Here is a 72,089-nt window from a genome sequence, read left to right as displayed (position 1 = left end):
ATAACAATAAGCAACAGAAATGTGAACAGTCCAGATTTGCAAAGGGTCTCACACTGTGCAGCAACACGTGTCGCTCCAGTTTTAGAAACCTTTGTAAAGTTTAAGCTAGAATTCTTTTTTTTTTTAATCAGCAGATTGTGCGTCAGATTATGGATTGTGGCAAATGGGGCAAATCTATAATAGCAGTGGCTGCACAATCACATAATTTCAGTGGCTTTGGTTACAGTACAGTCTCTGAATGCCTTTGGTGGGTGGGTATTTGATTCCTTTGCATGCATCCTGAGTCTACGCCTGCCATTTTAATGTCAAGACAGGATTTTCCACCCAGTATATGAGTACAGTATCTCTTGTGATTGTGAGCAAGTCTTGCAGCATCTCATACAACACAAACTACGCCTGAGTCAAAGTGACCAGTACACAGTCTTTCTTATCCCTTCCTTTTTCAATGCTGTTATGTGCATTTAGAGATCTTGTTCTGAAAATGTATTTTTTAATTCCTTCTGGGCTTAGACTTATTTTTCCGTGGCATTTTCTATCGGGGTCAGACTGCAACACTCTGGAGGACCCCAGGCTCAATTACCACTTGAATCAATCTGGGGCTGAGATACAGGAAATCAGTGCTTAACCAGTGCCCACATGTTAGAAATTGGGACTCTAGTTGGCAGATGTATGTACTCTGTCCAAGTAGGGACCACAGTCATAGTCAGGGTAAGCCAAATACACTACCTACCTCGACCTGTGCTCACCCTCTGATAACTTGGTGCAGCGCAGGCAGGCTTAACATAGAAGGCAATGTGTAAAGGATTTGTGCAACACACACGTAGTAAACGCAATGGGCACACCGCAAAAAGACTCTACACATGTGTAAGATCATAGAAATCAATATGAAAGCAGTGCTCAATGATCTTGTGCTCTTTTTAAAGCCCTTACTGTAATTCAGTTCAGCTGTGCAATGTTAGGAATAAGGGCTTGAGGTGCAACATACCCCTTCACTCAAGTACCTGTGGGGATTGTTGCTGCTGCCTTGGCCGTTGGCGGGCCTTGTCCTCAGGGCCCGTAGTGCAGGGAGGATGTTGTGCCGTAGGCACACAGGGAAGTAAGGGCAGAGAAATGCCCACTTTCTAAAAGTGTCATTTCTAAAATAGGAATAATAAGTCTGACTTTACCGGTAAAGAGGATTTATCATTACCATTCCAATTATACTAAACATGATGCAGCTACTCCTCTCTGATCAGGAATTACAGCTTTAAAGTATTTTAAAGAAGTCCCAGTGATGGTCTGTGAGAGGGGTGGGCCTCACAGTAATGAAAAATGTCTTTGGGAGTTTTTCATTACCAGGACATGTAAAACATAAACATTACATATCCTTCCTTTTGCTTACTTGGCACCCTGCCCTATAAGTAACCTAGAGTCCACCTTAGGGGTGACATATATGTAGGAAAAGGGAAGTTTAAAGCTTGGCAAGAGGTTTTAAATGCCAAGTTGAGGTGGATGTTAAACTTCACCCAGAGGCTCTGCAGTAGAAGGCCTGAGACATGTTTACAGGGCTACTTGAGTGGGTGGCACAATCAGTGCTGCAGGCTCACTAATAGCATTTAATTTACAGGCCTGTGATATATGGTATCACACTTTACAAGGGACTTACATGTAAAGTAAATGTGCTAATTATGCATACACCAATGTAACCATGTTAAGGGGACAAGCACATGCACTTTAGCACTGATTAGCAGTCCTAAGGCCAACAAAATGTTACAGCAACAAAACAGGAGATAAAGGTAAAAAGTCTGGGGTACGACCACCCAAAGGATGTCCCCCCCCATTGAAAGTGCGGGGAGCTACCCAACCTCTAGGGAATTCTCATCACCAAGGCTGAAAAACCGAGATAGACCATCAACATTGAGGTGGTGTACCCCAGGCCTGTGTTCCACCTTGAAGTCCATAACCTGTAAGGAAATTGACCACCTCAACAGTTTTAGATTTTTTCCCCTTATGTGCATTAGCCACGGGGGGGCTTTGGTTGGTCTGAATCAGGAAGTGAGTGCCAAACAAGTATGTCCTCAACTTCTTCAGGGCACAAAGCACAGCAAAGGCTTCCCTTTCTGTAGCACTCTACCGCTGTTCCTGGGGAAGAAACCTCATAGAGATGAAGGCTAATCCACTCCTTCTCGATTGAGCTGTGACAATATTGCACCTATGCAATGCCCTGAGGCAATGAATTCTTTGAAGAAGTCAGGGCCTTGAGCACAGGAGCTGTGCAAATGACTTGCTTCAGGGAGTCAAATGTTTTTTGGCATGCCGCTGTCCAATTCACATTTCTGGGCTGCTTCTTAGAAGTCAGCTCAGTCAAGGGGGCAACAATGGTGCCATATCCCTCGATAAACCTCCTATAGTACCCAGTGAGGCCCAAGAGTGTTCTGACCTCAGTTTGGCTTTTGGGGTGCTTCCTAGAAGGAATCATGCTTGAACATTTTCTTGAAAGCTAATGGTTCGCATTAATAACCAGAATACATTCTCACATGGCACCCCTGTTTGAACTCTTTTTGACACTTGGAGTTTGTTTTCCAGAACATGCCTGGACCTGTTTGTTCCTAGTGAATCTGCTAGATCAGTTCCACAGCATACTGATGACTTGTGAAAGAAACATGTGCAGAACCAATCAAGCCCGCACAATGAGCTCCCCCACTAGCGTTACAAAATGACTCATCATAATGAAGTAAACACAAACCATCTGTCACCACATCCTGAATGACTCATCAGTAAAGTGATAAAAACAATCAGCCACATGGTTCTAAATTACTCATCACCAGATGGTACACATATTCAGTAACCATGAACATTCTAAATGACTCATCACAGACTAAAGACATAAACTATTTAAACCGACTCCACCCTTGAACCAGCATTTCATGTTGAGAATCCAGAGTCTGGTCAACCCTCCTAGGATCCTCAAAGAACCTAAATTCAGAGAATCTACTTACTGCAAGTAGTTTCTCCCAAAGAATGGAACCTTCTTCCTTGACTCCTGGACAGTTCAACACCTGTAGGAAACAAGCAAAGGCAAGATTAAAAGGTAAATACTAATTGCAGTGCTGAGTAGCATGTGTTGATAAGAAATAGAAATCAGCACAAGCACACCCCCCCCCCATAGGATTGCACTGGTATCAGGGTGGCATTGGGTGCACTGAGTCTTCCAGAAAGGAACCAATTTGAAAAAGTCAACTATTTCGCCAACAGTGCTTCACAACCAGATGGACTCAGTCACAATTTACTTATGCATGTGAAATCAGGAGGCACTTCAAGCCAAAAGGTGAGATTCTTTTGATAGCGTGCCAGTAAGTTAGTCATGGGAAAATGTTATTGCATGCATAGTCAGTTTACTGAGACACTTTTTGATTAATAAGTTTTTGTACTAAAACAGAATTCTGTATTTGTCCCTAGAAACAACTCATCCTCACGACTACTAGCACAACTCTTCCTATCATTTCCACAGTACCCAGCAAGTTTCCTTCACGCCTCCTGCAAGAAAATCATCGGCTGGATACAGGGACAACTAAAGAACAAGGAGATAAGAAGTGAGTCCCTATCATCCCTGCAACCCAAAAGGAACGGCTCCTTTTCTCAGGTAACAGCTTTCCATTGATCCTGACACTTCCAGGCCATAATAGCCTCAATCTTGGCCTGGAGGGGCTGCACCTTTCCCCCACCCCACCCTGCCTTATCTGGCACCTACTGGCCTTGATAGTCAGGCCTGCTCATTGCAAGGCCTGAAACACTTCCTGAAGGTGACAGAGGTGGTCCTCTAAGCTGTTACTGAAGACAGCTATGTCATCCAAGTAAGCAGCAGAGAAGGCCTCCAACCCAGCAAGTACCTAGTTCACCAGCCTCTGGAAGGTGGCAGGAGCATTTTGTAAACCAAAGAGCATCACTCTGAACTGTAGTGGCCCTCTGGAGTGGAGGAGGCTGACCTCTTCTTGGCTTCTTCACTTAGGGTGATCTACCAGGACCCTGATGTAAGATCAAAGGTACTTAAGTACTTGGCAGCCCCTAATCTGTCAATCAGGTCATCGGCCCTTGGGATGGGATGAGCATCAGTTTTGGTTACAGAATTCCCTCTGTAATCCACACAGAACCTCAATTCAGGTGTGGTGCTCAGTGGGGCAGCTTTCGGTAACAGAACCACCGGACTTGACCAGGGGATACTGGAGGGCTCTATCACCCCTAAACCCAGCATCCTAGCGTCCTCACTCTTGATGCTGGCCCTCACCTTAGCCAACAGCCTGTAAGATTTGTGCTTGACAGGGAGGTTGTCCCCTGTGTCCACATCACAGGTACACAAGTGGGTAATCCCAGGAGTAAGGGAGAAAAGACATGGGAACTGTTCCAATACTTGATGACAGTACCTCTGCTGTTCAGGAGACAGAATGAGGCAAAGAATCACTCCTTCCACACACCCATCCTCCTCCTTGGAGGCTAAGAGATCAGGCAGAGGTTCATTCTCCTCCTCATCAGCTCCATCAGTTACCAGCAGCATGGTGATCTCAGACCTCTCAAAGTGTGGTTTGAGGCAATGAAGTACCTGGTGGGGTTGACTGGGGGTCTTAAGGTCTACCACATATGTGGCCTTACCCTTCTTTTCAATCACTTTGTAGGGCCCCTTTCAGCGATCTTGGAGGGTCTCAGGTTCCACAGGTTCCATCACCCACAATTTTTGCCCAGGCTGGAATTCCACAGTGGTAAAGGTTTGGTCATGCCACTCCTTCATTACAGCCTGGCTAACTTCTAAGTTGTCAGAAGCTTGCTTCCACAAATTACCCATTTAGCTACGGAAGGCCAGCATTTAGCTTATTACATCCTGTTGGACTTTCTTGGGAGCTTGCTCCCACCCCTCCTTCACCAAACCTAGAGGTCCTCTGACATTGTACCCATACAGAAGTTCAAAGGGGCTGAAGCCCACTCCCTTCTGCAGCACCTCCCTGTAGGCAAACAGCAGACAGGGGAAGATGATATCCCACTTTTTCCTCAGGCTCTCAGGGAGACTTCTGATCGTGCCTTTCAGGGTCTTGTTGAACCTTTCAACAAGTCCATTAGTTTGGGGGTGTTAGGGGGTGGTGAACTTGTAACTCACTCTCACATGTCCAGGTGTCAGCGGCTTCTCACGCGGGGCCCACAATGGTGGAAGACAAGTCACACTGCAGTGCAGTCAGTTGGGGAAGTCCACCTGCACTTAGATGCCAGAGAGGCTTGAGGCAAGTAGAGTGAGGAAGCACAGCTCTGGGGTTGATCAATGAGAGCATGTCCCTTTGTGCTGGGAAGCAGGACACTGTGGAAGGTAGATGCAAGACTTACGGCTCATCAGAGGTCAGCAATAGCCACATGGGGAGGAAAACTTTGATGTTCCTGAGATTTCCCACAGAACAGGGGGCAAGCCATCAAGTTCTTGAAGTCACTCTGGGTGGTATTGGTTGTTGGTTACCAGGGCAGAGATCAGCAGGCAGCAGGGCAGCACAGCAAGGCAGAGCAGGAATTCCTGGGAACAGTCAGTCAAGGAAGAGTGGCAATCATGCACACAGCAGTCTTTACTCTAGCAGAGTTTTCTTGAGTCCAGAAGTGTACTTATTTGCACAGGTCCCTCTTTCAGCCCATCCCCGCCTCTAGACTATCAGTGAGGGGAATTCAGCCCCTTTGTGTGGGCTCTAGCCAATACCCTTTTAAAAGTAAGTGGGACCCCTTCCCAACCTCCTCCCCAAAAAGACCCATCAGTATGCAGATGAATGCAGATGCAGCTGAGTATCCAGTGTTGTGGTTGTCTGAAGGGAAAGCACAAGTGGAGCTGTCACCCAGCCCCGGCCAGACATGTACTGGAGGCAGGCTGGAGGCACACAGTGCAGTGAGAGCACAGTAAAGTCCACTTTCTAAAAGTTACATTTATAAAATAGTAATCATAAATACGACTTTACCAGTAAAGAGGGTTTATCATTTCTATTCCAGTGATACTAAATATGATGCAGCTACTTCTCTCTGATCAGGAATTACAGCTTTAAAGTATTTTAAGGAATTCCCAATGATGGCCCATGAGACGGGCAGGATGCACAGTAATGAAAAATGGCTTTAAGAGTTTTTCATTACCAGGACATGTAAAACTTAAAAATTACATGTCCTCCCTTTTGCTTACATGCCACCTCGCCGAGCAGTGGTAAAGTGCTCAGATTCCGAAGGTCAACAAAAAGGTACAGCAACGAAAAATGATGCACTGGTGGCACAGGCCGCTTGTAAATATGGGCCCTTGTATGTTTTGAAGGGGAAGGTTTAGGAGGCAGAGGGGACAGTCATTTTTGTTTGGGAGGAGGCAGTACAAAGTGAGGGTGAAAATAGATCTGCATGTTTTTGTGTGGTACAAGGCACAAGAGACTAGAAGTTTGACGAGTCTGTTGGTGGTAGAAGTTGAATTATTTTTTAAAACAAAATCCTAAATTCTGAGGAGAATATGAGTGTCATACTTCTTTTACACTATGGAAAGTATTGTGGAGGATAATCTACCTGGGTATTTTACTCTGCATTTGGCATTTTAATTTTTTATCATAAATTGAAGGATTTTTTGGTAACATATTACACTGGTTTGAATTAGGCTCTATGTATTTACTAATGCATAGATCGGACAGGTGTAATAAGAAGTGCTTTTATGAACCAAAGTGAGAGTCAGAAACAAATGCATGCATTTTGTAGCTGGCTGTAGGCAGAAGGGAGACTAACAATAATGTGTTTTCTGTAGACACCAGGCACTAAGCAGCATTTTAAGTCATGTTGTCTAGTACCTTAAATTGTTGGATGCTGCATATCTATGTGCCTTTGTTCACTTAGACATTTACAAATCATTTTGCTCAATATTGTGATTTGATCCCAGAACATATCAGGTGGAAGGTGCCAGAATGCATTAAACTTTAGTCCACTTTCAGCAAGAGTGATAGTAATCCTTTCCTCCCCATACTCACTCCACAACCTATCGCAAATATGGGGGATGGTTAAGCAGTAAGCCCTGGGAAAAGGGGAATGGAACGAGAGAGAGGGACAATGCAGCATAGCTTTCTTCTGGTTCTTCTAATTCTGATAGCGTTTTCTACTACATCTGAATTGTAGGTTGACATTAGGATCACTGATATAAGTTCAATCCATTAAACATTGAAACACACATATATTGGAAATTGCATATTGATATCATAAATATCGAGTCTGTTTACCTTAGTTTAAAAATCACAAATCTCTAGTACACAAATATTGGTGTACAAAATACCTATTTTTGCATAATTCGGTAACAAAAATATCGAAACAAACATATCGTCACCTATAAGGAAACATATCATATATGAAAAATATTGATTCACACAATATCAACTACAATATTATTGCCACCAAAACATGCACATTAACTATAATCAATTAAACACCAATCTAGGTATGAGTTAATGTAAGTAAACAAACAAATGTATATCTAAAATAAACAAACTATATATTATACGTCAAAAATACAATTTAAGCTAGTGTCTACCAGAGGACTCAACTCATAAAAAAAATCAAACTACACTAAACCAACCAATGAAATAAAACTATAAACAACTTTAACAAATAAAATTAAAGAAATATTTAAACCAACACTATAAAAGGCCTCTAATTTAAATAATTAAATACTTCAAAAAGGACAAATGCTGCAAGATGAGGAAACTTTGCCAAATTCTCCCAGCAAACAATTAGAAAAAAATGTATGCATCTCAAAAACTCCATAATCAAGTAACACATATTTAAGCTAAAAGGTAACCGTTATTAAACTTAAAAATGTAAATTAACAAATAAAAATTAACACACTCTATAATTTTTATCTTTTTATATATACTACCTAAAAGAGAAAAACAACATCTTCCAAACCAGCAAACGTCCACAAATATCAACTATGAGAAACCAGGAAAAAGATATAATAAAGTAAGTATATTTAAATAATACATTTCAAACTCACCCAAAATGAGCAAGAATAATCCTAACGCCCACACCGTGACAAACTACCTACAAAATACCATGATAATTGAACTAACTTTTTTTCCTCTTTCAACAGAAAAGAAAGCACCTGCTTCATGTTAAAATAAGGACAACTGAAAAGCTACAACACCGTGCAAAACATCTTAACAAAACATACAAATAAGTAGACAAAATACAAGTGTTTACATTTTTTACATATTAATAAGAAACATGCAGAAGTTAAAATATAATATATATTTACACTATTAAACTACATACACATACAATGACAGAAGCCAGCAAAATTATCACGTCACAGGAGGGAAAACAGTTATTAAATCACATGGGCTACACCTACAACCTGAGAAAGTGCATCAACAGAAACAATAAACTGGAAATGTATTAAATATTATTCTAATGCATGCAATGGGATGGCAACTACAAAAGATAATGTTGTATTCTTGTAAAAGGGAAAACTACCACCAAGGTTGCCCTGTCATCTAAGAACCTGGGCTATAAGCTATATCCAACACAATGGTTCTTATCTATAATACTCGGATAATGTTAATAGAGAACGCACAATAACATTGATAAATATTACAACAGAATGTCCAGCTAGAATGTCATCTCTCTCATTTAATTGCACAAAATAATTTAATAAAGTTCATATACAAATACATATTTACATACAGCCAAAAAGAGTCCCACAACCTGGAATCAGTAACATATAGTGACATATAGTTGCCCCCAGGGGGGCCTCCCTGTCCACCACCCCCGGAATGCACACAGACAGTGTGCATTACGAGGGTGCTTGTAATATGGAGGTTTCCACCAGTCAGCCCAGTAAAAACATCACAACTGCCTCCTCCCCGCAGATTAGATGGGCCAACGGTCAGCCCGCCAAACTTGTAATCAGTCCCTAAGTGTAGAATATTCTACTAGCAGCCAACTCACCTTCAAAATCAAAGAAATAATAGCAATAGCCTACATACCTGTCACAGAGACAGCCAACCACTATAACGTACTAATAGAAAGCTCTTTCTACCACTAAAATGAAGACAAACTTAGTCCCCTAATCAACTATTTCGGTAAAAATTGTGTTAGCAGACTGCATCGCACAGGATAGAGATGTCAAGCCAAATTTCAGATACAACGGTGGAATGTCTATGTGCACTCTGGCATAGGAAGCCAAAACAAACAACACAGTGGAAATATGGCACAATGCCTTCCAATCCACAGTAGGCAGCAAGCAACCTACATTATACAAATGTATTGAGGCATTACAAAAAGAGCAAAGCTACCAATGCTTCATGAATTTCAAAGGAGTTGACTACTTGGAATTGATAGCTAAAAACACCCCATAAAATAAATGTTAACCTTCCAAAGTCCTCAAAAACTACAATAAACAATAAATCAGCATACCAAATCCTTTTAAAAGTAATAAATATAATATTATATTACATTAGTAAAACAATTATTTAAAAATGCAAAGTCAATAAACACCAATATAATAAAAATGTATATACATACATTAAAAAAGTAACAATCATTAACTAAAAAACTTAAAAGCAAACTCAAACCATCACATCAAATAAATACAACATATAATCCAAACAATTCCACATAAAAATCACATAAATATAACAAAAAAATATTGTCACATTTCCCACCCAAAATAAAAGAGTGAAATAAAATGTACTGTTCCATTGCTGCAGATCTTTCTCTATCTCCCCGTAACACAAAATAGTAATCCACATAATAAGGAAGTAAATGAATCCAAAAAGCACAAAAGAAAATGTGTAAATATAAGGAATCCAAGTGCAATCCCTCAAAGCAGTCCAAAATCTCTAGAGCCCATAAAAAAACTGAAAAGGTGTTTTAAAAGAAGAACTGCTGCAGAAAAACCAAAGAAAGGAAATTTAAGTGAAAACCATTGGTTTATAATAATCAAAAACTGACTTCCTTGAAAAAAAACATAAACTCAAAATGCCCATAGAAAGCTTTGCTAGAAACTACCTGTAAAATAAATGTTAAAAACCCACCTGCACTATTTGTTACATTCCCAAATATACATATACATTACACTTTATCACCAAAATATAACTAACATCACATAATTTAACATAACATATTCATACATTACTTAAACAATGTATAAAATGCAAAACAACAAACTAGTGCAAAACAGCAGCACTTCTAAATATAGCAAACACCCACAAACAACACCTCTCCTAAATCCCACTTACCCTCAAAACCCTTAAAAAAGGACTTATCTGTTCCGATGAACAGCAGCACCTTACTGTGACCTGGTTCTGGAAACATAGGCTCAACATAACACAAATAGACTACAGAATAGAAGGTAATGGTAAAAACAAATGTCTGCTAAATTAAACTAAAAAAAAATCATCTCCCCATAGAAATAAATGGTAAATATTGCAAAACATTTTAATACATGTTTAAAAAATATTTAAAATTATTAAAAATGTAGAGCATCTCAATGTTATAAAAATACGAAAAATTGTAAAGCACACATGAAATAATAATATATAACATATACAATTATTTGATTTACACAAATAAAACATGTTGAAGTAAAGTTAAAAAATGTATTTCAAAAAGGTTAAGAAAGAAAATAACAGCTGAAAATGCACAGCATACAAATGTATTTGAAACATGATTTACTTGCTTTTTTTATTATTCAAGACTACAAAATATTTGATTTACTTGATTTATTATATTAAATTTGAGAAGCATGTGGGACAATACAGAGGTGACATTTACTATTCCCACTCCAACCTAAACCAATTTGAGGGAAGTTGTCAGACACTAAAGGGATGACATTTACTGTTCCAACTCCAATCTAAACCAACTTGGGGAAGGTGTTGAACAATAAAGGGGGGAAATGTACTATACCCACTCCAACATAACCAATTTGGGGGAAGGTGTTGGGCACTACAGGGGTGACAGTTCCTATTCCCACTCCAACCTAAACTAATTTGATGGAAGATGTTAGACACTAAAGAGATAACATTTCCTATTCTCACTTCAATCTAAACTATACCAATTTGAGGGCAGGCATTGGGCACTAAAGACTTAAAATTTACAAAATCCACTTCAAAATAAATCCTTTTAACTACCATATTCCAAATTAAAAACAGTACATAAACAATCAATACTCCACATTCTCAGATTTATTGTTTTAACTATAAAGTGTTGTGTAAAAACACACAAATGTAAACTATAAACCTTTATATAAATAGTTAAACTTTAAATTTTAAAAATAATGTTTTACTTCCTATGAGAAATTAATATAAACTAAACCAGATATTTTCCCAACATGTATGAATGGTGAAAACCAAGAGGTTCTCTGACTTGTGCCAGTAAGAAAATTCTACATAAAACTGAGGTAAAATACCAAGCTCAGTAATTGAAACTTCATTACAAACCCAGATGTGTGAAATGTATAGACAAAACAATTGTGGCAATCAAAAGAAAACTTTTGAGGAAATCTCTTTATGTACAACATCATATTGTAGGGGAAATCATGTACTATGCAGTTTACAACATGAAGAGAATGAGGACATGGAGAACATCAGGGCATGTGCATACAACAGAATAATAACTAGCAAGATAATATCCAACTGGCTTTTACCCAGGCATTTTGCAACATAAAATACTTTGCAAATTAATTCCAAGCACTCTCCTTAGAATAGTTATCACAAATTAATATTTGTGTACCTCTGAGTCAATACTCAATCAATCCAGTCGCAAAGCATTACTAGTATTCCGACTCCTAATTTCAAGGGGTAATTCATTCACAAAATCTAAAGTGTAGCTTTATGACCCCTAGCCCTTTGTGAATTAAAAAATGTTTGTTGAGGAGTATGAATATTTTTTCTCCTTAAACAGGGCCCCATTTACTGCAAGGACAACAGGCATTATTTAAGAAAAAATATTTTATTGAAAACTAGTCACAGACACATTGGTCTGCTGGCCCGTGCAGGCCACTATCTACGAGATGGTCTCTAATCAGAAAGAGCCATGATTTGCTATCTACTTCATGAATATTATTGAGGCTCATAGAATTGTGACCCACTCAGAATCTGAATGTCCAGAACCATCCTATTTGTACATTGGTTGGGTTGGTCTAAAAAATTATTGGTCACAACTTGTGATGAGTATTTTGCCAGCAGTAAATTGTACATTAGATCCTTGCTATTTCTGTAAAATGCAAAAGATTGGATTTATGAAACTATGGTTGTTCTTTTTGCTAGAAGAAAAATGCTCCTGCAAATGACCTGATTCACAATCAAGACCTTAGGCTTGGGTTCAAACCTTGAATGCCCTCCAAATTGAGGACAGCCTTCTCTGGAAACTAGAGCATCAGACACAGTCTCGCTGATCTGATATGCATCTGCTTCCATTAGCCCTGTGGCAATAATAGAGTGAAAAGGGATTGTTTGAAGTCTCTGCACACATGTAATTCATAGATGCAAAATGTACACATACAGGGCTTAACCTTCACATATGTGTTAATGTAGTGATTTTAACTACCCATGGCTTACATGAGCAATGGAGTAATGAGACTGTCCATTCTGTAAACCAAATCTGGTTTAGAGAATGGATGTGGGTAGATCTGTGTTGGAGGCAGTACATTCTGGTTGGGTGCGGCAAGGTTCCAGCCAGGCAAAAACTTGCCACTCCTGTCAGGGTGGGTGATTACATATGCTGTATAACCTATGCTCACCCCTGGGTAGATTGGCAGAGAACAGTCAGGCAATGTGTAAAGCAAGGGCACAGCACTTCCCACCACAACCATGCTGTGTGGCACAAATGAGACTTCACACACCCTGTAAGTATATAGAAATTGTATTCAACACCCGTATTGTCAACACAGCATGAGTATCATGGAAATCTGGCCATTTAGCAATAGAGTTCACGATATTCAGCCTAACTGTGTGTAACAACAACAACAGTATGTACAAGTGAGAAAATGATACTTTCCCTTAGTGCAACCTCATGCGGTGCCAATAGTTGTCAGCACAAGACCCATCCTAGAGTTTACCAACTCTGATGTAACACTTAAATTCAGGGTGCATCCCTGTACCCAATGCTTGCAGCAATAAGTACATTCAAGGATTGTAACAATTCCACATAGGACTACAAGCTAGGCCGCACTAATAAATAATAATGGCAACCTTAGGAACTTCCTAAAAGAAGAACGTGACCAGCACCACCACGGTGCTGCCCTCTTATTCACCCGCACTTACTCCTGCACATACACTCTACACTGTTGGGCAGTGCCACGAGTATCAGTCAGCTCATGCACACACACACACACTCATACGCACACGCTCTCTGCACCCTAATGGGGTGCCCTGATATCTGGCCAGAGGATGCCACTGTGTTTCCAGGCATCCTGAGTCCCAAACCGCCCTCCACCCACCAACCAGCTTTGGCTATCCCCCCACCACAAACCATAGATTGAGTCAACCTTCCTCCTAGGATGATCGTAGCCCTAGTCACACTACGCAGGATCCCAGGGACAAAATGGGAGGGGGGAAGGAAAGGCAACAGCTGATCCAGCAACAATTAGCAAGAAGATGGGCTCCCAGTAGGAGGTTCACTCAAAGGTCTACAACACACAGGGGGAGAGTCACTGGGGCTGCCTGTTAGCCACTGTGGCACCCAGCCCCGCCAGACAATCAGCGTTACCAATTTCTGCATCTCTGGAACGGAGGTGCACCATCAGGTTGTGTTGACCACAATCACCCTCCACAAATCTGGTTGCACACAATGAGTTACTAGGTCCACACCACCTTTACAAGGAGGCCCTGCGTCTGGTGCACGAAGACTTGAGTTGCACCAGAAAGTTATGCTCACACATGATAAGTGGTCAGTGCTGTACCTGCACAAAAATGAGGCACAACATCAAGGGACCGATGATCTGAATCACCCCCAACCATACATTCACTCGAAAGACAATTCACTATGTGGTACCTCCTCAGGAGAAGGCACTAGTCTCGTGCATGATGACTTGAACCACACCAGACACTCCTGGATGCTCCCACAAAGAACATAAATCCCGCACCTCTCTGGAATGAGGCACAACATCTAGTGCTTGATGACTTGAGTTGGTCTAGATCATCCGGTTGCACAAGGAACTTCCTTTCCATACCTCCCTGGAATGAGGCACAATGCCCGGTGCGGGATGACTTTAGTCACACCAGCCTCCATGGTCACACACTTTGTTGCATGTTCAGCCATACCATACGAGGAAGTGTATAGCACAACTCCGGTTGCACCCGTAGCACCGAGGGTTGCAACCTATGAATGGGGCACAGCATGAAATGCACATGCCATCGAAGGTCACACAAGGAATATGTGGCTCACTCGATAACAGCAGGCCATGCGGGGTCCCTTAATGAATGATCACACTCCCACAACAAGACGTCTTGGCATGCAGTGGTCCCCACGATGAAGGGCCACTAACCTGAAGTGTGGACAGTACTTGCAGGCCCCACACCAAGTAATTTCCATCTCTAGACACAATACTTAGTTCATGCTCACAATGCTGCTGCCTGGTGGAGATGTGGGTACAGAAGAGGGCACCACTCTCCAGATGGTACCAGCAAACAATGTAAATCCCTCACAGGAGGTCTTTAATGTCCCTGAAACCTCCGCAGAGAACAGGGGGCAGCCAACCTGCCCTTGTAGAGCACACCTCAGGTTACAACACAGTAGCAGGCAGCTGGCTGAAGCCAGCCACAATACAGGAAGGTGGCGCAAATCTTTTCCTCAGACAGATATTCTCCTGTGCACATCCGATTCCTCTGGCAGTGTCCACCACATGGTCCAGTAGCACCAGTACCTCGGCACCATAGATGCAACTCTGCCTTGCTGAAGGGTAATACCCCTAGTTATACTAAAGTGTGCCTTTGAAGTTAGGGGTGGTTCAAAGCGTTTTCCTTTGAAACACAGATGTCTCCCCTAAATTTCCTCCCCATCTGCCCCAAGGACATAGAATGTAGATCTTTATCTTTACTGGGGCCATGCTCTGGCACAGAGAGGCCATGTGTCAGAAACCTCTCCATCCACTCGATCTCTCCCAGGCCCCAAATTGCAGGGGTCTGTCATTCTGGATGCCCAAGTTTTATAGCTGCCGCTTGGTAAATGCACAGATGTGCTCTTCCCCAGCATCTAGTGGAAAGAAACTGAATTTATAGGACACACAAAGCATTTCAGAATCTAGAAATGCCCACTTCCTAGAAGTGGCATTTCTAGTGCATTAATAATAAAACCACCTTTACCATTAGATAGGGGTTGTCACTCTGAATCCAATTATACCAGACATCATGAGGCTGCTCCTCTGCAATCCACTATTACAGACACTCCTAATAAGACTCCTTTCTCCCATGTTACCTTATGGGCAGAGGAGCTCTCATGGACAGCGTGACAACGCATGGGTGTTCTGCACCCCATGGGCACATGTGCCCTGGCACACATACAAGCCTGCAGAGACAGGCTGGACACTTAGGTTACAGCCAGCACAAGGGGGCAAGTACCCCGATGCTGGCCTCCGCTATCAAGCTCAGCCCCTATTTTACAGTCCCAGAGGGCAAGTGTGCACACCCTGGCAAGGAATGCCAGAACCAATATAGCCTTAGAACCCGCTGTAGCGGGCTCTACCGGCTATTAAAGGCCCGCTCCCCGTGTTAAATGCCCGAGCCGAAGGCGAGGGCATTTAACAAGGGAGAGGGACTTTAATAGCTGGTAGAGCCCGCTACGGCGGGTTCTAAGGCTATTAGAACATTCTGCCACACAGGGCAGAATGTTCTATTGAAAAACAAATATGTTCACGGAGCCCGAGGGGATTTAAATCCCCTCGGGCTCCGTGAGGCTTTGTTCACAGCTGTTGCTGTGAACAAAGCGAACATTGGAATGTTGGCGCTGCGGGCTTTTACCGGCCAGTAAAAGCCCGCAGCACTCCATTGTTTTCAATGGAGCCTCCAGCATTCCAATGTTCTAATATCGATTTAGAAACCCACTTGTGCCAGTATGTGCACACTAGCGCCAGACTCACTATAAGTATGACACCCTCGTGAAGGTAGGCACCTAAAGGCCAGCTATGCCAGACATACACTGGCTTATTAGGCCAGGCTCCAGGCCTCCAAAGGTCCTTTGGTGCAAGTGCACACCCCAGGGCCTGCCATGTCTGGTCCTGCCCAAGTTGGTCGGCGTCACCTCTTACCCAGTAGAGGTTCATGTGCACACACTTCCACCCTGCACCAACAGTGACTAGGGGCACGACTGGTCCCCTCTATGTAGTAGACTCTCACATGGGGGTCTTCCCTACCAGAGCAGAGTATCCTTTGTATACCTGTCCTGCCCTACGCCTACCACCTGCACCATTTTTGGGGCCCAGCAGGGGAGACATAAGGCTGACTCAGGGTTGGCCCCTGCATATGACCTAACTCTGAGCACAGGTACACTAGCACCCCTGCCAGCCCATCCAATCAGGCCTAAGACATGGTTGACAGGGTCTTCTAGGGGGTGACATGCACAGTGCAACATCCCCGTAGTAGCCACGGCTGTGCCTGCCCCGGGTATATTGGGTACCTTTTTTACAGGGTCCTCCTGAGTACAGCCCCTCAACTATGCTCATACCAGCCCCTTCCTTGCATAGAAAGGAAGGGTGCATGCACTTCCCCACTCCCATACAGGGGAGAAGTGCCCAGAGTCCTAAGGTCACGCACAAGACATTAGCAAAGACTGGGAGAAAAAAAGCTAAATGTTTTAGGAAAATTCCCCAAGGAGTGCCATGTCCAACAATCTGTACTTACATCGACTAAACATTATTCACCAAAAACACTTGCACTGAACAGACACACCTTGCAGACATGCAGTGCACACCCATTTTGTGAAGTTGTGCATGAAAAAAAATGGGTTGCATTCACATCTGCACAATTGAAGATGTGGAAATCATCCCTGATCCTACTTCGTACATTCAGAATAAGGGGACCTCTCTGGTAACAGATAGGATCTACAAAGGCAAATAATTCTCCAGTAGGACATGATGCCTGCAGGAATAGAGATGCAGATGCTCAGACGTAAGTTGTCGAGACGCCATTCAAACACTGGGGCACAATTCCCAAAAGCAATACAAAATTATGGTTAGTGATTTCCTCCACTGTTTGAACCTGTGTCATCTTAAGGATTTTTTGGGCCTTGGGTAAGACATATTTTGGGGCCCTTGTTTGCACCAGCTTTAAACCTAATGTTCATTGTAGGTTAACCTTTCACAAACAGGAGCACACATAATCAGATGAATGCTTAAGTTGAGTTAGAGGGAACAGAGAGAAAAAGAGGGGACGTGGAAAGGTGACATAGAAGACAAATTGTGAGGTAAATTGCAAGGTGAAGTTGTGAGAGGTAGAATGAACAAGACAGAAGTGGGGTAGAAAGCAGTGAGCAATTGACTGAGATGAGAGAGAAGTGAGGTAGAGAGAGAGGGTTAAAGAAGAGTGGTATCGAGGAGAGAGGGAAGAGAAAGGTAGAGTGAGTTAAGTTATAAGAGATGTAGAGATAGGTGAAGTAAAAGAGATATTTGTAGTTGAGAGAGGTTAAACAATAGAGGAGAGTTTAAAGAAAGTAAGATGGAAACAGAGCAGAGTAGAGATTTAGAAGTAGGAGGAGAGTTGTGGAGGGAAGTGTAAACATAGGTAGAGAAAAAAGAGAAAGGCGAAGAAGGAGAGGGGAGTTTAAAGAATGAGAGAACAAGAGAACAATGAAACAGGGAAAGATTTTTGAGGAAGAGAAAGAGGTACAGCATGTTACAGAAAGGAGACAGATAGGTAGTAGGAGAGAGGGGTAGGTAGAGAAACGTGTGGTACAACAAAATAGAGAGGTAGAGAAGTGGAGAATATTGCGGTAGAGATGGAGAGGCAAAGTAAACAGAGAAAGACGAGGTAAACAGTAAGTTAGAAAGAGGTAGACAGAGGCGTCAGAGACAGAGGTAAAGCGGGGTTAGACCATTTAGCAAGAGAGATGACATAGCAATAGATGGGAGAGAAACAGAAGTAGACTGAAAGGTAGATAGTACTAAAGTAGAGAACAGGAGAGAGAGACAGAGGAAGTAGGCAGAGAGAAGGTGAGAGGTTGTGATAGAAAAGTACAGATGAGCTAGTGAGATAAAGAACGCTCTTTGGAAGGTGTTGTGGGGGGCTGACAACTCCCTCATATGTCTCTCCATTTAACATACTTTCATAATTTTTGGAACTGACAGATATTCCCATTAGTACATCAAACGTTTAATGATTTCCAGGGGTACTATTGGGATAAGCCATGTAACACAGTACAAAACGGAATACATAGTACAAATTTACAACGCGGCAAGCCAGCCCAGATGAGCAATTGTATATTTTGTCTTTTATTCTCCACAGTGAAAATGTGTTCTCCATGGAGTAAAAGCCCTTTCCTCACACCCCCACCAAGTATGGATGTGTTACGTTCTGCCTACCACTTCTGAAAAGCTTTTACTCCAGCCCTTTGCAGTAATAAACCCCTGACCGTTTTGAGGGTCGTAAATAGTTGGAGAGGAGTGTATGAATGGTTTATGGTCGTTCAAAAACTCAAAAGGTTAATCACTCCTTGGGCCTCCTCTTCCCACCCCATGGGAGTTACTCGTACCTAATTGTACTCAGTTGTGGTGCACAATTATGCATAGGTAAGTAGGACATACCCACTGGTCTGTGCACGAAGGACACAACGAATGCCTGAAAACCTAGGATGTGCATAGATTCATGTGCGCTCATAGGGGATGCTGAGAATCTGAAAAATGCAAAAATCTGCTCAAATTGTAAACTATGCAATTCATAGATTTTAAACTTAGTTTATGAAGCAGACAGACAGAGATTAAACAAAAGTAACTGCGCCTTAACCTACAAATTATTTTTGATAGTTTTCCTTATCTATCTTAACATATCATGGGGCTTGTGGTTGTTCTTTCGATTTCCAGACCACTTGATTGTTTTCCACCGTGGTCTGTACAATCAGGGGCAGAACACATTAGCTATGAATACCCACATGCAATCAGGGAAACAGGAAGAGTAAAGCGATTGACAACATTTTCCTTCATTAAAAAATTAACTAAGAACAGATAAGGAAAAGGTCCCTTTTCTTGAGTCAGAAATTCAAAGGAAAAACCTACATATCCTCCACAGTGCCAAGTAAGAGAAGCCTTTCTCCTTAATACTCTTTGCCACGGTTTTTAAAAGCATGCACATTGAATTATATGCACACCTGTTTTGCACAGGAAATAGTCTGAACGTACTGTATTTTCCTGATTGCAAACACATTTTCGTTCCTGAAAATTGTACCCAGCAGTGTATCCTGAAATAGATGTGCATGAGACAGATTACTTAATTCAATGGGCATGTCGAGTTAGGAATAGAAAACTATTTAATAGCTGCCAGTCATTTGCATAGCTCCCCTGAATTACTTCATAACATGACAAAGTTGATGCAGATATGTAAATTGCACAGTACATTGTGCACAATTGCTAGAATGCAACTGGTGACTTCCTCTGTTTGCCTTTTGCATTTTCCTTTTCTCACAGTCAAATGAGTTCGAACTGTATAGACGCTCTAGGGTGCTAACATCTATAATAGCAGTTGCTGTACCATACATACTGAGGGAGGAGGATTTGCTTGTGCGACAATTAAGAGACAGGCCAAAGTTGTCCTGTGAGACCTGCAATCAGATTAGATTTTCAGGATAAACACTATGTACAACAGATGCAGTTAGATTTTGGGGGCCCGATTCACAAAGCCATCTCCTGTTCTACTGATTCACATACTCATAAGTAGCAATTCAATGAGCTACATGTGTAAATCGATGGAACTGAGCCTCCTATATGCTATATGCTTAATAATATCTCTGCATTTGAAGGTTTGTCTGCACGTGTATCCTACGGATATGCTTTATAAGCATGGCAGAGGGTGCAACTTTAAAAGGGGAAGTACATGCACAGTCAGACTAGGATAAAAAATAGGGCCAGGCATCAAAATAAAAAAAATAGGCCCAGGCATCAAAATAAAAGAAGCCCCCATTAGCGAATCAGATATCTCAAATCAGGGACCCATATTTGCAACTAGGGCAGTTTTGAACTTGTTAGGAGACACTGTGCAAGTGTTTTACAAGGTACGCATTTATTTAGTGTTGCTACAGGCAATGTCTGTGGTATTGTTGGACATGGCCCTTCTTAAGGGATGTCCCTGAAAAGTTTTGCTTTTTCCTAAAGGTTTTTGCTGACTCTCTTTGCGTGGCCTTAGGACAATGGGCACTTTCCCAACGTACTGCAGTCGGACAGTTTGTGCGCTTATGTGATTGGTGGAGGTACTGTCCCCAGGAGTGCCCTGTAAAAAGCTACATGACAGTCAGGGCAGGTCAACCCTGGCCACTAGTGGGACACTGCACTGAGTGTGCCACCCACCAGAGTAGCCTGACCAACATGTATTAGGCATGATAGTGCAGGCCTGTGGAAGCACATGTACACCTGCACTCAGGGTGGCATCTCCCCCTTCTTGGCTATCCCTGAGTACGCCTTCTTCTACCACTAGATTACCCCCTCAAGGGTGTAGCAGGTGGTAGGCAGAAGGCCGGGCATGTACACAAGGGTGATTTCCCACTATAAGTACAATGTGAAACTGTGTGCACCCTTCCTACATATGTTAGGAAGTGGCGGCTACCAGTATGTGCACACTTGCACATTGGCGCTGTCATACATATATACTAAGCCTGGCCCAGCTTGCCTGGATGTTCACATTTGCACAATGGTGGTTTCATACATACTGAACCTGGCACAGCTTGCCAGCATGTGCACATTTGCACAATGGTGTTTTCATATATATACAGAGCCTGGACCTCCTTGCTGATATGTGTACCTTTGCACATTGGTGTATTCATGTATATACTGAGCCTGGCACAGCTTGCCAGTATGTGCACACTTGCACAGTGATTTTTTCATATATATATACTGAGCCTGTCACAGCTGGCCTGTATGGGTGCACTTGTACCTTTGTGATATTCTTAAAACTTGTGTCCAACCTGCCCCTGCAGGCTTGTGCGTGCACCAGGGCACATATGCCCAGGGAGTGAAGAATACCCATGTGTATTTTCACTACCTTTGAGAGTTGCTTTGCCCATAGGTTAATATGGGGGAACATTTACAATTAATCCTAGCTGAAAAGTGGTTTGCAGTGGAGCAGCCTCATAATGTTTACTATCACAACGACAAACCCATTCCAAGGGTCATGGAAGCTTTGTCAGTAGTTCCTTGGAAATGTCACTCCTAGAAAGCTGGCATTTCTATGTTCTAAAAGTCCTTTTGTGTTCTTTTTTAATTCAGCTTAATTCCTTTGGAGGCTGAACGAAACCACATCTAGTGACAGCTATAAAACGTGGGCAACTAGAATGACAGAGCTCTGCATTTGAGGGCCTGACTTGATAGATTGGAGGAAGAGGTTCTGACACTTGAAAAATTAAGATTAAGGTCTGCGTTCCACAGCCCCATGTCAGACAGGACTGGAATTTAGGGTAGACAACTGTGGTTCAAAGGGGAAACCTTTGAACCACCCACAACTTCAAAGGCACACTTCAGTATAACTAGTGGTACTACACTTCAGCAACTTAGAGATACACTTCTAGGAACGCAGGACCAAGGCTCTCAACTGCATGGTGCACAATGCCAGAGGAATCTGTTGTGCACAGGGGTAGTTACTGCCCTGAGAAGGGACCGTGCTCCCTTCCTACATCGTGGCTGGCCTGGGCAAAGTGCTTGCTATGGTGCTGCACTCTGAAGTGTGCTCTCCAAGGGCTTGTTGGCTTGCCCCATGTTCTTTGTGGAGGTCTCAGGGACATCAAAGGCCTCCTGTTAGGGGGAGCTACACCTTCTACCTGTGTCATCTGGAGAGCAGTATTCACTTATGTCTCTATGTCGTCTGGTGGAGTCCACCGGGTAACAGCCGTGTGAGCATACAATTAAGTGTTGTGCCTGGGGACCGGATTTGCCTGGTGTGGAGCCTTCAAAGTACTGCCCGCACTCAAGTAGTATGGCTCTTCCTCGTGGGGCCACAACATACATGAGCATCTGGTTGGTAGTGAGTGGATTCACCAGGTGCGGGACCCCATTTTTGTTGAGCGTGCTGCATTTCTCTTTTGCAAAACCCAACTGCATGCTCATTGTGTGCAATGTCCATGTCACTGGTTGCGACCCTTGGAGGTGGGGCAGTGTCCCATTCTACCTCATGTGGCACGCCTGAACTTGTGTCTCTGTGTGTGTGACTGAATTTGTCTGGTGCGGCTCAAGTCATCAAGCACCAGACATTGTGCCTCATTCCAGGGAGGTACGTGATTGGAACTCATCATCTGTTCGGAAGTGCCTGGTGCCACTCAAGTCATCATGCACCAGAAATTGTGCCTCATTCCAGGGAGGAGCAGCTTTGATAACTTTTCGTGTGCAAGCAGAATTGTCTGGTGAGACTCAGGTCATCATGTACCAGACATTGTTCCTCATTCCAAGGAGGCACTGCATTGGTCACTTTGTGAGTGCGATCAGAATCATCTGGTGCGACTCAGGCGATTGCGCACCTGACATTGTACCCATACAAGGAGGGCATGGAAATTGGTAATTCTTTGTGGGTGATCGGAATCATCTGTGGCGACTCAAGTCATCATGCACCCAATGTTGTGCTTCCTATTGGGAGGTGCGGATTTGGTAACTCTTCATGTGCAACCGGGATGCTTGGGGCGGTCTAAGTCTTCACTCCCCAGACATGGTGCCTCCGTTCCTGGGAGGCACGGAATTGGTAACTATTTGTGGATTGAAGTGTTTGGCTTGGCTGGGTGCCACTGTCAACATCGTGTGTCCCAAGGCAACCCTCCCCGTGCTTTGCAGACTGGGGCCTGCGCCGGAAGGCTGGTGTGGAGACCTCTGAGTTAACTTCCTGAGTTGTGGAAAAACTCCATTTGTCAACTGTTTCCCTATCAGCCCTTCTCTCTTTCTTTCCACCTCCTTTGCCCCGGGATCCTGAATAAGTGTAAACACGGCCCGTGAGCATTCTAATATCTGGGGAAAGGTTATTACATCTCCAGCTCTTGGGGGCAGGAATTGTTTGGGGGTGGAGGAAGGTTTAGTTTCCAAGAGGGATCTGCAAACTCATTAACAACTCACCTGCCGAATGTCAAAGTACCACATTAGGGTGCTGGAAGTGAGTGTGCGGAAGTACATGTATACTAGCCTGCGTTATATCCATTGCATCATGTAACGATCTGTAAAGGATACACCTACAAACATGTAATTTAGTCCCATTACACCAAGTGTAAATCAACATCTACTCAAGTAGTACTACAGGCCAATATGCTAAAATCTACTATGGTTCAAACTTGAGGTAAGTCACACACAACACCTAGTCATTCACAAGTCATGGAGTGGAAACAATTGAGGCAGAAATACAATAGCCAACCCCAATGGAACATGCATTTGCTAATCTAATAAGTCTGGCCTTGGCAAGCCTGCTTTTTTTTTATTTTATTTTATGATGAAATATGCAAAAAATGGGTAGACCTAAAAATATACAAAAAAATAAGAAATGGTTCAGCAGCGCAGACACAGGAGCCCTGGAACCTAAGTACACTCCTATTCAAGCAAGTGTTTGCAGGCAATCAGGCAGCAACAAAGTCAAAACTGTCTGTGCCAGTCCGTGCCCAAAATATGTCATGCGCCAGGACCCCTGGATGTTTTCCATCCTAGAAGTATACAAAGGAAGTGCTAGTTGAAGTCAGCTCTTCAGGTAGGCATGCTTGCAGTAATCTTTTTAATTTTAGTGAGGGTGCTGAGATTTTCCACTGTAGTTATTATAACTTTGGTTGTCAGATGGAGTAATTGTTGCCTGCTAACAAGCTAGGGTTGCTTTCTGATTCCAAGTTAATTACTTGAATTGCACTCTGATTAATTCTCATTCACTTATTAAGCATAAATACAAGTTTTTAGAGTGTTTAGAATCACATACTCTCCAACTAGTATTACTGGTGGAAACCTGGGTGGAAGAGACATCAGAAGTGGACCTTCTTGAAGCTTTGCCAGATGGATATGCTATTATTAGATTAGACTGGGCTGGTAAACATGGCAGAGGCCTAGTTGTAGTATATTGTGACTCTTTGAAGATAAGTAGTGAACCTAAACATTTAGAAGACAGTGAGGCCCTCTCTTTCAAATGTAAATTGACCATTAATTCCATGTTTATTAGCCCCCGGGTACAAAAACTAAGGGGCTTATTTACAAGCCCAGTGCGCCACTGATGCATCACTTTTTATGACACACTAGCGGTGCATAGTGCAGACCCATATCTACAAGGCTAGGCAAAGCTACTTTGCATGGCTTTTCATTGTCTTATAGATATGGGTTAGATCAATGCAGCACAAGTCGCTGTGTTGCCTTACAATGCATTAGGGAGGCGTTCCATGGATGTTGCAGTGGGTTTTGATGCATTCCCAGATTTACAAGAATCTGTAAACCTGCGAATGCATCAAAATCATACACCTGTATGAGATGATTTTCATTTTCACCTGGACGACCCCAACAACAAAGATTCAGCCCTTTAATGGATCAAATCTGTTTATTGATTTAAACATATCAACATAGAAGTACAACACATCGTAATATGATAAACACAATGCCGCACCTCCTATTCAAAAGCCCTCAAACGGCCCCCATGAAACCATCCCCTGTATGGCCATATCAAAATGGGCCCCCCATCGGTCTCTTCCTTGCCACCCGAAGAACAGTTGGGCCCTGCGCAAAGGCCTAATGTGTTGTGAAGCGAACCTCAGACGTTGTAATACATAACATATAAATAACAAATAAAACATTAACAGTGCTTCCCTTGAAGGACCCTATCCTTTCATCTCTCCGTTCCCCTGCCCCGCCCCCCGCATTGCCCCCATTCTCCGCAGGATCCTGCCAGATAGGCACACACCCAAGGGTTAAGGTCAGCCCAAATACTCGCAGATAAGCAGGGCATGTTAACTCAGCAAATTCTGTGGATAAAATCTGAAGGAACGGCCTCCATAAGATGGTCAGGTCGCCCATCCGCTGCTGAGATGCCAGAGTAAGCTTCTCCATCGCCAGAATAAACCACAGTTTCTGCAACCAAGACACATATGTCGGTACTCTGCCGGCTAGGATCAGTTGCAGCGCCGCATTAAGGGCCAAGGCCATCTGCCGCCTTTCAACGATCTCAGAGGAAAAGTGAGGGGATTAGGCAGAACCAGGAGGATATACGATGGGAATCTAGGAATCTTAGTATCAAACGATGTATCAACACCGTCCATAATACTCTCCCAAAATCTATGGAGCTTGGGGCAATGCCACAATAGATGCACAAGTGTACCCCTCCCCCCACAGTCCCTCCAACAGAGGTTAGATCTAGTGGGGTCCCATGTGTGCATCCTTGCTGGGGTGTAGTACCAGTAGGAGGTCACCTCATATGCTGTCTCCGTTCCGTAATCGGGGAAGAATAAAGTCCCCCGCCCTGTGCCGACGCCGGAGCCAGGGCTCCTTCCATATATGAGAGCCCGCCACCGCCTGGTCCATAAAGCACCAGTGTTTCTCAGTAAGTGGGCGACTCCACTCTAAAAGGAAACGCAACTGTGTCGCCTGATAATATCGCAGAAGGCAGGGAACCGCCAGCCCCCCATCCCCCTTAGAGCGATACAGGACCCGTCGCAGGAGACGCGCCGGACAACCCTCCCAGACAAATCTCATAACCGCTGCTTGAAGAGTCACTATTGTCCGAGGCGGTGGGGTCAGGGGAAGCACCTGGAACACATACAGTATACGCGGCAAGACTTTCATCTTTACCGCCGCCACTCTACCCAGCCAGGACAGCTTGAGTCTCCCAGAAGCCTCCAGGTCTCGCTTCATTTCACGAACTAACTTTGTATAGTTCAAGCTCGCCGTCTTTACAGCAGAAGGCGCCAGATCAACCCCTAAGTAGGAAAGCCGCGATTATGACCAGAGAAAGGGGTCTCAGGCCCTCAGAACCTCCTCATGCTCCGGGCTTATGAATCGACTAAGGACCTGGGACTTCTGCATATTCACCCGGAATCCCGAGACCCGGCCAAACTCTTCAAGTATCTCCATAAGCGCAGGCAGTGACGTCGCGGGCTCCGCCAGGGTAAGGATCACATCATCTGCATATAAAGTAATGAGATGGTGATCGCCTCCGAACTTTATGCCAGAGACTGAAGAGCTATCTCGCAGGCGCTGCGCCAGGGGCTCCATATATAGCGCAAAAAAGAGAGGAGAGAGCGGGCACCCCTGTCTCGTCCCTCGCCTAATTGGAAACGCCAGGAGAGCATGCCATTGACTCGGACCACAGCCCTGGGGGACTGTTAGATACAACTAATCCACGTCATAAAGCCTGGGCCCAGTCCAAACCGCTCCAGCACTCTAAAAAGATACGGCCAATGAACCCTATCAAACGACTTCTCCGTGTCAATAGAGAGGAAGAGTGCCTCCCGAAGAGAAAGATCCGTTTTATCTAGCAGATGAAGCAGCCGCTTCGTATTGTCACTGCACTGGCAGTGCGGAATGAAACCTTCCTGATCCGGGTCTACAAGACCCGGCATATAGAAATTAAGCCGATGGGCGAGTATGCCTGTAAACAGTTTAGCATCTATATTCAGGGTCTTTCCCTGGCTTATGTATAACTGCAATGGTAGCATCGAGCATACTGGGCTTAAAGAGCCGCACTAACAGCGGCACGAGTTCCGCACAGAAGGTCTTGTAAAAGAGTGCCGTAAAACCATTGGGCCGGGGGACTTCCCCACCTTTAGGCGTGAGATCGCTGAAATGACCTCTTCCGCCCTTACCGGCTGATCCAATAAAGATGCCTCCCGCTCCCCAAGAGGGGTGATTGCTATGCCGTCCAGAAATGTATCTAGAGCCACATCGCTCCGATCATCCGCCTCATACAACCCCCGATAAAACTCCGCAAACGCCTCTGCGATCCGATCACTCGTTCTCGCTTCCGTTCCGGAAGGGAAACGGACCAACTTTATTGTCGATGCTGCGCGCTGTGCTCACAACCGGTGCGCCAAAAGCTTACCACACCTGTTGCTCCCAATATAGTATTTATGCTTAAGACGCGCTATCGCGTACTCCGCCCTGTCCCAATCTAGCCTTTTCAATTGTTGCCGCACCTTCTCCAGCTCCCTCCAGATTCTGGGTGCTCCAGTAGACTTATGGGAGCGCTCCAGTACCGCCACCCTTTGCTCCAGCACTGCCCTCTTCTCTCTCCTTGCTTTATTATCTCTGGCGGACAGCGACATCACCTGCCCCCTCACCACTGCCTTCAGGGCCTCCCAGAGCGTCTCCAAACAAGTGTTCCTGTCGTCGTTAAAACTAAGGTAGTCCACGATTGCACGCCGGAGCGACTCCACCGTTGCCCCATTCTGAAGCAACAAGTCTCTAAAGCGTCGACCCGAGGCACCCACCCGGCCCACGTCCATAGCGGCCTCTACAGTAATAGGAGCATGGTCCGACAAGGCCCGAGGCTCAATCGTAGCCTCTCTAACTCGGGAAAGGAACTCCTGCGACGCTAAAAAAAGGTCGAGCCGTGCCTACGTCTTGGTCGTCGCGGAGTAAAAGGAATAATCCCTAAGCGTGGGGTGCACCTTCCTCCACACATCCTCTAGACCACACTCAGCCAGCCACTGACGCCCTGCTACTGTCAACGCCCCCGTCTGCCCAAAACGGTGACCGGAGCGATCCAGCTCATTATCCATCACCAAATTAAAATCTCCCCCCACCAAGATGGTGCCATCCGGCGAATGTAGGATCGGGGAGACAGCCTGTCGCAGGAAGGCTTCCTGCTGAGTATTAGGAGCATACAAGGAAGCAATAGTAAAGGAAAAAGCCTCGAGCCTAATTCTGATAGCCAGAAGCCTCCCCTGTACCTCATGTATTTTTGCCACTACTTCCCCGGAAAAAGGACCTAGAAAGCAATATCGCCACCCAAGCATGTTTCGTGGAAGCTGAAGACCAAAATTGTCTAGGGAACCACTGTGAGCGCATGCAATATATGTCCTTATGCAGCAAGTGTGTCTCCTGTAACAAACAGATATGGCTCCCAGACCTCTCAAGGCCTGATACGATCCCCAGCCTCTTAGCCAGACTGTTAAGCTCGCGGACATTTAAGCTTATGCACTTAATAGTCATGCAATAGGAAGTGAAGAGCGCTCAGAGAAGGAGGAGCCCCGCAGGGGAACCATAGCCCAGGGCAGCACTTTGACCCTTCCGAACAACAGGGCCACATCGCTAAGTCACACAATGACCGGGATCCCAGGGAAGCACACCAACAGAAAACTATTACGCACAACAGGTGCTTACAGCAAAAAAGTCCTCTCACACACATCTCCATAGAGGCAAGGTCTCGACAGGGCCGCAGAACCTCCCAAGTTCGTCAAGCCAAGTCCAACGACTCCGCCGCCCGGGTCCCTCTTAGACGGCCACAAGGCCTTAAGCAATGCGACCCGCAGCAGTCCAACCCTCCTCGGCCGCCTCTCCCTTAAGCACTTGTCCCAGCGGCCACGGTGCTCAGCACCGACTGCCGTTCCGACATCTGTTCCAAAGCCGTAGGTTGCTGCTGCTTCCTCCGTCTCTCCTTCCGCAGCCAGCGCGGGCAATCTCTGTCAGCCAAGCCAACGTTCGCACCCAGATCCTGGCTGTCACCCTCCAGGTGCAAAATCTGATTTGCCTCCGATAGTGACTTCACCTGTCGAAGCTGATCCTCCCATCGGAAGACCAGGCCGAACGGATGACCCCAAGAGTAAGACACATCATGTGCTCGCAGATGTTCTGTGATGGGCTTTAATTCTCGCCGCCGCTGTAATGTCCGAACCGAGAGGTCCTGGAATAGTTGGAGCGCATGCCCTCTGAAGTGGACCTGTGGAAGATTGCGAGCTCTCTGCAATATGCTTTCTTTAAGCCCGTAACTGTGAACACAGGCTAGAATATCTGGCGGGCGGTCTCCGGCCCCACCAGCACGGCCCACTCGATGAACTCTATCTAGTGTGATCTCCCGGGTCTCTTCCAGTCCAAGTATCGAGCGAAACAGTGCCACCACAAAGTCTCCAATGCCCTCCTTCTCCGCCCCAGCCGGCACTCCTCTGATGCGAATATTATGCCTTCTTGAGCGATTCTCCAAGTCTTCCACCGCTATCTGCAGAAGGTCCTGCTGCTCCCTAAGACGGACAAACTCCTGTAGCAGATCCGCCACTTCCTCACCGCGGGATATCTCACCATCCTCCATCTGTGCAACCTGCTCTCCCAGGGACGTAACCTCCCCTCGCAGCTCCTTCACCTCCTGAGATATGTCCCTGCGGAGTTCCTGTATATCGCTCCGGAGTGAGTCGAACAGGGAGGTAAGAAAGCCCTTCGTAATGGGGGCCCCCTCCTCCTCCTCCATCTCCCCACGTATCTCTGGGGACTTCGTCACTGGTGGCCCTTCAGCAGCTCCACCCGGCACCGGTCGTGCTCCAGCCAGCATTTCTCTAACTGACCGCTCCCATTTAGACTTGGAGGCCGCCATCACTCCTGCTTCACTGCTGCGACCGCGCAATCACCCAGCCAGGGCCCACCCACGGTACCTTCAGGGGACCAGGCCTCACCAGGCCTCGTGCTTCACCAGCCAACGCTGCCCTTTCGCTCCTGGACTCTGAATGGCCACGCGCCACCCAGCTATTTCATAGCACCTGTTGGGACCACCCCGGGCCGACCGCACAGCCGATCAGCGGCCCAGCGCAGTCACGCCTTCTCAGGCCTCCTCTCTCCAGAGCCGGGGTACCCCGGGAGCTCCCCGGCCCGCCCACCGCCTCGTCTGGGGCCTTTGTCCACCCAGAGGGCCAGGCAAAGCGAGCGCGTCAGCCCCAGATGGCCGCCAGCGCACCACTCCGTGCCGGGCCCCCATCGCAGCCCACTGCGCGACTTCGCCTCAGCCCTGGCCGGAGCTCCTGCCGCAACTGCACCCACAGCCGCAGGGCTGCCGGCCCAGGGCCTACCACGCGGCCCGGCCCCCGGCGCGCCACGCTCACTGGCTCCCAGCGCAGGCCCAGGCCGCGTGGCTCTGCGTCTCCTCCTCTCGCCGCAGCGGGCGTCTCCAATCTCCCCGGGGCACCCCCCACTCCTCGGAGCCCGCCGCTACCTCCAAGCCCCCCGGGACACCGATCTTCGGGGTCGCAAGGCTGCTTTCTGGGGCCCGTGCGGCGGAGCCCATACAAACGCATCCGCTCACGCCGCCATCTTGGCCACGCCCCCCTTATTCAGCACTTTTAATTGATAATTTGAGCTGTTTTAACTGAAGTCAGTTGCTGAATACTGGTATGCACATAGTGGGACACACTTTGGATGGCATTTTCTCTAATAACTATTCTCAAGATGGAAGCTGTATTACCCTTCACTTAGTCTGATCATAAGGTGATCTGTTTTAGTTTCTAAATTCACAGCTAACATATAAGGGCAGGGCAAAAAGAGTCAGGCCTGAAATAGAATTAACAAGATGGACTTGTCAGATAGTCTTGAAGCAACCAGCCACAGCTTCTTCAGGACCCCAGTGTAGCTGCAGCAAGCTTTACAGAGTCGATAAAGGAGGAAATTACTAAGCTGATGCACCATAGGTTTTTCCCAAAATAAAGGGTCTTGAAACAAAAGTGCCAGAGGCAAGAGAAAGTCTGGAGAGCAAATTATTGCAAAGTGGAAAAAGATAGATATAAAGAATGTATCCAGCAGTATAAAAAATGTATTATTGTGGAGAAAGCTAATCGCTATACGGAAAAAAAACAATTTGGTCAAAAATTCTTTGAGTGAGCTCTTTAAAACCGTTCAGGCACTCTCTAGACCTAATCCTCCAAGCCAGACATTTTTTGATAAGTTGCCATAATTTTTCAAAAATTAAGTGGGGGCAGTATATGATAAATTTGATTGTACCCAATCCTTTTTGGATCCAAGCTGAGTCTTCCTACTTGAGACCTAATAATAGTAATGTCCACAGTTTCCCCCCCTTTGACTACAAGGATTTGATTTAATTGGTCACACTAAATCAGGACCCCCTTCAGACCGCTGTCCTCCCAAAGTACTACATGGCATAGTTGACAAAATAGCCTTGGTTCTTACTACTTTGTTAAATACTAATATCATTGTAGGCACTTTCTCAGAGGAATGGAAAAAAGCCTAAATTCTTCCTTTGTTTAAAAAGCTCTCCCTTAACCCTAAGAAGAGAAAACTTATTATCCGTTTCCCGTTTATCATGTCCACGAAGGTCCCTGAGAAGCATCTTTACAATGCACTCTCAAAGTACCTAGAGAAGAAGGAGGGTTTGAATGAGGCACAGTTTGGCTTTGGGTCAAGCTACAGTACTGAGTCAACTCTGATAACTGGACCTTTCTGCAGCCTTCGATGCAGTGAGCCATACAGTCCTGCTTGAGCATCTAGCAGAAATAGGGATTGTTGAATCAGCCCATGATCTTCTCTTTTCATTTTTAACAAATAGGGAGCAGGTGCTGGCCATTAGAGAGTTTAACTCAAACTCCTTTTCTCTGCCTTGTGGCATCCCCCATGGGGCATTACTGAGCCTAATACTTTTTAATATTTATATGCCCCCCTTAGCTAAGCTGATTTGTTCCTTTGGTTTTGTCACAGTGTCTTATGGCGACAACACTCAAATTGTTGTGTCAATCTCAAATAATGTAGAATTTGGAAAAAAACTGAAGTTGTACTTTTTGGAAAGGATGGCTGTTTTTGGAATCAATCCTGGTGGCCTCAGACTTTGCCTCCCCCTCCTTTGCCAGCATCTAAAGTTAGGAACCTCGGAGTAATCTTTGATACTGAGCTGTCTGTCACAGATCAGTTCAACAAATGTACCTTGTCTTGTTTCTTTAAGCTGAGAATGTTGAGGAAGGTTCTGCCTTTTATTCCTTTCGATTTGCAGAAATCATTTATTTCGCATTAGTATTATCCAGATTGGATTACTGTAATGCTCTTTATTTAGGCTTTAAACAACATTCTCTAAATGAGCTTCAGATGCTGCAGAATGCAGCCGGTCATCTTCTTAAGAAGATACCAAAGTTCAAATCTGTTTCAGGTGCCTTGTCAGAGCTTCACTAGTTTCCACTTTAAAAAAAGAGTGGACTTTAAGGCTCTCTGTTTGGTGCATAAAGCACTGCACAGCATAAGACAAGAGTACCTGAAAAGGAAATTTGTGTGGTACTCCCCGAACAGACTGTTGAGATCTGCTGCCTCCAAATCAGTCATTTTTCCAAAAGTCAAGAAAGATTCATGGGGTGGCAGAAGCTTTGTTCACTCCACCTGACAGCTTTGGAATAGACTGCCTATGCACCTCAAATGTCAGTCTAATATGTCGTGTTTATGGAAACAACTGAAATCCTGGATGTTCTCTCTTTCTTTTTAGTCTTCTTTTTCACCCTGTCTTTGCCTTTCAGGTCAGAAAATTGGTGAATGCTAGCGCCAAGACGCCTAAGGGCATTCATGCATTTTAGAAATTCAAAATCAAATCAAATTCCCCCTCTTCTACTCTCTTCTACTTTACCTCTACTGTGAAATTCTATAAAAGCAGGTACTACTCTTAACCCATGTCTTCCTTTAACTTTAGTCACAGCAATAGATGTTGTCAGTGCATTTTTATTTGATCCATGTAATCTCTCACTTACTCATGCCACCATCAACTAGATTTGGAAACAAGCTACTTTCCAAAAGAAGTAGCATAGCATACTCTGTATTTCTTCAGCTTCCTTTTACTTGGTAAAAGCTTAAATCTAGAACACCCATGGCAATTGTTAAAATTTTTCTCATGCCAACCCTCGCTAGCCAACCATATGACTCAAACTATGCCATGTGCTTCACCTCAATACTAACCCACCTCACAGGATTGCTTCTCCTAATTAAAAACCTTGCACCACACAATAACGGAGGAAACTCCTTTTTATGTTGCTTCAGCCTATGCATATTTCCTGGCTGACCGTATGACTGCTTGCAACAACTAACTGCAAAGCATTGGAAGTTCCTGTTTTCCTAATGGATTCTCTGATCACTCCCTCGAAAAGGCTTTCCTCTATATTTTTGTACTTTCCTGGCCGATTGCAAAAGACTAATGGAACTCTAAAATTCTGTAAAAGCTGTGGATATTCCCCAACAGCAAGCCTACGTTGACCTCTTTGAAATACTAGGTTCCAGTGTGATGCAAGGCAATGTCCCCATACCATATCTGACCAACTGTTGCTGAATATGTTCATGCGGTTAGATCTCTCTTCCACACCACATTAGACAGGGTGGTCCACAACACCCTGACTCACTGTCACCCAAAAGCAGCACAAATCTTAGACCACACATTAAAATGCTCTATGGAGTTGGAACCCTTTTCAGAAAAAGGGGGGGTTGACAAATACTGCGTACCTAAATGAGCGCATGAAGCATATACAAAGGGGCATATTTACTAGGAAGTGGCACATCAGTCCCGATACGCCACTTTTCTTGCGTCACCCCTGCCCCACCCAACGACACCATGGCTGTGTCGTACTTACAAAACGGCTCACCATGGTGGTTGTCAACATTTTCAACGCTATTGTGGAGCTTTGTTGCACTAGCGCCAAAAATGTTGATGCTAGTGCAGCAGGGCCTAGGGAGGCCCATTGATTTAATGGGTGCTCTGAGGAGGCATTAAAAACTATGGAAAAAATGGTGCAGTGAAATGTTGTAAATTTCATTGTGCTATTTTTTCAGGCCTGCCTGCGAGGGAACGTGCCCCTTGCATACATTATGCCTAGGGCAGCCATAATGTGGCGCAAGGGCTTGCAAAGGGACGCAATGCAAACATTGCCCCACTTTGTAAATATGGCATGGGAGAAAGGCCTCTTAACGCCGACAGACCAAATGAAGCTCGGGTGGCGCAAGGTGGCGTTAGGGCTTTGTAAATATGCCCCAATTTTTACTCTGTGACATTCCCAGCAATCCCTGTTTAAAAACCTATCTCAAAATCCTTTATAATTGGCAATTTTTTATGTACCCAATCACCGATTATAAGGAAATGAAATCAGAAACCATCTGTAACTCGTTTGTACACATTCGAAGCTGCTGTGTTTGTTCTTTAATTGACATGAATTAAACTGATTCTAAAATCTTTTTGCAACAGATATCTGTTTTTTACGTGTTAAATTTTTCACTAGGCATTCTATTTTTATTTTTCATATTTGCAAATGAAACAGCTACTCACTAAGGATTTAAGTGGTTTATGAGAAATGTGACTGTGTGAACTTGTATTATATGGGATAAAATATCCCCTGCTATACATGATATGCATATTGTAAGTCACCTCAGTGTTCCATAACCCTATAAAGGAACTCAGCCTTCATCGTCATTCCTCTATATGGCCATGGTGACTTGCAATAACATTATAATGTAAGGCAGGGAATCCTTCAACCCATATACAATACAACTGGGAGCTTCTGGCCATGCAATACCTCTTGTGAAAAAACTGCTTGAAAAATATATCTCAAATCTTTTTCAGACATGTGTTAAGTTGTGGACACGCATTATGTTTGTGTTTCCTGTTTAGCTAGCACAATATTCTTTAAGTTCCTCTTATCACTATTAAGGACTATAAGCACTATAAGGAAACCCTTTAAGGATGTTGAGCGTCATAAATGTAGGCATTCATGCAATCGGCTGGTACATCAGTCAGAATGAGAGGACAAGGAGTGGATTCCTAGCAAGCAACTGAGGCCCTCATTATGACATTGGCGGTAAATCCCACTTTCCGCCCCGCTGACTGCCGCCAACATACCGCCGCCACAGCGGATATCCGTTCACCATATAATGACACACACACACAAATCCGTCAGTATTCAGCCACAGACACAAATCCACCACACCAAAGGTCAGTGATAAACTGGTGGTGTCAAACCACACCATTACACCAACAGAACAATGCCCACCACATTATGACCCACGAATCACAACAGCGGACTTTCAATGGCGGTAAACCATTGGCGGTGCATACTGCTGCGCTCAAAATACACACACTCAAACAAAACAACACCACATTTGACAATTCAAACAACACACACCTGACACCCATACACACACCACACCCAAACACCCACACCACTATAAAACACACACCAACATTACCCACAACCCTTTACCATTACAAACTATTGCCACGAGACAGACACCACGACCACAGACAAAACCAGAGCCACACACTACCTACACCTATAAACCACCCACGCACCCCACATCACACAACCCAACACATCACCCTACACACCCTCACCTACACAACTCCCACAACACCCGTGGCACCACAAAGACACCCCTGATTCTCAGAGGAGGAGCTAAGGGTTATGGTGGAGGAAATCATCAGGGTAGAGACACAGCTATTTGGAGCACAGGTGCAGCAGATATCTGTAGCTAGGAAGATGGAGCTATGGCGGAGAATCGTGGACAGGGTCAATGCCGTGGGACAGCACCCAAGAACTAGGGATGACATCAGGAAGAGGTGGAACGACCTACGGGGGAAGGTATGTTCCATTGCAGCAAGACACCAACTCGCTGTACAGAGGACTGGCGGTGGACCCCCACCTCCTCCCCCACAACTAGCAACATGGGAGGAGCAAGTCCTGGCCATCATGCATCCTGAGGGCCTGGCCAGAGTAGGAAGAGGACTGGACTCTGGCAAGTCAACTCTCTACTACTATCCCCCTACCTGCATGCCATCACATACCCTCACCCTCACTCCCATCACTCCATCACCTCCCACACACCCCACCATCACATCTCACTCATCCCAATGCCAAGCCCTGCATGCCCTACCAATGCATGGACATCACACACAGCCCTGCATGGACACCTATCTCTAAATAATGCACACTAGAGAGAATCAGCTAGCCCACCACATACCAACTTACAAAAGTGAAAGCTGCCAGGGCAAATCTAACCAAACAAGGCAAGTCAGCGATGCACAATATGTCACACACAGAAACAATAACACATCATTTACATCCCCACTGGTATCCCTGCAAATGTCACCGGAGTGGAGGTGCCAGCAATATCTAGTCCCCCAACTGAAGAGGCCCACAGTGATGACAGCAACTCTGGTCACCTGGATCTGGATGACCAACCTGGCCCATCATGGACCTCTGGATAGTCGGTTACCCAAGCCCAGTCACAGACAACCACAGAGCCTCCCCCATCTGGAAACACCACCACAGCACCCACCCAGCGTACCCACACCTCCGTCCCCAGGAAAAGTCAGCAGTGTGTCCACCTCTGCAGGGACCCCAGGTCACAACTCAAACCCATGACAATCAGGGACCTCGGGTCAGTGGCAGTGGGCACACGGTTCAGGGGACAGAGGCACAGGACAACAGAGAAACTGGGAGGACTGCTGTGTGCCAGGGGGAGGACAGGCCCAGGGAACCAACTCTCCAGGAGGCACTTGCAGAGATCCTGGGAGCATACCAACATTCCCAGGACACGATGGGCCAGATCCTAGACAATGTGCAGGAGAACAGGCGGCTGCAGGAGGGACAGTACCAGGGGTTCAGGGAGGATCTTGAGGCCATCACCACCCGTGGTCTCCATAGCCGGGGTGCTGGTAGACATAACCAATATTATGAGGGAGGCAGTATCACAACAGCGGGCCCCTGCCACTAGCCAGATATCTGAACTGCCTTCCACCTTCGCTGCTGCTAGTGACCAGGAAGCCCTGCCACAGGACTCACAGGCCACGAGCGCCCCTCCCCCTGCAGAAGGAGAACCACCCCACAAACGTTCCCTGCGATCCAGGCAGAAGCCAGAGATTACTGCCAAGACCCCCGCCAGGAAATGAGGCTCTCTTGATTGTCACCCTTGTGTCCCACTTTGTCACCCTGTCCACCTTGAACTGCCATTGCTCCCCTTCCTGTGTCCCCATTGGCAATGCACCTGTGCTACAGACTGGAACTATACCCTGGAATTTCCTCCATCATCACCCCATCCCATTGCACTTGCCCCTCAATATCTTAGCACTTCAATAAACTCCCTTGAACAAAAATAGATGATTGGAGTATGTCACATTTTTTAAGTATGTAGACGTTTAACCATGTACAAACATTGCAATTCAACTGTACAGTAAATGAGCACATATGAAAGACCTGTAGTTGGCTGCAGTGATCACACCAGGAGCTATTGTGAGGCACCAACATCTGTAAAATGAATTGCGAAAGGTGGGCACAGAAGTGGGAAATAACAGCATGCCAGTGCCAAATAATTTCAAAATAATGACAATGAAATGTGAAGTAACACTGTCTTACCTGTGTGTCATAGGAAATATTGTCTGATCACTGCTGTTCTGTTGTCCTCATCCTCATCCTCTGCCTCCTCATCCTCACTGTCCACAGGGTACACTGCTGCCACACGGGCATCTCCAACTTCCTCCTCATGCAGAAAAGGTACATGGCTTCTGAGGGCAAAGTTGTGCAACATGCAGCATGCCACTATTATCTGGCAGACCTTTTTGGGTGAGTAGCACAGGGATCCACCTGTTAGATGGAGGCACCAAAACCTGGCCTTCAGAAGGCCAAAGGTTCTTTTTATGATCCTTCTGGTTTATCCATGTGCCTCATTATAACGTTCTTCTGCCCTTGCCCTGGTGTTCCTCACAGGGGTAAGTAGCCATGATAGTTTGAGGTAACGAGAGTCACCTGCAAATATTGAGGGACAACATTTAGCCACACACTATTATATATGGCCGACACCATACCCATACACCAACATATACCGGGTGGTGACCAGGGCTCACCTATTAGCCACACCCTGTGCCTCTGTAGTTGGCCCATCACATTTGGGATGCTGCTATTCCTCAGGACAAAGGCATCATGCACCGACCCAGGATACTTTGCATTGACATGGGAGATGTACTGGTCTGCCAAGCACACCATCTGTACCTTCATTGAGTGGAAACTCTTACGATTTCAGTACACCTGTTAATTTTGAAGGGGGGGGGAACAAATGCAATATGTGTTCCATCAATTGCACCAATTATGTTGAGGATATGTCCCATTGCATAAAAGTCAACCTTCACTGTGGCCAAATCTTCCACCTGGGGAAATACAATGTAGCTGCACATGTGTTTAATTAGGGCAGACAACACTCTGGTCAGCACAATAGAGAACATTGGTTGTGACATTCCTGCTGCCAAGCCCACTGTCACTTGGAAAGAACCAGTTGCTAGGAAATGGAGCACTGGTAGAACTTGCACAAGAGGGGGATCCCAGTTGGGTGACGGATTGCAGATATCAGGTCAGGCTCCAATTGGGCACACAGTTCTGTGATTGTGGCCCTGTCAAGTCTATAGGTGAGGATGATGTGCCTGTGCTCCATTGTTGCCAAGTCCACCAGGGGTCTGTACACGGGGTATGTCTCCACCTCCTATTCATCCGCAGCGGTAGCAATCTAAGGGACAAAAGAGTGAGGAGTTGGTCACAAACTGAACAATTGGGCAACCACATTATGACGCATCTTGTCAAATTGTAATGGGTCAGTGAGAATTGTCCTGTATGTCCAAATTTAAACAGTGATGCAGTAATTATCCAGGGCCTGCCCCTCCTCCGAAATGGCGTCTGCCTGTCCTGTGTGGAGGGACAGGTGGAAGTGAGGTAATTCCACTGACGTTGTGTGCCGTTGCGGGAGGCGGTCGGGAACCGCCATGCAACTCCTCATTGGTTAACATGGGGCCCTATGGCTTACAGTGGCCAATGCTGATGTACGCCGGCGGTGACGGTATGCACCGCCGCAGACGTGACTGCCATTTTCTATCATATTCCTCACTTGCTAACTGACCTTCAAAAGGAGAGGACCTACACTGCATGTGCTGCTGTGACCTGTGTCTGGAACCTACCATGGCCCGTGTGACTGGAGAAAGGGCCCCTGCCTTCACTTCGGCGGAGTGAGAGAGACTGGTAGATGGTGTCCTATCCCAGTACGGACAGCTGTATGGGCCTCCAGACCAACAGGTGAGTACACTGTTGGCACGATGCATGTGGCATGAATGCATGGAGTGGTGTGTGAAGGCATTGTGTAAAGGGGGTGGGTGGATGTCCCCTGGGCGGTGTACAAGTTGTGTGCTGGGCCATGTGTATGCAAATGGTGATGTGAAGGGGTATGGTGGGTCATATGTGTAACAGGCAGGACTGTATGACTAATACTATTTACCTGTGTGTATTCCCTCTGCATGTCAGCACCCATCAAAAGAAGGACATATGGTGTGCCATCGCCAAGTACGTGCAGACCCTGGGGGTCTATGGCAGGCGGAGCAGGCGCTGTCGCAAACAGTGGGAGGAAATGAGACACTGGGCACGGAAGACAGTGGAGGCCTAGCTGGGGATGGCCTCCCATTGAGGAAGGGGTGCCCGTCGAACCCTGACCCCCCCTGATGGCCTGCATACCGGCGGTTGCCTATCCTGAGGTGGATTGGTGCAGCCATTGACAAAGTGTATCCTTTGTCTCTTCCCCCCCTTTTTGTTTTGTCACCCTGTCCTTTTGTGCATTAGCATCACCTGGCGGAGGAGCAGAGGCACCAGCGACAGAGGGAGCTGCATCCCACAGGACCTAAGAGGTGGAGTCCACCAATGCTGAGGGCATCAGTGGGACGGAGGGCGAGGGGAGCACCACAGCTGAGACTGGATGAGACAGTTCAGAAACAGATACCTCCTCCGATCGAAGCTCCCTGGTGGTGGTGGACACCTCTGTGACCACCCCAGCTACAGGTACAGCCACCACCCCCATACCAGCACTGCCCTCCAGGCAGCCCCTCATCAAGTTGCACGTGCTTGGTCACCCAGGAGGGTGGGCATCTCCTTCGTCCAAGGCACCTCAGGCTTTGCCCAGTGAGCCCTGCTGCCCTGAGTGAGGAGGCTATTGACCTCCTGAGATCCATCTCTGTAGGGCAGTCAACCATTGTGAATGCCATCCAGGGGATGGCAGCCCAAATGCAACAGACTAATGCATTCCTGGAGGGCATTCACACTGGCTTGGCGGCCCAACAGAGATCAATCCAGGCTCTGGCCTCCCCTCTGATGGGAGCCATTGTCCCTGTTTACACCCTACCCCCTCCACCTTCCTCTTCCCAGTCCCATTCCCCTCAACCCCAACCTATCCCAAGCACACAGGCAGACGAGCATGCACACAAGACAACACACAAGAGTGGCACAGGCAAACACAAGCACCACACATCATCCCACAGGCACTCACACAAACACCATCCTGATGCAGACATACCAACATCCACAATTTCCACTGTCTCTGCTTCCTCTTCCTCCTCTACCTCCCTCCAAGTTCCATCTACACTCACACCTGAATGCAATACATCCTCATCCACTACCAGTATCACCACAACACCTAGCAGAAGACACACCTCACTGGCAGACACCTCCATAGCAGCCATGCACAGGTCTCCTGTGTCCTCTCCCACTGTGTCTGAACCCCCTCCTCCTAATGAACACAAACGCAAGCACTCAGACACCCAACAGCCATCCACCTCACAACAGCATCCAGCCCATGCACCTGCACCCAAAATTAGGAGACACCACCTACAACCACTCCCTCTTCCTCCACTCCCAAACCTTCTCCCTCTTCCCCCCCCAATGTCCCCAAAAGGTTTTTCCTATCCACCATTGACCTCTTCCCTACACCTCCCCTCCATCCTGCACGTCTGGCCAGGGTGGCAAAAACCCAGCCAAGCACCTCAGCCACCCAGTCCACGGGCCCAGTAGTCACCACACCCACTTGTGGTGGGAAAGGATCCAGGGCACATGTCCTGAGGGTGAAGGAGCCTGCACCAGGCAGCCTCAAGGGTAAGGAGCCTGCCCCGGCTGCTGCCCAGTAGACCAAGGAGCCTGCCCCAGCTGCTGCCAGGAAGACCAAGGAGCCTGCCCCAGCTGCTGCCAGGAAGACCAGCAGCCTGCCCTAGCTGCTGCCAGGAAGACCAAGGAGCCAGCACCAGCAGGAAGACCCCAGGCCCTTCGCAAGGGCTGCAGGGGAAGGGCTAGAGCTTCCCCCCCACCAGCAGCAGCACCACCACCACCACCACCAGTGGGCAGCCATCCGAGGCTGCAGTGGACGGGCTGGAGCTTCCCCTCACCAGCAGCAGCAGCACCACCACCACCAGGGGGCACCCATCCAAGGCTGCAGGGGATGGGCTGGAGCTTCCCCCACCAGCAGCAGCAGCAGCAGCAGCACCACCACCAGTGGGCAGCCATCCAAGGTTGCAGGGGATTGGCTGGAACCTCCCCCCACCAGCAGCTGCAGCAGCACCACTACCACCACTGAGCAGCCGTCACTGCCGGCGGACGGTATGTAGTCCTGCCTCCATGGGCTTGTGTGCGTCCTGCAAATCCAGTGGGTATGACACCCACCTGAAAGACTGTGACCATGCACTCCTCAGGATCAAGAGCACAGGGCATGGTGCCCCCTCCAGAACCAGTGGGTAAGATACCCACCAACACCAGACTCCCCAGGATCAAGAGCACAGGGCATGATGCCCCCTCCAGAACCAGTGGGTAAGACACCCACCAACCCCAGCCTCCCTAGGATCAAGAGCACAGGGCACAATGCTTCCTCCAGAACCAGTGGGTAAGACACCCACCAACACCAGACTCCCCAGGACCAAGAGTACAGGGCACAATGCCCCCTCCAGACCCAGTGGGTAAGACACCCACCAACTCCAGACTCCCCAGGATCAAGAGCACAGGGCACGATGCAGAGTATGTGGTCAAGTCACCCACTCAAGAGACTGTGGTCTTGCACTCCCCAGGACCAAGCACAGGGCATGTTACCCCCTCCAGAGCATGTGGGCAAGTCAACCACTCTAGAGACTGTAGCCTTGCACTCCCCGGGACCAAGCACAGGGCATGTTGCCCCCTCCAGAGCATGTGGGCAAGTCACCCACTCGAGAGACTGTGGCCTTGCACTCCCCAGGACCAAGCACAGGGCATGTTGCCCCCTCCAGAACCAGCGGTCTTGTTCCATCTCCCAGCCGAGGTGCCTCCCCATCCCCGTCCCTCTGAGGTGCCTGTCTATTTACCAGCTGATGCCCCTGCAGTGTTCTCTCCGTGTTGATGCAGGTGACAAGTGGGGCCTTGGACCTTAGCCTGTGGCCATGTGGCCCACGTCAACTGAGGACTGGGCTAAGTTATTTTTATACTGTGTTGATATTATTACACTCACTTTAGTAAATTTGTTTCGTCCTTGCATTATTCAGCCGATTTAAGGGGAATAACTTGTTTTCTTGTGCATCTGGTTGTGTGTATGGTGTGTGTATGTCGGGTGTGTGTTGTGCGTATGTGTGTGTGTCACTCTCGTTTTCCTCCCCCCTTGTGTTCTAGGTGTATGTACTCACCGTTGTCGTCTTCGCCGTCATTGGTGTTCGTGGTGGAGCAGCACGTAGAAGACCAGGGGGAAGACATGCAGCTGGGGCTCCATGGCAGCGTGGTTGTTCCCTGTGACTCCAATGGTGAGTCCTTTCACTTCTGTGCAGTGTTTCCACCAGGCTTTTGATGTCGCTGGTACCGCCCGGGAAAGGTGGTGGATAGGCATGTCTTAATACGGTGGGCGGAACATTGACTTCCGCCTGGCTGTAGGCGGCTACCTCCTTGGTGCCTGTTGTTTCCGCCCTGGCGGTCAGTGTGGATGCTGTTGTGAGGTGGATAGCTGTTGGCTGTCTATCTGAGATCTATCCCCCATGGTCATAATTTGGCAGTAATTACTGCCAGCCTGTTGGCGGTATTACCGCCACCTTGACACCAACTGCCAGGGTTGTAATGAGGGCCTGAGTGTCAATTAAGGATATTTTAGTTCAGTGGGCATCTTTGCCTCCTACACAGACACAACAGTGTCCAAAAGAGCAACATACTAATGCTTAATATTTAGATTTTAACTCATTCTGGAGTGACATTTTCAGAAGACTAAACCCCACCTTCATTCTACTTCCAATCAGTAGAGACATTAATTGCTTAAGGAATATGCACTTACTCAGGTTCTCCAACGATGACTGTAAACTAAGCTATTCAATGAGAGCCAATAGCCTCAAAATAGCATTGGTAAGAAACAGAAGGAGTTGTCAGGATACTTCAATTCGATTTCCTCAGAAGCAGAAGATAACTCCTCAGTCCCGACCCGAGCTACTCACAACGAATATTAATCCTTCGTGCTGAGTACCCCGGAGGGGAAAAGGGGAATGGGATGGTAGAGAGACTGCCACAGAGATGATGAACGCCAGTACTCAGTCTGAATCTTCACATCTAAGATTGGATACAGCACCTGCAAGAGACACAGTCACAATTACTAGGGACATACAACATCAGTTTTTCACTTTCTACTCTCAACACTTAATTCTCTTTAATTCTATTATTTCTTCACTCACCCTGAGTTCTCTGTAGCCTTGCTTCTCTCTATAAATGACAGCTCTTCTTAAAAAAATGCTTATTACTGATTCTGGAAGAACTTCTCAACCTTTGTTAGAGATTGGTTTTATGTTGCTATATATATATATATATATAGTTGGTGATAATGCGTTCTTCAAATCAGCTGATGTTATTTAATTTCTCCTGTCTTATTGTGACTTCTGTCAATACTTGTATTTGTAAATGCTTGTTTATTAAAGTTCGTTTCTCCTTTCTTACTTCGACATTTGTTGATAACTTGTATTTGTGAATGCTTGTTTATTACAGTTAGTTTCTCCTTACTACTTCGACATCTGTCGATAACTTGTAGTTGTAAATGCTTGTTTATTTAAGTTTGTTTCTCTTTTAAACTCTATTTTGGTTTATTACCATTGAATTTGTAAATGCTTATTTGTTAACAGTTCGTTTCTCCTTTAAACTTGGCCTTTGTTTATAATCTTGACATTTGTAGATACTTGCTCTTTTAAAGTTCGTTTTTTCTTTGACTTTAATATCTTAAACAAGAACCTTGTAAACATAAGGTTAATTCATACATTAACTCTGTAGCCTTGCCGACTTCCACAGGAACGGTCTACTATCAAACTCTTCGAATAAACCTTAGCAATATTTATCCGTTTTCTGTAATATAATCTTCAAATGTAATTTTACCTCACAGGAGTTTCTGTTCTGAAGCGCGCTCTCTCTCCACACAGCTGATTCCTGTCAGACCTCAGTTGAAGTGCAAGGCTTCCAGCTGGAGAGCTCGTAACCTAGCAACCAACCGATTGCAAGACTAGAACTGTAACTAACCTTCAGGACTCACAGCGGCCATCTTGGATCTTCTCTTCTTGATTCTTCCTTTGAAATAAGCGCAAGATTACTCTGCAAACCTTCTTCCAGTTTGGGCTTTGCTGTCTCCACTGAGGATATCTCTTTGCTTTTCTCATGCACTTCTTTGATTTGACTTGGCAAGTTTGTGTGGTCATGACAGGAGTTTAGCTTGAGTTTGCTCGAACTCCTGAGCTAAAGCAGTCTGACATTTTCCAGATGTTGCAGAGATGCAGCTGCACAACCATGATCCATTGTTCGTCATTCATCAATGACCATCCAACTGCAGGGGAGAGTGGGTCATCTCTGTCGACACCTGACATCCTCAGCACAAGCCAGCAGCATCACTACTGGCCAAAGAGTGGGAAACAAACACACAAAGTTAGGTGTGCTCCATTGAAAGACAGGGAAAGAAACAATAAAGATGATTGTGGCAGACAGGCATTCACTGACAATCTAAGCTTCACCTTCCCTTCTATGTGATTGTCACCTATACTCGGGGCTCACAGAGTAAAGTCTGTCTAGTTCTTGGTGCAGACAGGGGCCATTTCAGGAACCTGCCTTAATGCACTTCTGCTGCCTTCAATAATAACATGATACAGAGGCATCGGCTGACAGTAAGCTTGGCTAGCTAACCATGCACATCTCCATGTATTTTCAGTAGCTCCCTGCGTGCAGGAGCAATGCCGGCTCCTGCAAAAGTCGGGGAGCCGGCTGGGACCATGGGAACATTGAGGCCCCCACGCGGTCCCAGAAGAGGGAAAAGGGAAGAGAGCACACCAAAAAGGGTGAAAAAGCAATGAGAGTGAGGGATAACAAAGAAAAGGGCACAGAAAATAGGGGGGAAAAGCAAGGAAAAAGCACTGACAACGACGGATCCATATTTCCGTGGGGGAAAAAAAAAGGTGCGGGCTCCCGCGATTTGTAATTCTGGAGACCCCAGGTGGGCCAAGTCCCAGGGGCATTGCTTATATATTGCAGGAAGGCCACACTGCCACCCTGATCCTCGGGGACCACCACCTCCCGGGGCTAAAAACAGAAGTAATGCAGGAGCGCCCCCCCAACAGCCCCAGGGACCACCATCTCCCAGGGCTTCAATTTAATTCTTTATCGGGTGGCTGGGCGTCTGTCCCCCTGCAGCCCCAGTGACCACCACCTCCCCATGGCAATGATCCGATTGTGTGTGTGTGGGGCCACGCAGCCCCAGGGACCACCACCTCCATGGGGCAATGAGCCGATTGTGTGCGGGGGCCAAGCGGCCCCCTTGCAGCTCCGGGGATGACCACCTCCCCCAGGCTTCAATTTAATTCTCTGTGGGGGCCTCGCAGCTCCCCACAGCCCCAGGGACTGCCACATATCCGGGGCAAACACAAAAAACTACAAAGGGGGTTTGTTTTGGAACCCCTGCAGCCCTGGGGACCACCACCTCCCTGAGGCTATTTTCATAGGAGTGGAGGCCGCGCAGCCCCCTTAAGGAGCCAATGATGGCCCTGGGGACCGCCATTCCCCAGGGCTGGCTCCTGCTATGTCCCGGGGTGCCAAACCCGGGAAATAGCTGTTTCCTGTGGCTTGGCGGCATATTTGAAGCTGCCACCAAGTCATAGTGAACACTATGGTCCGATGAAGGGAAATGTCAAACAGCTCTCCCTCCATTGGAGTAGAGGTTTCCTCTGTCTGCCTGCCTGTAGAGAGGCAGGCAGGCACAGAGAGGAAACTGCTCTCACAGAGAGGGAGCTGCTTTCGTAGCTCCCTGTCTGTGACAGCAGTGCTAGCTCCGGCAGTAGGTGGGGAGCCAGATGGGACTGTGGGGGCCTTCATGCTCCCTCCACGGTCCACAACAAGTCACATGGGTGGGACCCAGGGGATCAGGTCCCCAGGGCCGAGAACAGCCCTGGTGAGGGGGTCCAAGCGGCCCCCTCTCTTCAAAGAAAAAATTATGTTCAGGCCAGTCCCTGGGTGATGGGTTTCCTGAGGTGGAGATCGGCCCTGGGGAGGGGGGCCACACATGCCCCCACCTTCCCCCCCAAAAAAATTTGGCTGGGACCCGGGGGCTGAGGAACTCAGGGCCAAGATCAGCCTGGGGATGGGGGCTGGGCAGACCCCTACCCCCCAAAAAATTAAAGGTTTGAGCCGGGCCCTGGGGGATTGGGTCCTCAGGGCCGAGATTGGCCTGGGTAAGGGGAGTCAATGAGGGTATTTGGTAATAAGGGTATTTTAAAGTTTTAGGGATGGTTAAGGGTATTTGGGTGCTAAGGGTATTTTTAGGGTTAAGGGTTGTATGAGTATTGAGTGGTAAGGATGATTTAAGGGGTTAGGGGTGTGTTGGGGTATTGGGCTACAAGGGTATTTTGGGGGTTTAGGGTTGAGTGAGAGAATTGGGTGGTAAAAGTGTTTTTTAGGGTTTAGGGGTGGGTAGTGTTATTGGGTGGTAAGGATATTTTTATGGTTTAGGAGCGGATGAGGGTATTGGGTGGTAAGGATATTTTAGGGTTTATGGGAGGGTGAAGGTTTTGGGTGGTAAGGGCATTTTTAGATTTTTAGGGTGGGTAAGGGTATTTGAGGTGTAAGGGTATTCTTAACTTTTAGGGGTAGGTGAATTTATACGGTCATAAGAGTATTTTTAGAGTTTGAAGTGGGTAAGGGTATTGTGTGGTATCTGTATTTTTAGTGTTTAAGGTGGATGGGTTTAGTGATCTATAAAGAAATAGATTACATATATATATATATATATATATATATATATATATATATATATATATATATATATATATATATATATATATATATATATATGTTGGACCTGTCCCTTTTTGCATGGTCATCCCCAAACATTTATTTTCCTGACCTGTTTTGTTGGCTTTAGGACCCTGGGCACTTTACCACTGCTAACCAGTGCTAAAGGGCACATGCTCTATGTGTAAATTGAACTGTTGATTGGTTTATCCATGTTTGGCATATTTGATTTACTAGTAAGTCCCTAGTAAAGTGCACTAGAGGTGCCCAGGGCCTGTAAACCAAATGCTACAAGTGGGCCTGCAGCACAGGTTGTGCCACCCACATAAGTAGACCTGTAATCATGTCTCAGACCTGCCACTGCAGTGTCTGTGTGTGCAGTTTTAAACTGTATATTCGACTTGGCAAGTGTACCCACTTGCCAGGCCTAACCCTTCCCCTTTTCCTACATGTAAGGCACCCCTAAGGTAGGCCCTAGATAGCCCCAGGGGCGGTTGCAGTGTATGGTTAAGGTAGGACATATACTAATGTGTTTTATATGTCCTGACAGTGAAATACTGCCAAATTCAGTTTTCACTTTTGCAAGGCCTATCTCTCTCATAGGTTAACCTGGGGGACTGCCAATAAACATGATTAAAGCGTAGATTCCCTTTGGGAGCAGATAGACATGTGGAGTTTGGGATCTCTGAACTCACAATTTAAAAATACATCTTTACGTAAAGTTGGTTTTCAGAATGTGTGTTTGAAAATGCCACTTTTAGAAAGTGGGCATTTTCTTGCTTAAACCAACCTGTGACTCTGCCTGTTTGTGGATTCCCTGTCTGGGTTAGTTTGACAGTTGGGCTGTTTGTACCTCTCTCTAGACAGTGACACAAAGGGGGCTGGGGTGTAGCCTGCATACCCTGATGAGCCATCTGTGCTAGGAAGGAGGGGAGGAGTTGTCACTCACACCTGAAAGGGCTGTGCCTGCCCTCACACAATGCAGTCTCCAACCACCTGGTGTGTGTCTGAGGCCTTGCCTGGGCGAGGCAGGATTTCACAAACAAGTGAGACTTTCCTTTGAAGTAAACTACTTCAAAGGCCAAAATGGGTACAAGAAGAGCACCCAAAACCACAGACTTTAGACACTTCTTGGGGTAGACACTCTACCTCACAGACACTTCTGGACAAGAAACCTGCTGGTGAAGAATCCCTGAACCAGACCCTGCAACCTGCCAAGAAGAACTGCCGGGCTGCCCAAAGGACTCACCTGGACTGCATTTCTGAGAGGGACTGCTGCCTTGCTGTTGCCCTGCTATCTTGCTGCTCTCTGGCTGTGCTGAGAAATGCTCTCCAAGGGCTTGGATAGAGCTTGCCTCCTGTTCCCTGAAGTCTTAGGATCCAAAAGACTTCACTCCTGCAACTGGACTCCTTGTGTGGCAAACGTTTTACGCACAGCCTGCTAAAAACGACACATAACCTGCATCGCGGTGAAAAATTCACCGCACGCCGAACCGGAATGACGCAGCCTGACTCTGCAATTAGAAGATCGACGCAGCGCAGCAACCGAACCTTCGACGCACGTCCCACTGGATCGACACACAGCTGACCCAGAACGACGCAGCCCGACTTCCAGAGAGGAATCGACACACCGCCTGCGGCGCAGGAGAAATTTTCACGCAACGCCCACTGGATCAACACAGCGCCTGTGAATTCGCTCCGCAAGCCCAGGATTCCATCCATGGTCCCGGGTGCATCCAAGAGCCCCGCAACCCGAACAGGATCCAAGTCAGCGTGCCAGAAATTGACGCGAAGTCTCCCCCTGCGTGAAAAATAACAACGCGAGTCTGTGTGCGAAGGGGCAAAACCGATGCACACCTCAGCGTTTTCTGCATATCACCTCCTCTGTTGTCCCATGCAGAGATTTTGAACGCAAACCAGGTACTTTGTGCTTGCAAGAGACATTTAGGCCCTCATTACAACCCTGGCGGTCAAAGACCGCCAGGGCTGTTATGGAGTTTGTACCGCCAACAGGCTGGCGGTACAAACTCGGGCATTACGACCATGGCGGTAGCGCTGCGGTCGCACCCCCGGGAACGGCGGTTTCCCGACACTTTTGTCCTGGCGGTTGTAATCCCCCAGTGCAGCTCTGCTTGCAATGCTGCCCAGGGGATTACGAGTCCCCCTCCCGCCAGCCTTTTCATGGCGGTATGAACCGCCATGAAAAGGCTGGCGGAAAGGGGAGTCGCGGGGCCGCTGGCATGGGCAGTGCAGGGGCCCCCTGCCACGGCCCCATGGAGCCTTTCACTGTAGCGACGGGTGCAACTGCACCTGTCGCACCGCTGCAACACCGCCGGTTCCATTTGGAGCCGGCTCCCGTGTTGCGGCCAAGATCCCCGCTGGCCCAGGGGGGATCTCCAAATAGATCCCGCTGGAGTGTGGCCGCCCGCCAATGTTGAAATGAGGGCCTTATTGTTTTTAAGAGGCTAAAGACACTTTATATAATTTTTACAGTGATAACTCAACATATACTTACTCCATTTTAATCGTTTTGACCTGCATCTTATCAGATAAATATTATGGCCCTCATTACAACCCTGGCGGTCGGTGTTAAAGCGGCGGTAACACTGCCAACAGGCCGGCGGAAAATAAAATGGAATTACGACCACAGCGGAAACCGCCAACATAGACAGTCACTTTAACACTCCGACCGCCACGGCGGTTCAAACAAACAGCGCGGCGGTAACTGCCAACAGACAGGCGGAAGACAATGTACCGCCCACTCTATCACAAGATGCCAATCCGCCACCTTTTCCGGGGCGGAACCAACGCCATCAAAAACATGGCGGAAACAGTACACAGAAGGGGAAATCACTCACCTCTCCACACCCCACGAGGAACCAAGACGTCATGGAGCCAGAACTGCAGATCCTTCCGGCGATCGTCTTCCTGCTCCTCTATCAGGAGCTCCAGAGACGGCGGGGACGACGACGGTGAGTACTGCACCTACAACACAGGGGAGGGGGGAGGGAAAAGAGAGTGACACACACACACAACACGCAACACCCCCACCCTCACCCACAACACCAGACACACAAATACATGCTGCAACATTACATGTACACCCCCCACAACCCCTTCAATAACGCAAGGACAAAAGGAATTGAGATGAACGATTGTAATCAATAAAAATCCTGTGGTCAAAACTATAAATACAGTATATACAATTATGTACACCAACTACACAAGTCCGGATAGTGCACAAATCATTGTCCGTGGACCACTGGGCCCAACATGCATGGGCGAGGCCCACACTCGATACCTGACTCCAAACGGAGAGAACACTGGAGGGGCATCAGATGGAAAATAAACAGGCACCTCTGGGGGCGGGGGGGCACCTCAGCCTGATGAACGCACGACGCCACTGCTCCACGAGGAGGCTCCATGCCCAATGATGTATCCTGGGGAGTGCAAAGCCACAGTCTCTCAAGTCTTTTCAGTGGGTGGTTTGCCCAGTGCTTTATCCTGGGGAGTGCAAAGCTACAGTCTCTCAAGTCTCTCCAGTGGGTGGTTTGCCCATTGCTTTATCCTGGGGAGTGCAAAGCCACAGTCTCTCAAGTCCCTCCAGTGGGTGGTTTGCCCACTGCTGCATCCTGGGGAGTGCCAAGCCACAGTATCACAAGTGGATGCCTTTCTCCACTGGTTCTGGAGGGGGCTTTGTGCCCAGAGTGCTTCATCCTGCCAAGGACTGAGGTAGTGGATGCCTTTCTCCACTGGTTCTGGAGGGGGCTTTGTGCCCAGAGTGCTTCGTCCTGCCAAGGACTGAGGTAGTGGATGCCTTTCTCCACTGGTTCTGGAGGGGGCTTGGTGCCCAGCGTGCTTCATCCTGCCAAGGACTGAGGTAGTGGATGCCTTTCTCCACTGGTTTTGGAGGGGACTTTGTGCCCAGAGTGCTTCATCCTGCCAAGGACTGAGGTAGTGGATGTGATAATCCACTGGTTCTGTAGGGGGCTTTGTGCCCAGAGTGCTTCATCCTGCCAAGGACTGAGGTAGTGGATGCCTTTCTCCACTGGTTCTGGAGGGGGCTTTGTGCCCAGAGTGCTTCATCCTGCCAAGGACTGAGGTAGTGGATGCCTTTCTCCACTGGTTCTGGAGGGGGCTTGGTGCCCAGAGTGCTTCATCCTGCCAAGAACTGAGGTAGTGGATGTGATACTCCACTGGTTCTGGAGGGGGCTTGGTGCCCAGAGTGCTTCATCCTGCCAAGGACTGAGGTAGTGGATGCCTTTCTCCACTGGTTCTGGAGGGGGCTTGGTGCCCAGAGTGCTTTATCCTGCCAAGGACTGAGGTAGTGGATGTGATACTCCACTGGTTCTGGAGGGGGCTTTGTACCCACAGTGCTTCATCCTGCCAAGGCTGAGGTAGTGGATGCCTTTCTCCACTGGTTCTGGAGGGGACTTGGTGCCCAGAGTGCTTCATCCTGCCAAGGACTGTGGTGGTGGATGCCTTTCTCCACTGGTTCTGGAGGGGGGTTGGTGCCCAGAGTGCTTCATCGGACGAATGACCACTGGGATGGCAGCCATGTCTGCGGTGCTACCACTGGCTGAGGATGTCGCGGGCCGCTGGCGGTGCTTGCGGCACTGTTAGTGGCGGCAGTGCTGGCGGCGGGCTCTGTGGCAGCGGTGCTGGCTGCGGGCTCTGTGGCGGCAGTGCTGGCTGTGGGCTCCGTGGCGGCGGTGCTGGCTGCGGGCTCTGTGGCGGCTGTGCTGGCTGCAGGCTCTGTGGCGACGGTGCTGGCTGCAGGCTCTGTGGCAGCGGTGCAGGTGACGGTGCAGGTGGCGATCTTCTCTGCCATACAGGTTGGCGTTGACGTGGACAGAAGATGTGACACTGGTCCCTCAGTCGGTGCCACCATGCCCTCTCCTGACCTGCCCTTGACTTTCTGGCCCTTCCCCACCCTGGATGGTGGCACAACTGTCTTGCCACTATCGCCTTTAGTTCTCCCTGAGCCCTTGGTGGCAGGTGTTTTCTGCTTCTCCGGGATGTGGGCAACTTTTTTAGTTTTGCAGGTGGCGGAATGTCCTTGCCCTCGCTCCGTCGCACACTGGCAGCCCTGATGGTTGGCGCACTCCAATAGCCCGCAGTTGCTGGCACCACTGTGCCTGGGGATGTGTTGGCTGAGGTGCTGGGTTGGGACCTAGGGGACGGACAGGGGGGAAGTGTAGGGAAGAGGTCAATATTAGCCAGGAAAAGTTTTTTAGACACACTGGGACGGGCAGATGGAGGGGGTTTGGGAGTGGAGGAAGAGGTAGTGGTTGTAGGAGGTGTATGTCTGCTGGATTTGGGTGAAGGTGCACGGGCTGGAGGCTGTTGTGAGGTGGATGGCTGTTGGGTGGGTGTGTGCCTGCGTTTGTGTACTTTGGGAGGAGCGCTCACTGACACACTGGGAGAGGACACTGGGGATGTGTGAATGGTGTTGGGGGTGGTGAGTGCACGTGAGTGGTGTGTGGTGATGGGCGTGCTGGTGATGGAGGTAATGGCTGAAGATGTAGTGCATGCAGGTGTGAGTGGAGACGAGACTGGGAGGGAGGAGGGAGATGTGGAGGAGGAGGACACAGTGGAGGAAGTGGATGTTGGTATGTCTGCATGGGTATGATGCTTGGGTGAGTGCCTGTGGATGTGTGGTGCTTATGTTTGCCTGAGCCACCCTTGTGTGTTGATGTGTGTGCATGCTGGTCTGATGGTGTGCTTGGGATAGGCTGGGTTACAGGCGATTGGGTCTGGGTGGAGGAAGTTGGAGGGGGGAGGCTAGACACAGGGACAATGGCTGCCATCAGTGCTGAGGTCAGAGTCTGAAATGCTCTCTGTTGGGCTGCCTGGCCAGAATGAATGCCCTCCAGGTATGCATTTGTTTGTTGTAAATGCCTCTCAACACCCTGGATGGCATTCAAAATGGTAGACTGCCCAACAGTGAGGGATCTCAGGAGGTCAATAGCCTCCTCACTGAGGGCAGCAGGGCTGACTGGGGCAGGGCCTGAGGTGTCTGGAGTGAAGGAGATGCCCACCCTCTGTGTGAGCAGGCACGGGACACACGCTGAGGGGCTGCTGGGAGGGCGGTGCTGGTAGGGGGGGTGGCGGCTGTACCTGTTGATGCGGGGGGCACAGAGGGGCCCACCACCGCAAGGGAGCTCCCATCAGAGGAGGAGTCACTGTTGCTGGTCTCTGCTCCTGTCCCCGCCGTGGAGCTCCCCTCGCCCTCTGTCCCACTGGTTGCTTCAGACTCCGTTGCTTCACCCTGCAGGGCCAAGTGGGATGCAACTCCCTCCTGCTCCGGTGACACTGCTCCTCCGCCTGATGATGCTATTGCACACAAGAACAGGGAGAGCACAAAAAGGGGGGGGGGGAGACGGAAGAAAGACATGTTCAGTACATGCAACACCACTATCGTTGGCAGACAATACAAACACAGCAGACCTCTGCACTACGCCATGCACTTATAGTACCTAGATTATTCACAGGGCCATGGGGTACAAGGCCTATGCCCGATTGCTGCACACATGGAACTCACAGGAGCCTGACTAGGTGTAGATGGCACTAACCACTAGTGTGGTTGGGGTGCCGCTGAGCCTGCCTCACAAGGGACCGTGCCTACCAAGCTCGCCCTAGCCTAGGGGAACCCACTGCCCACCTCCCCTACCCAGTCACCTCGTACTGCACGCAGAGTCAGATGATTGTGACTGTACTCACCCCTTCTAGCTGCTGTGATGCCCACAAGCGCCCATCTAACTCCAGATACGCCACCGCCATGATCCAGAACATCAGGGGGGTCATGGTGCGATGGGCACCCCTCCCACGTTGGGAGGCCATCCCCAGCTGGGCCTCCGCTGTCTTCTTGCTCCAGCGGCGAATGTCCTCCCATCTTTTCCTGCAGTGGGTGCTCCGTCTGTGGTGGACCCCCAGGGTCCGGACGTCCTTGCCGATGGCATGCCAAATATCCTTCTTCTGGTGGGCGCTGACCTAGAGGAATAGTACAGGGGAAAAGGATAATCTTTACCCGTCCGGACTGTCATACTCATTGGCCCACGTTCCCACCCTTGCCCTGATGCACATGCACTCACTGTCCACACAAAGCAGTCCTCAATCCCCCCCATGTATCTTCCAGCCACAACACTCCAAACAGGCATTGCCCATGCAGCATGCTCACAGTGTACTCACCTGTTTGTCTGGAGGACCGTAGAGTAGCGTGTACTGGGGGAGGACCCCATCCACTAACTTCTCCAACTCCTCCGAAGTAAAGGCAGGGGCCCTTTCCCCAGACACATGAGCCATTGTCGCTTCCAGACGCAGGTCACAGCAGCACTTGCAGTGTAGGTCCTCTCCTGTCGAAGGTCAGGTATCAAGTGAGTGAACAGAGAGAAAATGGCGGTCCCGTCCGCGGCGGTGCGTACCATCACCGCTGGCGTACATCGTCATTGGCTCCTGAGACCCATAGGGCCCAATGTTAACCAATCCAGGATAGCGCCACGGTCTTCGACCGCCTACCGCAACGGTGTTGAACGCCAGCGCAGTTATATCATATCCCCTTGTCCCACCTTACAGGTCAGGCAGCCGCCATTTCAGGGGGCCCCATGGCATTAATTATAACTGCGTCACACTTATCTAGGCCTTGCATACACACAGTAACAGGCACATTAGTGATTAATAAATGTGTGCAAATGACATTTTGTAATACCTCAGTGTTGGATGACTCTCTGCTCGCTGTTCTCGTCCGTAGGGCACGTCCGCTGGGGCAGGTGAGGAAATGGCAGCATCCGCCGGTGTACAGACCGCTGTTGGACCTGTCGACAATGGAAGAGAGACACGTAATAGTCACCTACAGACTTGATCGTGCAACAATCCATGAACTTTGTGCCCAGTTGGAGCCAGACCTTATGTCAGCTATCCGCCATCCCACAGGGATCCCCCCTCTAGTGCAGGTCCTGTCAGTACTCCATTTCCTGGGAAGTGGGTCTTTTCAAACCACAGTGGCCATTGCTTCAGGGATGTCCCAGCCAATGTTCTCTAACGTGTTATCCAGAGTGTTGTCTGCCCTGCCGAAACACAAGCGCAGCTACATCGTTTTCCCCCAGGTGGAGTATTTGCCTACAGTGAAAGTTGACTTCTATGCCCTGGGACATATCCCCAACATCATAGGTGCTATTGATGGGACACATGTGGCCTTGGTACCCCCCGCAGGAATGAACAGGTGTACAGAAACCGGAAGAGCTACCATTCGATGAATGTGCAGATGGTGTGTTTGGCCGACCAGTACATCTCCCATGTGAATGCCAAGTTTCCTGGCTCAGTGCATGACGCTTACATTCTGAGGAATAGCAGCATCCCTTATATGATGGGCCAACTCCAGGGGCACTGTGTGTGGCTAATAGGTGAGGACAAGGACCCTGTACACTGTGAATAGTTGTCTGGGTCTGGGGTTGTCCCTGCGGGTCAGTGTTTGTTTAACAGTTGTCCCTCAATATTTTCAGGTGACTCTGGTTACCCCAACCTGTCATGGCTACTGACCCCAGTGAGAAATCCCAGGACAAGGGCAGAGGAACGCTACAATGAGGCACATGGGCGAACTACGAGGATTATTGAAAGAACCTTCGGCCTCCTGAAGGCCAGGTTGAGGTGCCTACATATGACAAGTGGTTCACTCTACTATTCACCAAAGAAGGTGTGCCAGATCATCGTGGCCTGCTGTATGATGCACAATCTAGCTTTGCGACGACAAGTGACTTTTCTGCAGGAGGATGGTCCAGTTGGAGGTCTTGTGGCAGCTGTGGAGTCTGTGGACAGTGAAGAAGAGGAGGCTGAAGAAGAGGATGTCGACAACAGAAACAACGTGATCCAGCAATACTTCCAGTGAGACCCAGGTAAGGGAATAGCACTGCCTCCCACATCTCATACTATTGTTTGACCTATCATAAGTCAGTCATTTTCACCCAGTGTATGGACCTGACTTGTCACTTTGCCTTTCCATTTAACAGATGTGGGTCCCACTTTGTGACCTCTGCTATATTACCTCATGGACTAGAGCTGTGTTGCATCGGTATGTTGACATTTAAATTGACATTGCTATATTCCATAGTTATTGCAATTACAGATTTGTGAAAACAAAGACTGACTCCAGATTGTTTTGTGATTGACGTGTGTTTATTTTTTGTGCAAATAAGTTGAGGGGGTTGTGAAATGGTCAGGGGTGATGGTGGGGGAATGTCCATGGCAGAGTCCAGTCTATTTGTTTCACAGGTGCATTGTCCAAAGGGGTATAGGAAGTGGAGCAAGGGCAGTTGAAGGATGGACAGGGTGACAAGTGGGACAGAAGGATGACATTCAGGGGGTCTCATTTCCTGGCGGGGGTCTTGGCAATGTTCTCTGTCTTGTTCCTGGATCTCAGGGACCGTTTGCTGGGTGGCTCTCCATCTGCAGGGGGTGGGGTGCTGGTGTCGTGGTCCTGTGGCGGTGCCTCCTGTCCACTAGCGCCGACGGAGGTGGTGGGCTGTTCATCATCCAGGCTAGTGTCAGGGGCCCCTTGTTGTGCCACAGTGTCCCTCCTGGTGTTGACAAGGTCCTGCAGCACCCCTACAATAGCGAGCAGGGTGGTGTTGATGGACTTGAGTTCCTCCCTGATCCCCAGATAGTGTTCCTCCTGCAGCCGCTGGTTCTCCTGAAAGTTGGCCAGTACCGTTGCCATTGTCTCCTGGGAATGATGGTACGTTCCCATGATGTTAGAGAGGGCCTCGTGGAGAGTGGGTTCCCTGGGCCTGACCTCCCCCTGTCGCACAGCAGTCCTCCCAATTCCCCTGTTTTCCTGTTCCTCTGTACCCTGAACCGTGTGCCCACTGCCACTGCCCCCAGGTCCCTGATTTTCTTGGGGTGGTGGGTTTGCCTGGGTTCCTTGTAGTGGTGGACACACTGCTGCTTGATGTGTCCTGGGGACAGAGGGATGGGCCTTCTGGGTGGGTGCTGTGCTGGTGTTTCCTGAGGGGGGAGGCTCTGTGGTGGCTTGTGACAGTGTCAGGGGAACCGACTGTCCGGAGGTCCCAGATGGGCCAGGCTGGTCATCTTGATCCAGTTGTGCAGAGCTGCTGTCATCACTGTGGGCCTCTTCTGTGGGGGGACTGGACATGTCTGGAACCTCCTGTCCGGTGACGTTGGGTAGGGGTCCTGCAGGGGTGTAAAGGCATGATTATTGCATCTGTGTGTGTCATTGTGTGCAATGGGTGAGTGACCCTGTACTCCAGTGCTTGCATTCTTGTCTAGGTCCATGTGTACATTTGGTTTGAGGTCTGTGTGGGTATCTGTAATGGACATGCTTTGGTGATGGGTGTCCATGCTTTGGTGTTGCATGCAGGGCTTGGTGTTGGGATGTGTGGGTGGTGATAGGGGGACATATGTGAGGTCTTGGAGTGATGGGGTGAGGGTGAGGGCGGGGGTATGTGATGGCATGCAGGTAGGGTGGGGGATATAATAGTTAAGAGTTGACTTACCAGAGTGCATTCCTCCTGCTACTCCTGTTAGGCCCTCAGGATGCAGTATTGCCAAGACCTGCTCCTCCCATGTTGTTAGTTGTAGGGGAGGAGGTGGGGGTCCACCGCCAGTCCTCTGTACAGCAATCTGGTGTCTGGAGACCACGGAACGCACCTTCTCCCATAGGTCGTTCCACCTCTTCCTGATGTCATCCTGTGTTCTTGGATGCTGTCCCACTGCGTTGACGCTTTCGACGATTCTGCGCCATAGCGCCATCTTCCTTGCAATGGAGGTGTGCTGCACCTGCGATCCGAATAGCTGTGGCTCTACCCGGACGATTTCCTCCACCATCACCCTGAGCTCCTCCTCAGAGAACCTGGGGTGTCGTTGAGGTGCCATGATGTGGTGTGGGTAATGTGTGAGGTGGTGTCGGTTGTGATGTGTGAGGGGATGTGTTTGTGTGTGTTGTCTGAGGGCGTGGATGTTGTGTGAGTGATGATGTTGTGTGCCTGTGGATGCTAGTGTTGTTTGTAGTGGTGTCTCTCTCTGGCCTTCTGTCGCAATTCTGGTCGCAAGGGTTTGTGGGTGATGTGGGTGTGTGATTTATATTGGATTGGGTGTGTGGGAGTGGTGTGTGTATGTGTATCAGGTGTGTGTATTTCGATTTGTCCAATGTGGATGTGTTTTGTAAATGTGTGTGTATTTTGAGCGCAGGGGTGTGTACCGCCAATGGATTACCGCGGCTGAAAGTCCGCCGAGTGGATTCGTGGGTCGTGATAGTGTGGGTGTATTCCTGTTGGCGTGACGGTGTCGGTTTTGTTATCCCCAGCTTATTACTGACCTTTGGTGTGGCGGACTTGTGTGGGTGTCTGGATTTTGGCGGATTCCGAGCTGTGGGTCGTAATAGCTGTAGGGGAATTCCGCCGCCGCAGCGGTGTGTTGGCAGGCTTCCGCACAGCAGTAAGCGGGATTTACCGCCAGGGTTGTAATGAAGGGCCTATATATTTTTCTCTACACTGTGTGGTGTATTTTTGTGGTGCTATACTATGTTATTGCATGATTTATTGCACAAATACTTTACACATTGCCTTCTAAGTTAAGCCTTACTGCTCAGTGCCAAGCTACCAGAGGGTGGGCACAGGATAATTTGGATTGTGTGTGACTTACCCTGAGTAGCGTGTGGGTCCTTGCTTGGATGGGGGTAACCTGACTACCAACCAAAGACCCCATTTCGAACAATATATATATATTTATTTATATATGTGTGTGTGTTTCACTTACATGCAGGATTAAGGCATATGCATGGTAAAGATGTGTGGGAAAGGCAATGCATGGTAAAGGCACTGCGTGGTAAAGGATGCATGGTAAAGGTGTTTGTTGTAATACTATACATCCTTTGTGATGAGGATGAGAACACTGGCTGCTCAGTAGAGAAGGAAGCAGAGACAGGAGAGGATTTTCAAAGTGAATCTTTCCATTTTCCAACAAACTGAGGTAGAAATATGTGACAAATACAGGCTAAGTAATGTTGTAATATTGAAGATTATTGCACTTTTAAAGCCACACCTAGAAAGCAGTACTCTACTCAGCAAATCTATCCCCACCCAGGTGTTACGCTCTTTACACCGTTTGGCATCTGGAATTACGAGGGTGTAATTGCTATTGCTATTGCTGGAGGGGGTCACAAAGTGCGTTTTAACATTTTTATTCAGTTCATTCTTAGATGCCATGCTTCTCTATATCCAATGCTACAAATACCTACCAAGGAATGCACAGGAAATGCAAAGCACAAAATTTAAATTTTACATGATTGACAAATTTCTCCATGTATAGAAGGGACACGTGTTCCCATTTGTCCTCCATCCCATATTGAATATTTGTTTAGGCACAGGAAAAATACACACTCCCTAAATATTCAATTGTGGTGTGATGCAAACAATTTAATAATTGATATTTTGTCGCAATACCCAGGAAGCACCCTTAACTCCTTCTTGTTTAGGCACAGTGGAATATAATGACTAGAAAGAGGGGACTTTGATGATGTTTTTTTATTAGGTAATGATATATAATATAACTGCAGACATGTTTGTGGTAATACATTTTAAAATGTTTGATAGCTCACAGTTATGCGTTTATTTCAGGTGATAGTGAATATGCCCTACTTCCCTGGATTCTGACACCATTCCTATACCCCACATATCAAAATGAACGGCGAAACAGCAGTGCACATCGTCGCTCTAGGGCTGTGATTGAAAGGACACTTGGGCTACTGAAAATTAGTTTCCGGTGCCTACTTAAGAGTGGGGGTGCCTTACAATATGTACCAGAAATTGCATGCATGGTAGTAGCGATGTGTGCCACCCTACACAATATTGTCACCAGGAGAAGTCTTCAGCTCACCGTCTCAGAGTCAAAATCTGAGAATGAATATCCTGAGCCACCTTGTTTAGCAGCCTATAAATTAGAGTAGAGCAGGGGAGGTTAAGCAGCTACCCCTAATGCTGTCTGGGCAGTTTGTGGAGCCTCCAAAGCAGTGGTAATCTGGCCTAACCCCTTGATACTGAAGTGTCCCATTTCCACTTGGAGAGTTACAGTCCATCTGGATAAAGTTGAAGAGACATGAGCTAATTTTCCAATTGACCACATTAAACCATCCATACGTGCTGCAGTACTCCTATATCTATGCCTTTGATTGTGGTTATCCTCTGCCATTTGTTGACATAATTACTCTAGGGCATGGTTTATTTGTTAAACACTGTCCATTTTGGTGTCTTGGCTTGATTTTCTGCCAATCGATTGGCCACAGTATTTAACCCTAATGACGTGCATTGCTAAATGTTCTGTAGTTTTTCTGATTACACTTTTAACCTGCTTATGTTGCAGATGCTAAACTTGCAGCATGGAATCCTCAAGGCCAGGTAATAGTGGGGATTTTCTGCTGCTGACTGACGCAATGAAGCTTGGTTGCCATGACATCTATTGCAATGATGACTGCGAGCTCACGTTGTAAGATGCTGCTGTTGTGGCCTTACAACCGGCTGCAGAATTGGAGTAGGTGGCTGTGGTAAGTCACCCTAATCTACTGATGGTGCCTATGGGAAGAAAGAAGCACTGCTAAGTGGCCATGAGGTGTAGCTGGCTGACTAACACTATGGGATCTTCCACCACCGTATGTGGCTCATCCTGTTCCTCAATCTTTGTCCCAGTGTTGTCTTTCTCAGAGGGATCTGCTTGAAACATGGACGTACAGTTAATGTTGTTACTTGGGGAACACATTTCTTATTTCTTACTATTGTTTCTTTAGTAAATTTCTAACTGACTACAGTGAGTGACTTCTTGATTACAGATCCCATGATGCACTATAAGAGGGTTACATTTTTGAAAACCTTACTATTATGTCTGTATTATGTTAATGTATACATGCACATCGACACCAGTTTTAGGGTATCAGATGTTAGCATAAAAACATTTTACACTTGGCGATGTTGCAGCTGCTGATGAGTCAGTCCTGGCAAACTCAAGAACGTCCTCTGGCTCCAAGGTAGTCTCCACCATTGACTCCAGTGAAATGGGTGGGAAACCAGTAAAGGGGCCACCTCCTGTTGCTCAGGACTCACTCAGACGTGTTGCTACCTTTTCTTTTGTGCAGGATCTGAGGTCAGACCCCCTCTTCCTTATTTCTTTAATACAGTGCTGGGTTACCTACCCCTACAGCATTTATTTTCTGCTGTATCTCCTGGCAGATTTCCCTCTTCTGTGACTCTGGTACAGCCATACAGTGATTGTTGAAGCACTCATCAATAATAATTTCTAATTCTTTCTCTGTAAACTTACGTTTTCCTTTCCTTTTGCCTGCCTTCTTCTCTGGGTCTTGGTTGGCCATTCAAGGTGGTGTAAAATGTTGCTTGCTGGTCCCAGTCGCAAACTGCACAAGCAGCAGTTCTCTACATCAACTCTTGCTGCTTTCCAGACCTATTATGAGAAGCACTTCCTGGATGTGAGTTCATTACAAGGGACCAGGAAGTACTTCTCTGTGTCTGCTACTGTGTTCGTTATTTGATATCTTGGTCGCAATTTTGGAAATCACTGTGATTTCCAAAATAAAGAAGTGACTAGTTTGTGAGTCACAGTTTGCTATGGTAAAACCTACGAGCATTCTGGTTTGCGATTTCCTAATTGTGATTTGCAAAAAAATGCAATTTGATAATCGTAAATCAGAACATTCACACATGTAGCCCATTGTGCCCAAGACAGCTTCCTCTTTTGCAAATCAATTACTCCCCATCTTGGGAGTCTGCAACTTTACAGCGTTTGCTGCCTCAATTGAAGTCACAATTAGGAACACACTCGATCAAAATTGACATTCAGAATGAGTCTTGTGAGTCGATAGGAGATTTTTGAAAGGGGTTTAGTATACTTCCACATGCTCTTTTTCAGTAGAAAATCCTGTGACTTTACGAATTGCATGGTGTGCAACCACAAAAGAGTTTTGTACATCCAGCCATTTGCGCATAAATAATGCAGCATAACACAATGTATTCTGTAAAGAATGGATATTTTTCAAGCTCAGAGAGCTAAAAAATGTTTATACAAGCATAACGAAAATCGACAATGTTGTACAGAAAGAAATTTAACCTGACTATTTTATGATAAATATGCTGCTATATAAATGGGTGATTGTCAATTTCTTCTCAAAATGAAGATTTTTAAACAGACCTAAATTAGGAGTCACTGTGACATTATTTTGTATACCCTGAAGAAAGTAAAATTAAAATACCTTAGATTGTTTTTGTCCCGGCTTTGAATATGTGTTCCCAGCATTAAAAGACACTGGCCCTCATTACAACCCTGGCGGTCAAAGACCGCCAGGGCTGTTTCGTCGGAAGCACCGCCAACAGGCTGGCGGTGCTTCCCATGGAATTACAACTGCGGCGGAAGCGCCGTGGTCTCACCGCCGGGACCGGCAGTTTCCCGCCACTTTGGTCCCGGCAGTTGTAATCTCCCAGGGCAGCGCGCTGCCCAGGGGATTACGAGTCCCCCTCCCGCCAGCCTTTTCATGGCGGTATGAACCACCATGAAAAGGCTGGCGGAAAGGGGAGTCGCGGGCCCCCTGCCACAGCCCCATGGAGCTTTTCACTGTCTGCATAGCAGACAGTGAAAAGCGCGATGGGTGCAACTGCACCCATTGCACTGCCGCAACACCACCGGTGTTGTGGCCGACATCCCCGCTGGGCCGGCGGGCGGAAACTAGGTTTCCACCCGCCGGCTCAGCGGGGATCTCGAAGTGGCCACCGCGGGAGTGCGGCTGCATTGGCAGCCGCGCAGCGGATACAACTTGGCGGGCGGCGCTTGCCGCCCGCCAAAGTTGTAATGAGGGCCACTGTGTCTCATGTCTTTCCTTTGGTGATAATACATTTTAAAATATGTGTAAACTGTTGAAAAAACTAGCAAATGTTTGACATCTGTGGGGGTATTTTTTTGTAAAACCAAGCTTGTCAATAGAAACATTTATATAAAAACAAAATGATCTAATTTTGCAGAGACAATTGTAAGCTAGACCTGAATGATAACAGAATTAGCTGTAGTTTGTTACAGTTATTCCCTGGTTTAATTGCCTGCAACATTTAACTCTCTTTATATCTGAGCACAACAGTGCATGAAAAAACACCCCAAATGCTTTCATTATTACCAATTCGCCACATAAAATGATTGCACAATCTCTTGGGGTTCTGCAACACCTGTCACACCAGTACTTCGAGCACTACTGATGAGTCCTCTCCTTTACAGCCAACCACTCTCATAACACGTGTCTTGGACAATTGTCCTCTCCCAGTAACCCTATCACTTGCAGAATGGCATACGGCACTCCTCTCTCTCTCCTCTCTTCCTCAAAATATGCATCAAAATACTTTATGGGGCAATGCATGGACCTACACCACTTTGGGCCACCTACAATTCCTTTAATGTCACAAATAATCAGAAATACCTACATGTCACAGGCCAACTGACCAATGCTCATTCAACACAGTGCCCCACACAAAATAAAAACAGACACAGTCAATTTACCATGGCCCTTCATGTTATGTTAAAATATTGATAATGTGCAACCAACACCTCAAGGGCCCATGCCTCAGGCCAAATGAACCAATGCCCATACATCTGTGAGAGTCACAAAACTAAACAGAGGCAAACCCGTCTTTAATTTATTGGATCAAAGACCACCTCACCTCCTCAAAAATATAAGCATTCCTTGCCCACCGTAGCCTTCTTTGTTGAAAAAGTATCCTTTAAATTTAAGGTCAGAGAGCTAAGAGTTTGATGGAACTCAGCCTCAATCACAGTGTCTGTCTCAAAGAGTCTTTCTAAGTAGTCCTACTCCCTATTTATGTGCACCTTGCATGTGAATTTTCAAGAGTAAAACACTTACACATAGAAAAACCTATGTTCTCAATCTCAGCTTAGATTCTTATGATTTACCAAATTTCATCCTTTTATCTCTCTAATTGGCCTCACTGTGTTGTGCCTGTTTATGTGAATCTGACAAGAGAGTTGGTCACAGCTCCAGGGCTGAATGAGAAAGTCTGCGTCTTACTCTTCTGGAAAAGTCAACTCTTTTAATGTTGTTATGGTACATTACAGAGAAATATCATCCTGGCCTCTGCGGAGGCCTGCAGGAGCTTGGCTCTGGGGGGAGTAGAGAAAGCAGAACAAATCCTTGTCTGTTGTCGATTGGAGATGTCAGGCTTTCCCATTAGGAATGTTGTAGTGACTGGTATGCAGCACATATAGAACGTTCTTAGGATTTGCTGTAGTAAAATGATCCCAACGAGAAACTGCAATACGGTTGGACAAGCACGTGATCAGCTTCTAGGTGACAATTTCTGGGCAGGAGGTAACCCACTCACTCTGTTAGGAGTTTTACAAAGACATTCCAGCATGCTTGTGGTGTCAAGCCTACTAGACAAGCTGCTTGATAGTAAAATAAATATTGTGGGCTTACTAAGCACACACATGGGCTTGGAACTACCAAGCTGCTTACCATTGGTTGACTTTCCTGTCATTCTTTATTAGGCTGCTTCTCTTTTGATGGCTTTTTTTTTATCAACCATGTGTTTGTGCCTCCCACGGAGCATATCCTCGTTACCATCTTTTTAATTGGCTGACTTCTATGCTTCCTCTGCTTGCTTTTAGGGAACTAATTTTTAGTTTTTGCTTAAGCACTCTATGAGAGTGCATCAATCAATCAATCAATCAGAGAACTTATTAAGCGCACTATGTACACGTCAGGGTTTCTGAGGGGGGGGGGAGGGAGGGAGCTGCTAGCGTTCGAAGAGCCAAGTCTTGAGGAGTCTCCTGAAGGTGAGGAGGTCCTGGGTCTGGCGTAGCGAGGTGGGGAGAGAGTTCCAGGTCTTGGCGGCGAGGAAGGAGAAGGATCTGCCGCCAGAGGTCTTGCGCTGGATTCGGGGGACGATGGCAAGGGCGAGGTTGGCAGAGCGGAGTTGACGTGTGGGGACGTAAAAGTTGAGTCTGGTGTTGAGGTAAGTGGGTCCGGTGTTGTGTAGAGCCTTGTGAGCATGGATGAGGAATTTGAAGGTGATCCTTTTTTCCACGGGGAGCCAGTGGAGGTCTTTCAGGTGGGGGAGATGTGGCATCGGCGGGGTATGTCGAGGATCAGGTGGGCTGATGCGTTCTGGATGCGCTGGAGTCGTTTGATGTCTTTTGTTGGGATGCCTGTGTAGAGTGCGTTGCCGTAGTCAAGTCTGCTACTGACGAGGGCTTGAGTTACCGTCTTTCTGGTTCCTATTGGAATCCACTTGAAGATTCTGCGGAGCATTCGGAGGGTGTTGAAACAGGAAGAGGAGACGGCGTTGACCTGTTTGGACATGGTGAGAGCGGAGTCGAGGATGAATCCGAGGTTTCTTGCGTGGTTGGCTGGAGTGGGTGGGGGTCCGAGTGCAGTGGGCCACCAGGAGTCGTGTATTTTCGACCTACATCCCTCCTGTGCTTTTCACTCTCCCTCTCTATGCCCATGTGCTTCTATCCAGCACTCATGCTGCTGTCGCTCTCACCTGTGTGCCTCTGCCACCCCACCCTTCAATTTGCTCTTTTTCTTCTATCTCTTGTCGACCCTCCCCTGCCCGATCGCTGCGTTGCTTCATCCCAACCCCTTGCCATCCCAAAACTCGCAATGGCATCATCCATTATTATATATATTTTTTGTAAAAAAAGAAAACATTTTCAAGCTACGTTTTGCTATAACACTTTCGTCCATCTTGGATCGGTAAGTAAAAAAAGTTTCCTTTTATAGGTACATGTTGAACATATGCATGAACATACAACATGAGTTTGATGCAGCGGCCGCATCATCATTTTTTTTTTGTTTTTTGTACAGTATGGCTAAAAACAGTAACAAAGAAAATAGGTCTTATAGGCGAGACTTATTGCTTTGCCAGTGATTGTGTGGCCTAGTGGCCCCGGTGTCCTTTACACAACTGAGACACGAAGTACGTGGCACACGGTAGGCCCTGCCAATGATTCTGTGCAGCAGAGCTGACTGATTTTGGTGAGTCTGGGGTCTCTATATCTCGAAGCGTCCGCTTTAAATTAAAGTTGGGGCTCAGTCAAATAATTGTGAAGATCATTTGCAAAATAAACATTTTAGTTTGAATCTCACTGAAATTAAAACGTGTGGGCTAAAATTCAAATACTTTGTGGTTCTAGAGAAAGCTGATTTCCTCACAAAATTCTGCAGGGATGCGGGTATTTATTGTGATTTGCACCAGGTTCATATCTAGTCAACCCGATTTTCAGTTTCAAAAACACACTTTTTCACTGGTGGTAAGGCACAATTTTGAGAACAAAAACTTAATTCACCATGACAGTAAAAAATATTTACAGCATCTTGTTATGCAACGCAGCGAGTGTTTATTTTTCCCCACTGCTCGTTTCATTGTTATCAGCTCATGCCTGGGCGTCTCGAGGGAATGCGTCCAAGCAGCTGCGTTTTAATCTCGTGCACTAGATTAACAGATATTTGGGCACAACTCGACAAAGGTAAACGCTGCTGTAAACATAGGATCAATTTTGTCACCCAGAGAGTTAATAAAGAAATCATAGGTGGCCCTTGATGCACGTGCAGATCTCCTGTCTTTTATGAGGCACGTGACCGTTGTGTAAAGCGCGGGAGCAAAGCGCTGTTGTAAGTGCTGGAATTCCCAGGAGGCTCGTCGCCAATAAAGGGCTGTGCATTAACGAGACAGGTAATATTGATTTCGTAATTTACTTGCTTGGTACTAGCATCTGTTTACATGTGTTTACAAATTACGGTGATCAGTGCTAGGTCTGTTCCTGTCAGCTTTTTTCTATCCACGCCTTGTTCAGCGCAAAACGCCGTTCATTAAAGGAAACATTAGAGGAAAGAAATGTGCTCCTTCAGCAAAAGCGAGGGTAAGCAAATTAAAACCTGACGTTATTCGTGACTTGAATCCACTGAAACCGAGCACTGCACGTGAAACGCAGCGTATGAGTGAGAAGAGTATTAGCAATACAGCGGAGATGCAAATATAACTCAAAATATGCTTACCTAATGTTGGATTTGGAAAATCCTGCAAAACTCGATCCCGAACATATTTTTCTTATAGAAATAGCATACATGAAAAAAAGTCTGGAACAGGTAAAGGTGTTTTCTCTAGATGTAACCTTATTTTGAGGAAACAGTTAAAATCTGTAGATTTAGCGTTATCTACACAACTCTGAAAAATTATTTTGTATTTCTGGGCATTGGCAGTTGAACAAGAACGAAACAGACGCTAATCCTAAAATTATTGATTGCAAAACTTTCTGGTGACAGCTAAAGGACACCCCACAAGTATTCTCCAACCCATGCGACCTGTACAGCGTCTGTTCTTGTAGTGAGCTCACACAATTCAGCAAAATAATACACAACACACACATAATATCATGTGACTTCTCCTGGACCGACCAGAAAAGTTGTATCACAGACACATACCCATCATGAATTTTGCTAACACGGAGGTGATTGGTGGATTTTGTAAACACCTGTATGCAGTGCTTAATTTGTAAATTAAGAGGTGCCAGTGCTCACAGCCCTTCTCTTAAACACGAGGCTGCTGTAATTAAATCTGCCAGCACTGAATACCGAGGCAGAGTATTTCTAAAGCCATCTGGGGCCTCTTCAATCCAATTGCGGCCACCCTTGCCCCTTCAGCTCATCTTGCAACTTTCTACTTTCTCCCTTTGCCCCTTCAGCTCATCCTGCAACTTTCTACATTCTCCCTTTATGACGAGCGTGTATTGTGAGCGGTTTCCGGAGAGGGCGGTAGCGTTGTTCAAGTATATGGACATTATCCGGAAGGCTCAACTTATCTACGGGGGTTATGCGTGGCGACAGTATGACGAGGAGTTCCGGGCGCGCATGGCCACGGATCCGGAGGTGCAGTGGGGTGAAATCGATGCGGATCTGTGGCAGCACACTATGGGGCCGGCCAAATTTGGCAAGACGGTCTTCACGGCCAGTGGTTTGCCCATAATCTATTGGCCCTTTCGGAAGCGCCCCACCCAAGGGCTGCTAGTCCAAGTAGCTCCACCACTACAGGGTCCGGTCGCTCGGGGGCATGCTGGGACTACAATAAAGGCCTTTGTACCAGGGAATATTGTAAGTTCCGCCATGAATGTTCGAAGTGCGCGGGCGTCATCCAGTCACATCATGTGGTGGACAGCAGAATTCCTCTAGCTCGGGGGGAGCACAGAGTGGGGGAGCGGCCAATAACTTTGGAGGGAGAGAGGGGCAGCGGCAATGGCAGGGATTTGCAGGGAAAGGCTCTTACGGCGGTTAATGTGGACCGCCTTGAGTTTTATTTGGCGGAATACGACAGGTCGGGGGACGCGGACTTGTTGGTGCGGGGTTTTCGCGATGGTTTTCGGTTGGGTTATCAGGGCCAGAGGGCGCGGCGCTGGGCGGGAATTTGCGGTCTGTTCGCGGGAAGGAAGAATTGGTGCAGCAGAAATTACAGAAGGAAGTGCGTGAGGGTCGCATGGCTGGTCCTTTTTCGGTATGGCCCCTGTGGAACCTCATTGTGCCGCCTATTGGCGTTGTCCCCAAGAAAGAGAGGGGGCAATTCCGGTTAATTCATCACTTGTCTTGGCCGGAAGGCTCGTCAGTCAACGATTTCATCCCAGAGGATTTAACCAAGGTGTCTTACGCGTCGGTGGATGTGGCGGTCACTATGGTGGAGCAGTTGGGCCCGGGGGCCTTAATGGCAAAAACTGACATTAAGTCTGCATTTCGGCTCCTTCCAGTCCATCCGGACGATTTTGAGCTGCTGGGCATCCAGTTTCAAGGGTGCTGGTATGTTGACAAGGCATTGCCCATGGGGTGCTGCAGCTCGTGTGCGCTGTTTGAGCGATTTAGTAAGGCGCTACAGTGGATCTTTGAGAGAATTACGGGTCACCAATGGGTAACTGTCAGGACTCTAGCGACGCGTGGGCGCAATTGTTCACATGTAGTAGACACCATTGCCTTAACATCAAACATCTTGTGTGGTGAAAGCCATTTATCTAAAAGATTGGGCCATTGGTGGTATCATTGCCCTAATCATTATTCAAGAATAATCAAATAAAGATCCTACATCTTTCTTTGATCATACATAACTGTAATATTAGAACCTGGAAATCAGGGAGGACTGCATTTCCCAGCCTCCCTTGCTACTAATTGGTCTTGGGTGTGGTCAGGCTATAAATACCTGCCACACCCGTTCAACCAACGCCTTCTATTCTGAGCGTCTACGAAGAACGAGCCTCGTGTATTCAGCTGGAATCTATCTTTCTAATAGCGAGCGGCCGGCTCGCGGCGGTGAGAGATTCCCTTTTGGGCTTTGCCCGTTCGGTGAACTCCGCATTCGGAGTTTTGTTAAAGAGCCGTAGAGTGTTGAATGTGTTGCTCAGCAACATTGTATCTTTCAGTTTCGTGCATTTCCCAGTAATTTGAAGTAACCATTTGCCTTCGGGGCCTTTGTCTTTGAAAGAGGTTACATGTTAACGATTAGAAGTCTCGTTTAAAAAGGTCGTGTACTCGTTTTAAAGCTTTTAAAGAACAGATGTCTTTTCACATTGTTATTGTGCTCGCAGAATTGTGATTTTTGAAAAAGAAAGTTTATTTTGATGACTACTGTGGAATTTAAAGAAATCGAGTGACCTCCAAATTTTAAGAAAAGGACAATATATTGTTTTTTCTCATGAAGAGGTGATTTTAAGGAACTTATATTGTTTTCCTGTTTAAAGATTATGAAACAAGATATTTTGGTAGAATAGTTTAACTCTTGGAATTTATAAATATCTGGATTTAGAGTCGTACAGAATTTTATTGTAAAAACACATCCTGAAGAAATTCGTTCCTTTTGAAATTCATTCATTAGAAATTAGCGAGATTTTTATGAGACAGTGAATCACTTTAGTAAAGTAATTTAGTATATTATTGTATTTAACCTTTTCCTTTTCAGATCTCCCTCCTAGCTGTTCCTTTCCGATTATCCCTTCCCCCGGCTGGGCCCCTCCTAAGTTCAGCGCTATAACAGCATCTGACTTTGGTGTTGCCTGGAAGTGGGACCCTTATTCAGCATCGTGCAGATCCCGAGAACTTGGATCTCCTGACAGACCTGACAGAAACGCACTATTTGGATGACTTTTTCTTTGCGACGCCGGCGGCCAGCCCGCGTTGTGCGGTGGTGCTGGGCCAGTTTGTGGAGATCATGGGAGACCTGGGTGTGCCCCTGGCTCCTGATAAGACAGTGGGGCCAGGTACGGCGCTGTCATTTTTGGGGATTGAGCTGGATACAGTGGCAGGTATGGCCAGGTTGCCGGCTGACAAGAAAGCGGACATGGTCAGCAGGATCTCCGGAATGTTGGACAGGCGTAAGGTCACGGTGCGAGAGGTCCAAGTGCTTTTGGGGCATTTGAATTTTGCCTGTAGAGTGGTGCGAGCGGGACGAACATTCTGCAGGCGGCTTGCTCTTGCGTTAGCCGGTCAGGTGCTTCCACATCACCATGTGCGGTTGAAGGTGGGGGTGCGCGAGGATTTGCGAATGTGGGCCATGTTCTTGGAATCCTTCAATGGCATCCCTTTGAAGGTGTGGCGTGACTGTGAGTGGGATCTCCAGCTTTTTTCCGAATCTGCGGGGTCAAAGGGATTTGGATTGTACTGGGAGGGTCTTTGGTGCGCGGAAGAGTGGCCGAACGAATGGAAGAATGGGGGTCGGAGCATCGCATTTTTGGAACTTTTCCCACTGATAGTGGCGGTGTGCTTGTGGGGCGCGGAACTTCGGCACTCGCGGGTGCTTTTTCGGGTGGACAACATGGCGGTGGTACAGATGGTTAATCGTCAGTCTGCGCGAGAAGCCGGAGTACTGCAGTTAATGCGTGTTTTTATGCTGCAATGCTTGCGAAATGATATACATTTCAGAGCGAGACACGTTCCGGGTGTGAATAATGACATTGCTGATGCTTTGTCTCGTTCTCAGTGGGAGCGGTTCCATGGATTAGCCACGGGCGTGGCTTTGAGGAGAATTCGCATGCCTGTTGCGCTGTGGAGAGTAGGCAATTCCGGATGCTACAACTGGTTATGAACTCTTTGGCACCGTCTACACGGCGGGCATATGCGAAAGCATGGGAAGAGTTCCTGGGATCCGGGGCACGGCGACGGGTGAGGCAGGAGGAGGTCGTGGAGGATGTGGTACAGTTTATTATGGATTTGATTGGAAAGGGGCAATCCAGAGTCACGATTTTTGGTAAATTGGCAGCGGTGGGGCTTATGGGGAAGCTGTTTTGGGGCTACCCTCCCTCGGCGGGGGAGCTGGGTCTTCGGATCCTTCAAGGCTGGGGGAAAACATTGGGGGTTACGGGGCGTGTGCGACGGCCAATATCCCTGGTCTTACTAAAACGGTTGCTACTGGTCCTGGGAGGTATTTGCTATGATGAGCATGAGACTTTACTTTTCCGGACACTTATGTCTTGGCTATTTTTCGGGGCCTTTCATGTGTCGGAGTTACTGGGCTTGCCGGGGTGATCGGGTATTCAGTGGCGGGAAGTGCAACCGGCGGCGGAAGGGGTGGCGCTGCGCGTGCGGCGATCAAAGACCGATCAAATAGGGGTGGGGGTTACGGTCGTCCTTAGGCGTTATCCGGTCAGGAGCATTTGCCCCGTTTTTTGGGGGGAACAGCTGCGTAAACGGTCTGCGTCCATGGTCGGGCAGGTTTTTCATCATGCCGACGGTAAGAGGGTGTCCGCGGCGCAGCTCTTAGCGGTTTTGCGGAAAGGGCTGGCTCATCTTGGGTTGGATGCCGCTGGTTTTGGGACGCATTTCTTTCGGATTGGGGTGGCTACGGAAGCTGGGAACAAAGGGTGGAGTAGAGAGGAACTGATGGCTCTGGGGAGATGGAGATCCGATTGCTTTAGGCGATATGTGCGAG

The sequence above is a fragment of the Pleurodeles waltl genome, chromosome 4_2 (genome assembly GCF_031143425.1).
Source record: "Pleurodeles waltl isolate 20211129_DDA chromosome 4_2, aPleWal1.hap1.20221129, whole genome shotgun sequence".
Taxonomy (NCBI): Eukaryota; Metazoa; Chordata; class Amphibia; order Caudata; family Salamandridae; genus Pleurodeles; species Pleurodeles waltl.
Note: the sequence above shows the minus strand (reverse complement) of the source record.